Genomic DNA, 60,948 nt, shown 5'->3' on the forward strand with positions numbered 1-60,948 from the left:
GAAAGCTATAAACGTCAATTAAATACAGTTTGGAAAGTAACAAAAGATGCAGTCTTCACCCTGTGACAATTACAAAAGAAATACCTTGAATGAAACAAGAAGTTTTACCATGTATTTGTAGCATTGGAGAAGAATATGATAAGTTTCTACAAGAAAACCGATCAAACCAGTGAGAGCCACTTATGAAGGAGTGATAATAAACATGAAGATGGCATATGGAGAAACGGTTAAGTTAGAAGTAAATGTTAAGATGCACCCTGCTCATCGTCATTGTCATCAATGTCTAGAGTCATAAGTGTCCTGAAGAACTCTTTTGGGGGCCATTATTCATTAATTACCCTATCCTAGCAGTTGAAATAGAGCAGAATTACAAGCACAAGTTAAAGTGTAGCAAAAGAGTTGTAAATACGAGACTTAAAAGTGAATGTCAGAAAAACAGTAATCATTGTTAGTAGAAGACGTGGGAAAAAAGATTAAAATCACAGATGTAAATAAGAAGGTGCTGGAAGAGGTAGAATACTTTATGCACTTAAGAAGTAGAATATAAAGTGAAAAAGAAAGTCAGAAAACTGTGAATGGTAAAATTTAGACAGATTTGAGGAAATTGAAGGAAGTAGCCATAGACATCTGTGACAAAAATTAACGAGAGCACTAAATGTCAGTGTATAAAGCCATGATTGGACAAGTGCTCCTCTACGAAGCCAAGACCTAGAATAAGACGAATAAGGCTTGTTGATAAGAGCAGAAATGAAAATACTGAGATAGTTATCGGGAGTATTTCTGAAAGAAGAACAAATAAGGACATGAAGAAAATGACAGAAGTCTGTGAAATAAATGAAGGTTATCTAGGCGGGTTCGGAAAAAAAGGAAGAAGAAACAATCCGAAGCTGCCAGTAGTCATAAAGAGGAAAGAAAGAAGGCAAGTAAAGCATTGGAAGATGGGATTAAAGATGATCTTAATAAAAATACCTTACTTAGGAACCTATCGATGAATGAAGATAAAACAAATATAAGTTTTGTCTCCAACTAAAATTAAGTTCCATAACTATCCCATATCTTGAAAAATATTGTTGGAGAGATTCCTTGCTAGTTTCTGCTTTCTGCTTAAGAAGAACTTATACTTCTGGCAAGTTGGTAAAACGTTCATCATCACAGTGATGTATTTATTTCCACAGTCACTCTGGAGCAATGTATTCAAGCACATTGATAATAGTCCTCTGAAGTGGTGCTTCAATTCATTACTGCTTTAGATGATTATTCTGTTTTGTTTCAGAATATTTTTGTTCATAGCACAATTTAAACCAACCCAATAGAAGATCCTTCCCATTCTATTCAGTGTTTTCTTAACACATAAGTTTCCAACTACAAGAATGGCATTATAGATAATGGAGTATTGTGTAAATGTAAACAATGTGGAAATATCAACTCTAGTCACTGTTTCTTTTTACCTATTACCTCCCTCTTCAAAACAAAGAGATTTCTTGTAAGTACATTAAATCCCACTTGCTCAATATAACTTTATCTTCAGCCTGTATGGAGCAAATATTTTCCCTGAGACCTTCCACGCTATTATTTATCTACAAAATAATTAGTTTCATATTCATATGTTCTACATGAACATCTTTCAGTTAAATGTTGAAACACTAGTTATTCATCATCATCACTTGTGGATGTCACATCTTGAATTATAATCTGTTGTACTTTATGTTGTTTATCTTTACCATCTCGTGTTTTCTTCTTTTCACAGTGTTTACACTCTTCATTAATGCATATTTCTTTGGGATAATGCATCAATATTTTCCTGATTCGATCCAGGTTAATGTACAATTTTAAAGTTATAGCTCTGAAGCCAATGGAACCATTTTGTTATATCACTTTCTAGATTGTGAAAATTTACCAGCTAAGCGAATATTGCATGATGTGTATGGAATGTAAACATTATCCATGTATATAATGAAATAAAGAATTAGAGTTCAAACAGCACTTGGTATATCTTTCAGATTGGTGTGATGCCTCTTTTTCGAAGTGTTCATTGTCTTGAAATAGCAGTAATCACACAGGCGTTTTGTTGTTTTTTTTCAAATTATGCTTGTACCAATACTGCTCCCACTGCAAACTCACTGGATTATGTATCTCAAATGGATAAATCTTCCAAAGTTAAATACATTAACACAGGAGTATTGGTAAATCTTTCTTCAGTTTACTGAATGTTCATATACTGTCAGTAGTCCGACAGATCTTGTTTGGCTTTAACTTATATACAGAATGTGACGTTAAATAATGAAATAAAAACAATAACAGTAAAGGTACATTCTAAAACATCCCCTTACCTCGTGTTAGTCCCTTGTCGTTGGCCAATTCTGAACGTATCCAGTTTTAGGTACGTTTACAGACACCATTTCACTGCTGAATATGTTCTATGGAATTCGTTTCTTGGTGGAATTATTCGCACTTCTTCCCTTAACCGATTAAAAACATTCTTTAGCTTATTGTAAACATTATCAAACATCGTCCCAGTTTTGATTACATCATCAAAATAGATGACTACAACATTTCATGATAGTTCAAACAACTCATATTTTGTGCATTAGGTATTTCAAATACTAACACAACAAATTGCCGCAATCATCTCCTCCAGTAAAAGTTATCTTCCCTGTACGTGTTTTATCAAGTTGCGTTTGCCAATATCCACTCTTTATATCAAATGTTGAAAACTAAATTGATCCAAAAAAGCACACTTTTTATTACTTTATTTACCATCTTACAGTCCATACAGAATCTCGTGGATCCATCATTCTTTTTCACAAGTATAATAAGTGATTCCCAAAGAATTATCATTGCTCATTTATAGAGATGGCTCAGTTCTATCACTCCCTACTCTTTCATAAGTTCTTTAAAACATAACCCTTTTTTTTCAAATGGCTTAATGATGCAATGATAATGCATTTCCAGTATGAAATACAGATTTCCATAATATTCCATCGTCTATAATACCATTCTTATAGTTGGAAATTTAGATGTTAAGAAAATACTTAAGAGAATAAAAGGGCTATTTTAGAGATATTTATTTTTGGGCCTAATTCATAAAGTCTACTAAAAAAGTTATTTTGATATTTTATGAGTAAGTCAAGTAATCTATGGCATTGACCTCCTATATAATGTCACAAAAGTGACTATTTATGGTATTTTGTATGTGGGAGTACGAACTGCACAACTTTACAATTTTCATTCAGACTTCACCCAAATTTTATTGTTCGTTGTATTCATGACTATAATAATGGCATATTTACTCTTTAGATCCAGATAATGTTTTCTTCATCAATTCCTCAGGACACACTGAAATATTTACTTCTACTATAGCCCAGTCATTAGATGTAACTTTATTCCTGATATGTCATATTGTATATCACCTCCTGGTCGTAAGATTTTTCTCCTTGTTATCAGTAAAGTTCAACATATGGTGTAGTAACATTCTTGTAGTATCCAGAGATTTTCTGGTCTTAGACTACGAAGCTATTACTAGCTAGCATAATCTCGCATTCACGTCTCCGTAACATGCATTCTTTCTTAATGTCAATTACCCACACATCATGAGGTGTATGGAAGTTTTCTACATTAAAGAAAAATTCCAACTTTGTTCATAATAATAATAATAATAATAAATTTATTAAGCAATAAATTAGACACAAAAAATCAAATATCAATATAAAACCATCAACAAAGAGTTAACTCGTCCTGTGATGGTTAAACACATAATAATGTAAAATCAAAACTTACAAAATCAATATAAAGTTCCCAGAATATTATCATCAGTATTTAAGATCCATTGTTTTAAGTATTTCTTTTGATTAACACGATTAATAGAAGATCTTATACTATAAGGAATAAAATTATGAATACGAGGTGCCAAATAAAGATATTGATGAAGTGTAACTGTTTTACGTGGTGTGGGTACATTAATTGGAAAAAAAGATTGAAGTCGTGTAAAATATGAAGTGACTTTAAAAGGCCTATTAAAAGAAACATGCAATGTAGATAAAGCTAAAAAATATAAATAAAGTTTATCATATGAAAGAGGGGAGTTAAATTTACTGAAATCGGTATCAAGCCTATGAGTAAAAATAAGAGTATCCATTTGGTGATCACACCAATCTTACTCCATTCATTATTACTTGAGGCAATTTCCCACCATTCGCTAACAAATTAGCTCATATTATTGTAACTGCAGAACCAGTACTGATTATAAAATCTGTAATAATTTCTATTATGAAGTTGTTTCCTTAAATAATGAGCTTTTTGTCTCATTTGGGGCAGATGAAGTAATCTGCTGAGCTCACCAGAAACGTCTAGCTAATTCCTGTTTTCCAATGTCTCTTTAGCCTTTTGTTATTCCTTTTATCTGCTCAAGCTCAAACTGGATATGTGTGTGTGTTTCTTACAGCAGAGCCACATCGGACCATCTGTTGAGCCCACCGAGTGGAATCGAACCCCTGATTTTAGCGTTGCAAACTGGATATATACTAACCTTGTTTCAAGCTAATTTTCATATCCTCAGACTCAGTATGGCCGGATGGTTACGACGCTAGCCTAGTAATCTGACAACAAAAATGCTCGCCCTTTCAGCCGTGGTAGCGTTATAAAGTTACGGTCAATCCCACTATTTGTTGGTAAAAGGGTAGCCCAAGAGTTGGCAGTGAGTGGTGCTAGCTAGCTGTCTTTCCTCTAATCCTGTAGTGCTAAATAAGGAATGGCTAACGCACGAAGTCCTCGTGTAGCTTTCGCGAAATTCAAAAACAAACAAAAAAACTCATATCCTCGACTTTTACGGCGCCTATAAACCAATCGTTCCACCTGAAACATGTGAATAAGGTGATTTGGCAAACCTTTCCGAATCTTATAAAAGTTAACTTTCCCCTGTACTCTATTCCTGACCTTTGTCCTCGATATTTCCTTCTCATGTGTCACTCCAAACTGTTGGGCAAGGCAGCTACTAATGCTTGATAGTTGTTACAACTCTTAACTGGAAGTTTACTTAATGCAATTAAGGCTTATTCTTATAAATAGGTAACATAATGAATAACCTGTCCTTCATTATTTATCTGTCTCCATAGCATATTTTCAACATATTCTATTGGTTTCTCAAATGGGCAATATTTTTGAACTGCTCGATAAATTAATGTGGCTGAATTGATTTCTTTTAATTATTTTATTCTGTTATTGATTTATTTAATATTTCTCCTGTTTGTCATTAAAACGCTTCTGTACTTGTTTTCCTGCACTTCTTCAGACTTGTTTTTTGTAATTCTTTCCATCACCAAATACCAGATTTCAATTTCTCACTTCTTTAAATAGTACATCTCTTTGATGAAACTTTGTAGAATGGAAAGCAGCTGCCTGTTGTGGAGACACAAGTGTAGAGGACGACGTTTCGAAAGTCTTCCGTCCATTCTACAAAGTTTCTTCATGAATACTCTGCCAAAACAATCTATCAAAGAGTACATCTTTTTCTTTAAGCTCGTCTCTTAAATTCTTGTTCTTTACCTCTTAAAACACTATTCCTGGTCTTCTTAATAACTTATTCCCCAGTAGCACAGTGATATGTCTACAGACTTATACTACTAGTAACCTTGTTTCAATAGTCATGGTGGGCAGAGCACAGATAGTCCCTCTTGTGGCTTTATGCTTAACTACAAACACACACACACACTTTATTGCACAGCTTTTATCACTCCTTATAACTGGTTGTGAGATTTAGCAAGATTCTACCCTAGTTTTCCCAAAATACCACTTCTGACATCAGTGTTGTAATACGTTCTATCGGTGGAGAGAAATAATTTAAATTATTTATTAAAAATAATATCAGGTCAATATAACAATAGTCAATTAATTTCTTCAATAGTATTTCTTACAGCGACGTTCATGACTCATAAACTTAATTTCAAAAATAAACTTTCAACGTAAATTCCACAAGTAATTGTCGGTAGAAATTCAAATACAACATTTCAAAATAAACTGCGAGATGAACTCCTGATTTATCAAAAAATTCATGCAAAATTTATCGTTCGATGAAACAGCGATTTCATGAACTTTTCGTATTTTAAAGGTAGTAAAACACTGAAAATATAACTTACAACAAATTGAGTTTCGATGCGAGATATGGCCAGGTGGTAAAGGCACTCGACTCGTAATCCGAGGGCCATGGGTTCGATTCCCTGTCGCATAAAACATGATCGCCCTTTCAACTGTGGGCGTTATAAGTGACGGTGAATCCCATATTCGTTGGTAAAAGAGTAGCCCAATAGTTGGCGGTGGGTGGTGATCACTAGCTGCCTTCCCTCTAATGTCTTATACTGCTAAATTAAGAACGGCTAACTTTGCGCGAAATTAAAAAAACAAACCAATCTATGCGAGAACGTTGTATTTTCACGGATTATTGAAAAATAATATATGTTCTTTGATATACAATAGACGTTGTATAACTTAAATTTTAACTCTCAAAATAAAAGTCTACAGCCTTTCGAAACGTTGTCCTCTACACTTGAGCTTCATAAGTAGAGTATAACAATTCTCAGTTATTTTTTGAAAAATCTACAAACTCCATTTTAATAAAGTTCTTTAAAATACTTATCTTAAATGACCGATCAATGTCACCAAATGTAATATTTTACGAGTGGGACAAAGAAGGATAACAGTATACCTGAACACTAGTTGAGGAATGAATTTAACACTGGCATGATTAAAACCAACATGAAAAAGTTTATTTCTACCAGTTTCTCTCATAGACAATAGCAGTACATTTCAAAGTTAACTCAAAATCCCTCGGTGGACTCAGCCTGATGTGGCTTTGCTATAAGAAAACACACACACACACTCATCTCAAAATAAATAATGTTTAAAGTATAAAAAATCAAAGTTTGCTTATTATTAAATTAGTGTTTCGAATGATGGTATGTATAAAAAATGTTTGTCTTAGCCCCTTTCAAATGAAAGAAATGTTGTTTGTTTTTCATAAAATTCAATTAATTTAGGGAATAGAATTAGTACAACTACTGCAAAAGCATAACAAGATTTGATAAAAGCTTTATTATACAGGGTGGCCCGTAAGTCCCTATCCATTCATATATCTTATGTATCCAGTGTATCTGTATGCTGTCCCTCATTCTCGCTGCATAATATTATGCGTACTTGTCACGATACGCTCTTCAAGTGTAAATGGGCTTACATCGGCTATATTTCTCTGAAAAAAAGAAATAAATTTATAATACATGCGTATTTGAATATAACATAATAACATACGGATGGGTAGAGACGTACGGGCCACCCTGTATTCTAGCCTTAGGCCTAAACTTGTTCAGGATTTTACAGGTAACTCCAGATCTAATTTTTAACTGTATTTGTAGCTAAACTGGAGCATAGCGCCTAACTCTTAACTAAAGCACTACCATTAGTAGAGTTACAGTCTAAGTTCTAAACCTACTTGAATTAATTTCTTAAACCTTTTTTCCCCATTTCCCAGCTTTATTGTCATCTTCCTACAACGCCATATAAAGAATTTTTATACGACTGATTCAAGTAAATGAAAATGTAAAAAATCACACATAATAGCCTAATTTATACATTGAATACACTTAACCTAGTATTAACATGACATTAAATTAGGTTACGTTTATTTTGAATGATTAGAAAGGTACTTATAAGTTCAAACTTTAATATAGGCTTATTAATTACGTCATGTGACTTATTCTGTAATTGTGTCGTATATAAATCCAGGAATTGTTTCAAAAGTCATATATCCTATTTTAACCCAAATCTCAGTCGTGTGCATGAAATTAATCAACGTTCTTGTCATCTTACTTTTTCACGACCAGTACAAGTTCCAACGATCGAATAGACAGACTCTAATTTAATGAATTGTCGTCTGTATTACAAATATGTACAGTTTACGCTTTGTGTTATTGAGTTAATTTGGTACTATTGCGCATGCCCGTTTCATACAAAAAATAATTAAAATAAAGGGTTATTAATAAAATATATTATTATTTATTGTACACTAAATTAAATACCATATAATGGTTTTCATACGAGACCCAAAGTTCGAACGCATTCGAAATTAAGTAATGGTGAAATTAACTCTTTAAAAACTTTCTGATTATTTTGTCTTTATAATAATGCAGTGTACAAAATTACCTCAAGAGAAAAAAATAGCATAATTAATACTTTATTTTAGTGTACTGTTTCTAAAACCAACGTCTATGTATCTTACTCGACAACCGTTTTGACCTAAAGTGTATATTCTTATTGTATGTCTGCAAAACAATTACGATATGTTTATACGTCTCAATTATAATATTCCTACTTGAAATGTATTAACAAGATATGTGTTTTTCATAGCAAAGGGCTAGATGCTATGTCTACAGAGGAAAATCTAATCGCTAATATCAATGTTATAAATTCATAGATTTACCGCTGTACCACCGAGGGAACAGTTCAACAACTCATTAAAAGTTTATTTCAGAGCCTAAATGTAATGTATTAAAGATGCTAATGATAGGGGAAACACCCAATAATACCATATATGTTAGTTTTCTTTGACTAGACACAAAATTTCGCTTTACAACTTCTTCAGGAACTACCAACTCTCACTTTTTCATCTGTTACACCTCCAGCCATCCTACACCCTCTAAAAATGCCATTTCAAATTATAGTTTCACCGCCCACGTCGTTGATGCAATTCCGACTACGATTTTGAAAAGTCTTTGTTTTGGAATTTCGCACAAAGCTACTCGAGGGCTATCTGTGGTAGCCGTCCCTAATTTTGCAGTGTAAGACTAGAGGGAAGGCAGCTAGTCATCACCACCCACCGCCAACTTTTGGGTTACTCTTTTACCAACGAATAGTGGCATTGACCGTCACATTATAACGCCCCCACGGCTGGGAGGGCGAGCATGTTTAGCGCGACGCGGGCGCGAACCCGCGAACCTCGGACTACGAGTCGCACGCCTTACGCGCTAGGCCATGCCGGGCCTTGAAAAGTCAAGTTTGTTTTTTCCAGGATCAGTAATTACATAGACCTGGTAATTTAAACTCCACAAAAGTTGTTTTGATTTTAATAACGGATTTTTTTTATAATTCAGCTACACATATTTCAAAAACAATATTTTTTTTTATTTTTCATCACATAACAACTTCAGTCAAATTATTATTTCGTTTACCATAATTATCATTTGTTTTAATATTATCATGTGTTAGAACATACGTAACATCCACAAGTATAATCCTCTCAAACCGTTAGCCATTTCACTATCCAATGAAGGTGAAGAAAATTTACGACAAGATGAATATAAACTCATCTATCGACTTAGTACCATTCACTCAGAGAGAATAAAGGAAATGTTTCCTATAGCTCTGCTCATGTTGCTGTTGTGTGTGTGTGATGGGACGCATATACAGACATATGCGAGCCTATAAAAATAAAAATGCACGAACTCATTATTTTAATATTATAAACATTTTTTTTCAAATACGTGAAGATATAACTCAAACTTATTTTTTATTCTTATTTATATTTAGATTCTTATTTCCATTTATAATTCTACTGTAAAAACATTGTTTTGCCAGTGTTTCACGTGTTTGCTACATTGAAGCTGTTGCATGATATTAATTTCGAACAGTCTATGTTTGATAATCCTTGTAATATCAAACATTTTGTTATTTAGCAGTTTACAAATAACCAGAGAAATGAGCTCCTGCCCAAATCACTGTGATTATTAAAACATCTAGTTACCGTCTGCTATTTTCCATGGTATATATTTTAACCATTTTTTGTTTTCGATTTGAAATTTCTCGGTGAATTTTAAAAATACCTAAGCTAAAGATTAGTGACTATAATTAGTGTGGTTTTATTTGGTTTTCTCAAGGCTCATCAGTTTTCTAATTACTTTTTTTAATTAAACATATATTTTTCTTCCCCTTCAGCATTTTACCGGTAGGCTTAACCAGAGTTATAAATAGAGTTTGATTGATAAACTAAAGAAGTCTGGCATGGCCTAGCGCGTTAAGGCGTGCACTTCGCAATCTGAGGGTCGCGGGTTCGCGCCCGAGTCGCGACAAAACATGCTTACCCTCCCAGCGGTGGGTGCGTTATAATGTGACGGTCAATGCCACTATTCGTTGGTAAAAGAGTAACCCAAGAGTTCGCGGTGGGTGGTGATGACTAGCTGCCTTCCCTCTAGTCTTACACTGCAAAATTAGGGACGGCTACCACAGATAGCCCTCGAGTATCTTTGTGCGAAATTCCAAAACAAACAAACTGGTAAACTAAAGAACAGGAATAATTCTGTGAACGTTGTGAGAAGGATCTCAATCATAAACTATCTTTGCTAACTGCATGGTACGACTTTTTTTTCATTATACGTGGCTTCATTTTACTTAATAATTGGTTAAATTACTTGACTGAATTTCTTTAATTTTTCAACTAATTAAAATTTTACACCGAAGTTAATTTAATCATAAAAATAATAATTAATTGATTGTCATTCAATTTCCAGTTAACTGAAAATAGTTTGTCTTGTAATTAGCAAACAAGTAAACAGTAATTAGTTTATGTTCAAACTCCACGCATGGCATCTCACTATTCGAAAATAACTGATTTCAGTTGAGCAAACAGTACCTATTACAAAAATTGACTCACTGAGTCAATATCCATTGTAGCAAATTTCAAAGTGGTGACATCACTCTAGAGTTACCTGAATGGAGAAAACCTCAGCAGCAGCTTTGGGTGGACTGGCTGCGAAAAGAGAACAATAAGCCTGAGGAAAGCAAATATACATACTTAAAATATCGCGATACTTTCATCAAGCGCTTACCTGGCAGTCTTTGAATGACCAATGTCACTGGAAGTCATTGTAAGTCCAAAAAAGTAATCAAAGGTGCTGATAGCAACCTCTTAGTTCGAATGAATATGACTTATTGGTTGAGAGCAGCTAAAACAATAATTAAGCCATGCACCTGGTAGTTGAGAGGAAGAAGCTTTTTTTTTCTCCAAGATTGATGATCGCTATTCAATTTCTAACAGATAGGACAATCAGCTAGTTGAGCAGCTATACTGATCGAGAGCAACAGGGACCCTTGCTTTCTGAATCACTGAGTGGATTATAAGAGATGTGTTGTGGTCTAATATTTCAAAGAAATCTTTCTTTGAAGGAATCTGACAGAACAGGAAGGACCTGAACAAATATATCATCCAATGCCTGCTGTATTTTACATTGATCTTTATAGGACATTTGCTGTGTGTAATCAGCAAAGAATGTCAGCCTTCTTTAAGGATGCTGGAGAACAGCAGTAACAGAATAAATATTGATCTTGCTAAACAGAATGTTATCTAAAAAAGTTTTAATTGTTTAGAATTTGACCATTAATTGTTTATTTCGTGAAGTCTCAAATAAACATGAACTGGGGAGAATCAGTGTCATTTAAAGTGTGGCTTTATAAGGTAGCACATACGTTATTGATGTCGGAAGACTGTGTAAACTGCTACAGTTCTTGACAAAGTAGTGTGATGCTAGTATATGTAACTGTCTATATAGCAGTCTAACTATGTATGTGATGGAAATAATAAATACAAAGATGTCATGTGTTTTACTAAAATAAAACAATATCTCAGTGCCAAAAGCGGTGAGTAAGGCATGAAATGTGGCGTTATCTAATGAATGGCATTACAAGAAAATATCTATAAAATTTCACACTATAAGTATTAAAGATTCAGATAATTCGAAAAATCGCTATGATGTGTTCAACAATTATTCCTTTATGACAGCACACTATTTTAAATAAACTACTCTCTTCGCAACAAACACACGACTTTCACAGGATTGTGCAGAGGGTTTGATTATATTTTTTATTGATTTTCTTTTTAAATGTTGTATTAAAACACTGGAATTTTTTAAAAGCTATAATTTTTTCAATAGGGAGTGGTACTTTTAATATATAAAACATTACAGCTTATATCAGTAAAATGAAAATTTTGGGCTCTGTACATTAAGTCATTTTGATGCATTGAGTTTCGTATGATTAAAGAGCACAAATCCGAGCACATTTCCTATGCAGTATTACCCGGAAAAAATATAATAAAACCTATTTAGAAAATGTTCACTATTTCTTTATTTATTTCAACGAGATTGAAAACTGCGACAAGTAATTATTAGCTAAGCATCATCCCGCAAGATGGCATACTTACTAGTTAACTAAATGTAACGCTATTTAAAGTTAAGAGTGAATTTATATTATCCATTCTGTTATGTTATGGGTATAGAGTAACATGGCGGTTTCTAGCTTTCAGAAGAAAGCAAGGCGTGGAATACCACAGATTCCAGGTACAAGGCCTTCACTTCGTAATTCTCAATTGCTGGTCTCAACTGGTGTTCCTTCACTTGATCATTTCATAGGTAAGTATGAACGTTTTGACTCAGTTCTCTGCATTCAATTCTGATTGTGTAAAATTATAATAATCTAAAAGTAATATAATTGTTGATTGTACTTCTGAGTTATGAAATGGATATTGTAACGTCTTATGTTAACTGTTATTAGTTATCTCATAATACTGTTTACTGCGTTAGTCTGATTTAGGAAGTATTAATACTAATATTTGACTGTTGCCTATATTACCACTAGTAATAATACTAAGGTAACAGAGTAGTTTAAGCTTTAACGTTGAAGCAAATGTGGACTACCACTGTTGAACTGGCATCATGCTCTAACATTGGTTTCCTCGAAGTTTCTGTGAGAAAGAAACACCTGGGCTAAAATACAAGAAAAAAACTGTGGCAGAAGAAGTATTTTACACAGGTCAAACTAATATCTCGGCACAGTAATGAATTGTAAAGTTTATTTTCTTTCCCATATTTAACAATTGCATTGGATATTAAAATGTTTATTATACACAAAATATCTTGTTGTTGTAATGATACTGCATTTTGTCCTGCCACTGCCACAGCACTTAAATATATCTGTATTAAAATTTACAAGTGAATTAGTTATGAAGTATTCTGTTACACTATAATGCTGCAATAAGTTGCATATTTATCTGTTGTCATACTATTAGATTTAATTCTTATGAAATCTCACATTAGATATTAACTGGTGTGTGAATTTAAAGGTAGAAGTAAATACTGTTTTCCAAGTGTACTTAAAAATGTTAGGTACAACAAGGAAAGTAGGTTATTGCTGGGGTTCTTAACAGGAAATAAATATAGATATAGTAATATACAATAAACAAAAATGTATGATCAAATTTGCATTATTAGTTTTGTTATACAAACAAGAGAAATCAGATAATTTGCTATCATAAAAATGATCACTGTAAACAAAGTGTTTAAAGTCAGTAAATGTACATGGCTAAAAGTTTCTACTAACATAACATATTGACAACATTGGATAGTTTAGTTTTCCAGGCTATCCTTGCATCCACCCTTAAGAAAACTGCATATTTTAACCCATCTTTCATTTTTCAAGGATTTACTGATTCCCTGTATTAGCTACTTGAAATACTAGTTTGTACTACAGAGGGCATCACTTAATTATATAAGGAATTCACACTGTTAGAAAAACTTAACTGTCTTATTGATAGTTCTGATCTATATTTTTAAACCCCCATATTTGTGTCCTCTCATATGCTAATGTTAATTACACAACACAGAAAAATCACAGGCTTTTGAGCTTCATTAAGATTACTTTGCAATCTTTTTGTTTTTCTTCCTCTTTTCTCAAAAGAAGATATGGGATTCTAATTATCTCTAAGTCTTCCATCTAGAGAAGCATCTCAGAATCCCTATGTTAAACTCAGTCCAATAAGTCATTGGTAATTATTTCTTAGAGACCAAACCATACATAGTGTTCCAAGTGAGACCAAACAGGTTATTTGTAATAAGAAAAGAAATGTATTTAGAGACATTTGGTTAGCTTTACTACAAGTACAACAGGGCACTGTTTTGATGGCTTGAATGACTTATAAACCAATATATCAAACATTTTTTCTTTAGTCACACCACTGAGTAGATCCCTAACTATATTAAATGTGTGATCCAAATTGTAATGACCCAGAATCATTATCTAGCATTTGTTGATAACCATTGTCAAATATTTATAACTTACCAATTTATCAGTTGTTTAAAGTCTAGTATCTCAATGTCTTTAATACAGCTAGAAATACCAAAAAGATTAAAGTCATCAGCAGACTTTATTTAGTTACTCCCCTCAGTGTGGGGTCCTGTACATGGTTAGGGGACCTTCCAGGGAAGGTTCTGTTCTTTGAGTTTACCTCCTCTGGGATCTAAACATCCACCCACATGTTTGCCATGTGTGGTGAACTGTGAATAGGAGGAGAGGATCCTGGTGGGTGGGGTGGGGGGTGTCTAACACTAACACACCACTTTAGCCTTGAATTCCTGTAAATGGGCTGCCTTGGGGTGGTGGCTCCCCTAGGATAAATTGGCTGGACATTTAGGGCTGGGGTCAACTAAGTACCAATGATAGATGTTCTTAATGTATGTTGTGGACATTGTATCTGATGCTGGTGTTTGGGTATAGTGCTCACAAAACCCTGGCATTGCTGCAGTGTCCTTGTTTGACATTGTAGTGCATCCACTCGTGGGGCTCCATAGTGGATGGGGTCAGTGGGTACCGAAATATTCCTTTTTTTTATTATGGATCCTCCAAATAAAAACTTAAATAAAATAGTGAAAAAACAGTCCATAGGTAAACGACCACATCTTGAAGATTATGATCAACAATCTTTAACATCTGTAACACCTGTCATACCTCATTTTCTTATCCTACATTCTCTTTCAGACAAACCTTTAGGACAAATGTCTCCCTTTTTCACTTAGAAGGGACTAGAGGAACTTGCTGGCTCTCCAAAGTCAGTAAAGAAACTTTGCTCTGGTGACATATTGGTGGAGACATCCACATCTCAACACAGTGAACTCCTCTTACATTCAAAGGTGATTGGGGATATACCTATTGAGGTTACACCTCATGATACTTTGAATTCATCATGAGCAGTTACTGTTGACAGGGATTTGAAGCACATCCCTGAGTAAGAGATTCTTGCTGATTTCTACACTCAAGGAGTTTCTGAAGTGAGGCATATTTCCACTCGCAAAGATGGATTTACAATGCTGACCAATATCCTCTTTCTGACATTTACATCACCACGTCCATCTGCCATCACCAAGGCAGGCTATCTTAATTGTAGGGTACAGCCATACATTCCAAACCCTTTCCGATCTTTCCAGTATCACTCAAAGACGTCATGTCGTGATTCCTTGATGTGTGCTCGTTATGGTGCAAGACCATGATGCCTATGAGTGTGAAATGGACCCTCCTTGCATCAACTGCAATTGCTCTTGCCCATCCTACTTTCATTCTTGCCCTAAATGGTTGGATGAAAAAGAGGAGCGGTGTTTGAAAATGATTCATAATATTACTTATCATGAAACTCCAAAGTTTCTGTCCACCACTTCATCTCAGAAGTATGCTGCTGTACTTTATTCCACTACTACAGTGGGAGTGTAGATGAATCTTTCTGTGACTCCAAAAGAATTGTTCTCAAACTATATGAAAAGTCTTTTGACCTCCATGGTTAAAAGTTGATGAATCAACTTCAACACTCATCTCTGTTCCTTACATACATTCCAACAAATCCCAAGATCCACTTCCTTTGGTTCTTAGTACAGGCATTTCTTTGGATACATCTTCTTCTCCCACCCCAAGATGCAAAACGATCATTCATTCACGTCCTCGCCCACTGGAATCCTTTTCCAACAGCAAAGATCTGCCCAAATGATGTAGGGCAGGATCCATGGAGGTCAATAGATCTCCCTCGAATAAAGACAGTTAAAAAAAAAGACATGGTCATAAACTGAATGGTACTCCACCTAATTCACCTGCACATAAGTAAAAATGGCCACCTTGATACAATGGAACTGTTGAGGTTTATGTTCTGATTTGGATGACATCAAAACACTTATTGCTTTCTACCATCCTGTATGTCTCTCCTTACAGGAAACATGCCAATACAGTCATCTTTTGGCAGTTTTCTTTCTACAAAAATGACAGGCTGTGTGATGGAAGAGTGCATGGAGAGGTGACACTGTTGGTTGTCAGCCATCTGACTATCCACTCTATCTTTGTCACTCAACACACCCATGGAGGCCAGAGCCATCCGTGTTTCCTTGGGTCATACCATCACTTTTTGTTCTCTCTACTGGTCACCTGGAGAGACATGTGATCAATCAGATCTTGATGCTTTCATTGAATAGTTGCTGTTTCCCTCTTTAATCCTGGAGGACTTTAATGGACATCATCCCCTCTGGGGAAGTGCTGATATTAATAGGAGGGAACGCTCTGTAGAGCGTATGCTCTCTTATCACGTCATTTCTCTTTTCAGTGCTGGTATTTTCATTCACCTAGTCAGTCCTTTACTACTGTTGATCTCTCAATTTGCTCCCCTTCATTATTTTCCCATTTTTCATGGAGGGTTGACAATAAACCATGAAGCAGTGATCATTTTCCTATAATTTTGAGAGAGTGTGTCTGTGATCCATGCCACCTGACCCACATACCCCAGTTGAAGCTGGATCATGCAAACTCTCCCTCTTTCACTGTTCTCGCAGAACTTGATCCTGCCATTGTTTGTAAGCCATCAATAGAAGACTGTGTGACAGCAGTAACTGACTGAATTATATAAGCAGCTGCTCAATATATTCCTAAAACCTCTACATTTTCCACAATATTCTCATCTGTGGAATCATGCCTGTCGCATGGCCCTGAAGGCTCAAAAACATGCCTGGGATACTTTCCAAAGATTTCCCACACTCTCGAACCGCATCGCTTTCCAGCAGGTCTGTGCACATGCTCGGTGGGTAATACGTCAAAGCCAGAAGGAATCTTGGATTAAGTTCACAATCAGCATGTCTTCTCCCACCAGTTTCAAAGTCATATGGGACAAGATTTGAAAGGTCAGTTGCATGGCCATTTGCTTATTTTTATTAAAAAATACTTTAATGGACAGAAGATTCCAAGTTCATATGGGTTTCACACTTTCCCGGTTTTTTCTGCAGGAAATTTGTGTCCCTCAGAGCTGTGTTTTGAGTGCTTCTTCCTGCACCTGATGATTATTAAAGTCAGAAGCTCGTAACAGAATGGCCCTAGCTATACTACATACTTGTACTCAGCTGTGAGATAGCTTTGCACCATGCAAAATATTTGGCACTCTTTTTCTTGCTATACATTATTTCAAAGAATATTCCCTGCTAGTGCAGTCTCTCATCAAGTAATGTACCACTAGATAGTAATTCAAAAATAGTAGCTTCTACTTTGTATTAAAAATGTTTATTAATATAAAAGTTTAACTCGGTTAATATTGTCATTCATGCTTATGATGGGGGTTTTCATGTGAGAATGCTAATTCTGATTTTTAAAGCATCTAATTATTATAATTTATTTTGACCTGGAACACTTATATTTCAAATATCTCATAATGTATTAATGCAGGACTTACCTTGTTTTTTCTCATTACCCCAGAGTCACCAGGGTAGTTTGTCACAACTGAAGACCAGTTGGGCAAGTTTTTTATCATCTCGGAGTAATACTTTTTCTCTGTATCTATTTAGGGCTAGATTGTTAATATTTTGTTAATGTTAGAGTAATACTTTATCTTTGTGTCTGTTTAGAGCTAGATTGTTCATTTTTATGTTCATCTCAGAGTAATATATTCATTTAAGGTCATTCTTTATCAATAGACATTATAAAATCTTAGCTAAGTTATTATAAATGCAGTTTATTTATATTTTTAACTGTAGGAGGGGGCCTTGCAGTTGGAACTGTAATGTTGATAGGTAAGTTTATCTATTTTCATTTTCTCTGAAAACAACTGGGCAAAAGATTTTTGCTTTAACGTTTTTGAGAAAACATCTAGCTAAACAGTAATGTCTTGAAATGATTGTAGATCCCAAGAGTGATATGTCAAATTGTTTATTTATTCACTTAGTTTGTAGTACTTTTTTATCAAACAAAACATATGAGAATGTTTCTCCAGTAGGGCACATAGTTTGGTCCATTATTTCTATTTATGAACTGACAATTGTTGTTAATTATGAAAATTCCTTTTCTTATATTTTCCCTATTTTTATTAATTACTTAAAATATTCACATTATTATTACCATAATTACCAGTTTATTAAACTATAATTATTTTATCGTATATTACATCATACTGGTTTTGTGACAATCATATTTTCAACTTTGTCCCTGTTTTGTTGTTGTTTTTATACATTTTACTACAACTGATTTGTATTAGCTCCATCTTTATCTTTAATTTTTTGTTTGTATTTAGCAGTTTAGTTATGAGAAGTGAACACTTATATATAACCAAATGATTTGGCAGTTTTTGTGAAAATATAGTATGCTAAACTAGTTATTTTGAGATTACTTTGGAGTTAATGTAGAGTATGTTGCTTGTAGGTGTTTGTCATTTATTTAATGGAAAATTTTATCACCAATGAAAGGGTCATATCTTCTGTCCACTGCTACTGTTTTTAAGTACATTTATGTATTGTTATATGTTTGTGTTAACAGAACATTATTTTAACAGCATGCCAAGTATGTGAAAAGTGAGTTGTTTCTGACATAAAGGTTCATTGGAGCTACAACATGGTGGCATGCTGACATAAAGCATTGTTCAAATACCATCTCTTTGAGGAAAACATCTAAAAACATTAATTTATATTTATTTGTACTCCATAGTAAATACACTTCCTTTAGCATTATAATGTATGCAAATTAAGACTCCTTGAAGGTTTTATTTCTGTGTTCCCACACCAGAAAGTATCATCTTCTATATCCTGTAGCTTTTATTAACTCTTAGCCACACACTTCTTCTGGAACTGCAGTGGTAATTATGATGATGAAAACATCAAAAGAATTTAGAGAAACTATTTAGATAATAACAACATATCTTTTGTGGATGACCAATCGAAACACGTCCTGTTGTCTAAGTATTTTTTTATTACCTCTTCTTCTTTCCTGACCTTCTTTTAATAATGAGCTAACCATGTAAACACATGCTAACACTACTCTCATGAACACTAATGGTGATTACTGTGTTATCAAAACTAGTCTACTGAGATGGGTTAGCTTTCATTGTGTCAAGAATTTATTTTTTTTTTACTTTTAATGTAGAAACTGTTTAATGTATAGTACTGTTTGAAGTACTTTGTGATTTTACAAGCAATACAAACTTGTATTAAAATGTTCAAAGTAATGAGTGATATTACAGTATACAAATATAAAGTAAATATAAAGCTGTTAAGAGTTTTATCTTGGAGTGATCACTGGGAGTTTCTAGTTTTATGAAATGAAATAATAATAAAAAAGTGTTAGAGATGTATTTCTAATTATTTTTATGACAAAAACTTTAATTTGCAATGTTTCAGACAAAAACCCTTCATCAGGTGTTTTAAACCATGATACAAAGAAAAAGGTTTAGACAGATTGGAATATAGAAACAATGTTAAAGCAGTTTTATAAACAATTTTAAAAATGGAAAACAAGCATTAAAATAAGAAATTGGATTTTAGAAATTAAAATGGAACAGAAATGTTATAAACATAAATTCAAAAAAAAATTATGAAATAGTACTTTACTAATAATTAGGGAAGTGCAGGCAGTGTCAAATTAACAACTAGGTATAGACAGAAGGTGTAATTATTCAAAACAACTAATAATTAGGGAAGTGCAGGCAGTGTCAAATTAACAACTAGGTGTAGACCGAAGGTGTAATTATTCAAAACAACTAATAATTAGGGAAGTGCAGGCAGTGTCAAATTAACAACTAGGCGTAGACCGAAGGTGTAATTATTCAAAACAACTGATAATTAGGGAAGTGCAGGCAGTGTCAAATTAACAACTAGGTGTAGACCGAAGGTGTAATTATTCAAAACAATAACATTTCATATGGTGCAAGATAATTTATCTTAAATATAAGATTATATGTCAGGCTTTTGTGATTGTACTTGTTATGAATGACATGTAATAAGACTGGTAAACTCATGTTGTCAACTACATTGTGATCTTGGCAGTTAAAGTGTTTAGGAACTAGAGGGTTGAGGGTGCCATTTTGTACAATTCAGAAATGTTTGCAAATGTCACCCAGTGTTTAAATCTGACATAGAGAATACAATAAATAATGCCCTTCAACTTGAAAATTAAAAGTACAATGGAGAGAATCAATAAATTGGTGATATAATCGCATGCAAAGCAAAGTTGTTTTTTTTCCACATGGGCAAGTTCCATTAGTTTGTATAAGTTAAGATGATTCAGTCTGTGATTTGGAATATATTATACAGTCTTTGAAATTCCTCTCACATTTGAAAGAAACTAAGGGTAGGGTGGTAAATATGTGAGATGGGTTGTTTCTTGTTGGTAAGGTAAAGTGGTAGTGCAGATTTCTGCTACATTTTCTGATAAAGGATGGTACATAAGGACTAAAGGTCTCTGTCACTGTTTGGTTTGTCCTCAGAGTGGAGATAGCTTGTAAAAAATGGTGTTAATTTTAGTCTTATCAGCAGTGTTACTGGGATAGTTCTGATATCTAAAATAATGAGTGTTTGTGTTACACCTGAAATCAGTGTTATTGGAGAACAGACATCTCAAATGTAGGGTTTGTCCATTAGCAATATTGTATTTGTGCTCAGACAGATTGAAAAAATTAAAATGTAAATAGGAATGGCTCTCAGCAGGTTTTTAATGTACACTTGTAGTAATCCTAAGTGTGTAAATATCAATGATTATGTTTAAAGAGTTAGTTTTGTGGCTATAAGTTTGGGAAGTAACTATAAGAGATGTGTAATAATTTTTGTGTCCAGTAAAAAAATAAATATTGTTGACATACCTGATTCAAAAAAATGGTAAAAAGTGTGGGTGATGGTACTGAGAGGGTGAAGTAGGTTTATAAAAGTCAAGAAATATTTCACAACCTCTGTACACTAATGTATTGATTCTTATTATACAATTTATAATTAGTGTATGCTTAGATATTATACATTTTACAATATACACTAAAACAGTGGTGGAAAATTGTATTGTATCACCCAATGTTTTTCAAACTTTTCTTGGTTCCTGTGATTTTTATGAGATTATGCTTAGTAGAAGTGTTAGAACTTGTGCAAAACAGTTGTGAACATTGTGATGTCCCTTGAGTCATAATTCAATTATTTAAGCACAGAGATGCACCTTGCTTAACAAAACAACTGTCAAAAATATTAAAATAAGTCATCAACAGATACTTGACAAAAACAAAAATGTGCTTTGAGTAAAAGAAAAAAAAAATTAGGTTTAAAGATGTCATTAAGGTTATGAAACTTCGTCGAATAGATGGCAACTGCCTGTTATGGGGACACAAATGTAGAGGATGATGTTTCAAAACTCTTCCGCCTTTTGTCTTCAAGGCTTTAATGGACATTATCCCCTCGGGGGAAGTGCTGATATTGATGAGAGGAGTCTCTCCTTAAAGTGTATGCTCTCTGACCACAACTTTTCTCTTTTCAATACTGGTTCTTCTACTTATTTCCATGCACCTAATCAGTCCTTCACTGCTATTGATCTCTCAGTTTGCTCCCCTTCATTATTTTCCCATTTTTCATGGAGAGTTGACAATAATCCATGAGGCAGTGATCATTTTCCTATAATCTTAAGAGAGATTGGCCATGGTCGATGTGTCCCAGGGGATCCTGGGACATCAATAGACAACTGTGTGGCAGCAGTAACTGACTGTATTATACAAGCAGCTGCTCAATGTATTCCTGAAATCTTGACATATTTTCCATGATATCCTCGTCCATGGTGGAATCCTGTCTCCCACATGGCATGAAAGGCTCAAAAACGTGCCTGGGATACTTTCCATAGATATCCCACACTCTCGTACCATGTCACTTTCCAGCAGGCCCATGCACATGTTCGGTGGGTAAAATGTCAAAGCCAGAAGGAATCTTGGATTAAGTTCACAACCAGCATATCTTCTACTACCAGTTCTAAGATCATATGGGACAAGATTTGAAAGGTCAGTGGGCAATGTAATTTTGTCCCCCTCTCAATCTTGAGCTTTTATGACTAGGAAGTAACTGATACCTAGATCATTGCCAATATTCTAGGGTTCATTCCATGTCAAGGCATTCTGTGAGGGTCACCTGCAGCTTCTTGGATGATTTTAAAATATCCTCTGACCATATGTTTTTTATTGAAAAAACAATTTAGTTCAGGTGTGTTACTGTGTGCAAATATATCCATACAATTTTGAAAAATACCTGTCAGAATATTATGAATCCCACTGAAATATTTTAACCAGCCTTTCACAATGTTAAATAATGAAGTTGTAAGAAACAAAAGTGAATTAATTCATTTCTGAACAAGTTTATTGGCATAACTAGTTAGATCACATGGCAATGCAAATATATTGTGTATGCAATACAGTTATGCAGATATGGCTGAGTTTAAGATTCATAATATAATAAATACAAAGGTAAATCAGACACAAAAAGCATGGGTTCCAATGACAGTGCTCCACCTTGGACCACCTAATTCTACTTGAAACGTCAATTTGGAGAAGCCTTTCAAAAACAAAAACATCTTGTATTTATATTCTTTGTCCTTGAGAAGGCTTATGATACAACATGGAGGTATGGCATTTTGCAAGACCTCAATATATATGGGTTACATGGCCACTTGCCTATTTTAATTAAAAGTTGTTTTTTTTAATGGACAGGATATTCTGAGTTTTTTTGTTGGTTTGCCACTTTCCCGTTCTTTTCTACAGAAACGTGGAGTCCCTCAGGGCTGTGTTTTGAGTGTCACACTTTTCAGTATAAAGATTAATGTCATCACTGAACAATTCCCTTTCACTGTTGCAAACTGGATCTGTGTTAATGACTTTCACATCTCATGTAAATCGTCGAACATAAGGTATATTGAGCAGCAGTTACAGACTGCCCTCAATCATTTACTGAAGTGGACCTCAGCAAATGGCTTTAATTTCTCTTTTCCTAAATCTGTTTGCATGCACTTTTGCTGCCAACGGGGTATTCACCCTGATCCTGAACTCTCTGTCAGTGAAGTTGTGCTGCCTGTGGCCCCTGAGACCAAGATCTTGGGGTTTATCTTTCACCGTAAGATGACATATATACCACACATCAAGCAGCTATAGGTCAAATATACAAGAGCACTGAACATCCTCTGTGTCCTTTCTTCCATCACTTGGGGAGTGGATCAATGTTTTATGCTAAAGATATATCGTGTTCTTATTTGATCAAAATTTGATTATGGATTACTTTTCTATGGCTCTGCCAGCCCATCGGCCTTAAAGATGCTGTACCCTATTCATCATCAAAGACTTTGGCTCTGCACTGGGGCTTTCCGCACTTCCCCAGTTCATTGCTTATACATAGTCTCCTGAACCTTCTTTGCACCTCTGCTGTTTGCAACTGTCTTTACTATATGCTTTGAATTTTTATTCCTTACCAAAGCATCCCACCTGGGTTTGTGTTGTCCTTCCTCGGTGATCACGCTGTTTTTGGACAAATGGTCTGCTATTGCTCCTTTTGGCCTTCGTATCCAGGTACATTTGGATGAATTGGGTCTGTCCTTTGATAACATTGCTGTATCCACTTGTCAGCCCATCCCACCATGGTTTCTTATGGTCCACAATTGTGACCTATTCCTATTTTTTAAGTCATCTGAGAAAAGTAGACACTCCTGATTGGAAATACTGTCTGTTATTTGCTGAACATCTTTTGAACCATCCTTCCATTCCTTTTTATACAGATGGTTCAAAATCAGGTGACTGTGTGGACTCTGCCATTGTTTGTTGTGGTTCGGTGGTTGCACGCAGAATCCCTTCTACAGCTTCTGTGTTCACTGCTGAACTGTGTGCAATTTCTGTTGCTCTGAATCACATAGAAGCTAAGTAGTACTCAAACTGCACTATATATATACTGACTCTCTTAGTTCTCTACTGGCCCTGAAATTGCTTCACATAGGTTCACACCCTGTTCTCGCTGATATTGAAAACTGACTGGCTCATTTCTCTTTAACATGTACTTTTATCCAGTTTCTCTGGATACTGGGCCACATTGGTATTCACGGGAATGAACTCGCCAACACTACAGCTAAGTCTATCTGCTCTGGCACTATCGCTGATATGCCTGTCCCATACATGGTCTATGGTCCTGTATTCAAGGCTCGACTCTGTGCCAGCTGTCAGTCAACTTGGATTAAGCAACGGGAAAACAAGCTTTTCCAAATAAAACCCTATATTGGACTTTGGCCATCTTGCTTCTGTAAGGATCGGAAAGAGGAAGTTGTTTTAACTAGATTTTGCATTGATCACAGTTTTTAATTCATCATTTTCTTTTATCTGGGACTGATGCATCGGTGTGTAGTTTGTGTAACACTCAGATCACAATAAGCCATATTTTACTTTCTTGCCGTTGTTATGAATCTCAACGATGATACCATTTTCAACATGTTCTGTCCCAAGGTTTGTCCATAACATTAGACAGTGCTATTGGTGATGGTGACACTGTCCTTCTTGATAATGTTTTTAGTTTTTTAAAAGCCATTAATCTTTTTAATGTGGCTCACTTTTAAAAATCATAGTTCATCTAGTTTGATTTGAAATTAGAAACTGGCTGTAGCATTAAATAACCAGGATTCGAAAGACCAACTTCAGGTGAGTAATGCTGCTGTTTGAACTATCTGTTAGTCATCCTGGCAAGTTACTTTTATAATATTGCTACACGTGTTTTAAAACCTTTTTGTTGCTTTCCTTTTTGAAAATGGCCATAATGTCAAAAAAACTCCGAACCAGGACTGGAAAGGCCAACTTCAGGTGACTGATAGTGGTTTTTGTACTTGCCTGTTAATCTTCCTGATGGGTTATGATAATTACAGTTATGCTACAGAAAGTTTTTTACAACTTGAATTACTGTAGTTTTTCTCTTAACATTGTAGACTAGATATAAACTTTGGTTTTATGCTATTTATGTTTTTTTTAAACTTTGTTTTGTTTTACCTTAATTTCCTTTTATGAATTTTACTAAATTTACTTTTAACTTTTTACCAGATGTTTGGTGCAGATAGCCAAGCTGTTTTGTGCCATAAAACACTAAATCAACCAACCAACCAACCAATTATTGGCTTTTCTGTCCACTTTCAGGAAGATTTGCCTGTGGACGTTCTCGTTTCCCAGTACCATAATGCATTTCTTCCCACGTCCTCTCCATGTTGTTCCATTCCTCCTTTCTCTTCTGTCTCTCTAGCTTACTTTCATGCCTGACTAAAATATTATTGGAGTTTACATGATCTGATGTCTTACTTGACACCTTTGCTTCCTGCTTATTTTGCCCTGTATTTATCCATTTCCTGTTTCATACTTCATTTGTTTGAGTGTTTATCCTGTGGTTACTTCTTTCACCTTCTACCACTCTTCTATATCCCTCTCTCGTGTCCAGTCTTTCACTGCTCAGAAGGTTGCCCATGCTCCTTTTCTATTTTCCTTCCTTCTTCCTCTTTACTATTGAATCAACTCCCATGAACTGTTTGACTATTACATATGCCTATTCACAAATCTCCATTTCTCTTAAGACCCTTTTCCTTCTTTCCTTACTTGTTGAGTTTATTACCTCCCTCTGTTGGTGTATTTATCTCGAGTTGAAGGTTCTTGTAGACTATTTCACGTTTCTGCACATTTGATTTATCTCCTTTTACATACTTACTTCTTGCATACTTTCTTCTCTGGCCCTAGGAGGAGTTTTATGCAGGCATATAAATTCTCCACACATTTGTCTCCTGTACATTTTCTGGCTGTTTATCTTCTAATGAAGTTTGGCTTCCACAGGTAGGCATTTTCTTGTCATCCCACTGTGCTTAAGAGGAATGTGTGTACTCTTTCACAGCCAGGTTGTTGGTGGGGGTACTTTGTTCCAGTACAACATCACATTTATAGGTAGCTGTGTTTTCTAGAAACTCTACCTTTTGTTCCAGTACAGCATCACATCTATAGGTAGCTGTGTTTTCTAGAAACTCTACCTTTTGTTCCAGTACAGCATCACATCTATAGGTAGCTGTGTTTTCTAGAAACTCTACCTTTTGTTCCAGTACAGCATCTCATCTATAGGTAGCTGTGTTTTCTGGAAACTCTACCTTTTGTTCCAGTACAGCATCACATCTATAGGTAGCTGTGTTTTCTAGAAACTCTACCTTTTGTTCCAGTACAGCATCACATCTATAGGTAGCTGTGTTTTCTAGAAACTCTACCTTTTGTTCCAGTACAGCATCACATCTATAGGTAGCTGTGTTTTCTAGAAACTCTACCTTTTGTTCCAGTACAGCATCACATCTATAGGTAGCTGTGTTTTCTAGAAACTCTACCTTTTGTTCCAGTACAGCATCACATCTATAGGTAGCTGTGTTTTCTAGAAACTCTACCTTTTGTTCCAGTACAGCATCACATCTATAGGTAGCTGTGTTTTCTAGAAACTCTACCCTTTGTTCCAGTACAGCATCACATCTATAGGTAGCTGTGTTTTCTAGAAACTCTACCTTTTGTTCCAGTACAGCATCACATCTATAGGTAGCTGTGTTTTCTAGAAACTCTACCTTTTGTTCCAGTACAGCATCACATCTATAGGTAGCTGTGTTTTCTAGAAACTCTACCTTTGTTCCAGTACAGCATCACATTCTATAGGTAGCTGTGTTTTCTAGAAACTCTACCTTTTGTTCCAGTACAGCATCACATCTATAGGTAGCTGTGTTTTCTAGAAACTCTACCTTTTGTTCCAGTACAGCATCACATCTATAGGTAGCTGTGTTTTCTAGAAACTCTACCTTTGTTCCAGTACAGCATCACATCTATAGGTAGCTGTGTTTTCTAGAAACTCTACCCTTTGTTCCAGTACAGCATCTCATCTATAGGTAGCTGTGTTTTCTAGAAACTCTACCTTTGTTCCAGTACAGCATCTCATCTATAGGTAGCTGTGTTTTCTAGAAACTCTACCTTGTTGTACAGCATCACCAGTACTCACAGGTAGCTGTGCATCACATCTATAGGTAGCTGTGTTTTCTAGAAACTCTACCTTTTGTTCCAGTACAGCATCACATCTATAGGTAGCTGTGTTTTCTAGAAACTCTACCTTTGTTCCAGTACAGCATCACATCTATAGGTAGCTGTGTTTTCTAGAAACTCTACCTTTTGTTCCAGTACAGCATCACATCTATAGGTAGCTGTGTTTTCTAGAAACTCTACCTTTTGTTCCAGTACAGCATCACATCTATAGGTAGCTGTGTTTTCTAGAAACTCTACCTTTGTTCCAGTACAGCATCACATCTATACCTTTGTTCCAGTAGCATCACATCTATAGGTAGTGTGTTTTCTAGAAACTCTACCTTTTGTTCCAGTACAGCATCACATCTATAGGTAGCTGTGTTTTCTAGAAACTCTACCTTTTGTTCCAGTACAGCATCACATCTATAGGTAGCTGTGTTTTCTAGAAACTCTACCTTTTGTTCCAGTACAGCATCACATCTATAGGTAGCTGTGTTTTTCTAGAAACTCTACCTTTGTTCCAGTACAGCATCACATCTATAGGTAGCTGTGTTTTCTAGAAACTCTACCTTTTGTTCCAGTACAGCATCACATCTATAGGTAGCTGTGTTTTCTAGAAACTCCCCACCTTTTGTTCCAGTACAGCATCACATCTATAGGTAGCTGTGTTTTCTAGAAACTCTACCTTTTTTTCCAGTGCATCACATCTATAGGTAGCTGTGTTTTCTAGAAACTCTACCTTTTTGTTCCAGTACATCACATCTATAGGTAGCTGTGTTTTCTAGAAACTCTACCTTTTGTTCCAGTACAGCATCACATCTATAGGTAGCTGTGTTTTCTAGAAACTCTACCTTTTGTTCCAGTACAGCATCACATCTATAGGTAGCTGTGTTTTCTAGAAACTCTACCTTTTGTTCCAGTACAGCATCACATCTATAGGTAGCTGTGTTTTCTAGAAACTCTACCTTTGTTCCAGTACAGCATCACATCTATAGGTAGCTGTGTTTTCTAGAAACTCTACCTTTGTTCCAGTACAGCATCACATCTATAGGTAGCTGTGTTTTCTAGAAACTCTACCCTTTGTTCCAGTACAGCATCACATCTATAGGTAGCTGTGTTTTCTAGAAACTCTACCTTTTGTTCCAGTACAGCATCACATCTATAGGTAGCTGTGTTTTCTAGAAACTCTACCTTTGTTCCAGTACAGCATCACATCTATAGGTAGCTGTGTTTTCTAGAAACTCTACCTTTTGTTCCAGTACAGCATCACATCTATAGGTAGCTGTGTTTTCTAGAAACTCTACCTTTTGTTCCAGTACAGCATCACATCTATAGGTAGCTGTGTTTTCTAGAAACTCTACCTTTTGTTCCAGTACAGCATCACATCTATAGGTAGCTGTGTTTTCTAGAAACTCTACCTTTGTTCCAGTACAGCATCACATCTATAGGTAGCTGTGTTTTCTAGAAACTCTACCTTTGTTCCAGTACAGCATCACATCTATAGGTAGCTGTGTTTTCTAGAAACTCTACCTTTGTTCCAGTACAGCATCACATCTATAGGTAGCTGTGTTTTCTAGAAACTCTACCTTTAGGTTCCAGTACAGCATCACATCTATAGGTAGCTGTGTTTTCTAGAAACTCTACCTTTTGTTCCAGTACAGCATCACATCTATAGGTAGCTGTGTTTTCTAGAAACTCTACCTTTTGTTCCAGTACAGCATCACATCTATAGGTAGCTGTGTTTTCTAGAAACTCTACCTTTGTTCCAGTACAGCATCACATCTATAGGTAGCTGTGTTTTCTAGAAACTCTACCTTTTGTTCCAGTACAGCATCACATCTATAGGTAGCTGTGTTTTCTAGAAACTCTACCTTTTGTTCCAGTACAGCATCACATCTATAGGTAGCTGTGTTTTCTAGAAACTCTACCTTTTGTTCCAGTACAGCATCACATCTATAGGTAGCTGTGTTTTCTAGAAACTCTACCTTTTGTTCCAGTACAGCATCACATCTATAGGTAGCTGTGTTTTCTAGAAACTCTACCTTTTGTTCCAGTACAGCATCACATCTATGGGTAGCTGTGTTTTCTAGAAACTCTACCTTTTGTTCCAGTACAGCATCACATCTATAGGTAGCTGTGTTTTCTAGAAACTCTACCTTTTGTTCCAGTACAGCATCACATCTATAGGTAGCTGTGTTTTCTAGAAACTCTACCTTTTGTTCCAGTACAGCATCACATCTATAGGTAGCTGTGTTTTCCAGTACAGCATCTCATCTATAGGTAGCTGTGTTTTCTAGAAACTCTTTTGTTCCAGTACAGCATCACATCTATAGGTAGCTGTGTTTTCTAGAAACTCTACCTTTTGTTCCAGTACAGCATCACATCTATAGGTAGCTGTGTTTTCTAGAAACTCTACCTTTTGTTCCAGTACAGCATCACATCTATAGGTAGCTGTGTTTTCTAGAAACTCTACCTTTTGTTCCAGTACAGCATCACATCTATAGGTAGCTGTGTTTTCTAGAAACTCTACCTTTTGTTCCAGTACAGCATCACATCTATAGGTAGCTGTGTTTTCTAGAAACTCTACCTTTTGTTCCAGTACAGCATCACATCTATAGGTAGCTGTGTTTTCTAGAAACTCTACCTTTTGTTCCAGTACAGCATCACATCTATAGGTAGCTGTGTTTTCTAGAAACTCTACCTTTTGTTCCAGTACAGCATCACATCTATAGGTAGCTGTGTTTTCTAGAAACTCTACCTTTTGTTCCAGTACAGCATCACATCTATAGGTAGCTGTGTTTTCTAGAAACTCTACCTTTTGTTCCAGTACAGCATCACATCTATAGGTAGCTGTGTTTTCTAGAAACTCTACCTTTTGTTCCAGTACAGCATCATCATCTATAGGTAGCTGTGTTTTCTAGAAACTCTACCTTTTGTTCCAGTACAGCATCACATCTATAGGTAGCTGTGTTTTCTAGAAACTCTACCTTTTGTTCCAGTACAGCATCACATCTATAGGTAGCTGTGTTTTCTAGAAACTCTACCTTTTGTTCCAGTACAGCATCACATCTATAGGTAGCTGTGTTTTCTAGAAACTCTACCTTTTGTTCCAGTACAGCATCACATCTATAGGTAGCTGTGTTTTCTAGAAACTCTACCTTTTGTTCCAGTACAGCATCTACCTTTGTTCCATCTATAGGTAGCTGTGTTTTCTAGAAACTCTACCTTTGTTCCAGTACAGCATCACATCTATAGGTAGCTGTGTTTTCTAGAAACTCTACCTTTTGTTCCAGTACAGCATCACATCTATAGGTAGCTGTGTTTTCTAGAAACTCTACCTTTTGTTCCAGTACAGCATCACATCTATAGGTAGCTGTGTTTTCTAGAAACTCTACCTTTGTTCCAGTACAGCATCACATCTATAGGTAGCTGTGTTTTCTAGAAACTCTACCTTTTGTTCCAGTACAGCATCACATCTATAGGTAGCTGTGTTTTCTAGAAACTCTACCTTTTGTTCCAGTACAGCATCACATCTATAGGTAGCTGTGTTTTCTAGAAACTCTACCTTTTGTTCCAGTACAGCATCACATCTATAGGTAGCTGTGTTTTCTAGAAACTCTACCTTTTGTTCCAGTACAGCATCACATCTATAGGTAGCTGTGTTTTCTTTACCTTTTGTTCCAGTACAGCAACTATAGGTAGCTGTGTTTTCTAGAAACCTTTTGTTCCAGTACAGCATCACATCTATAGGTAGCTGTGTTTCTAGAAACTCTACCTTTTGTTCCAGTACAGCATCACATCTATAGGTAGCTGTGTTTTCTAGAAACTCTACCTTTGTTCCAGTACAGCATCACATCTATAGGTAGCTGTGTTTTCTAGAAACTCTACCTTTTGTTCCAGTACAGCATCACATCTATAGGTAGCTGTGTTTTCTAGAAACTCTACCTTTTGTTCCAGTACAGCATCACATCTATAGGTAGCTGTGTTTTCTAGAAACTCTACCTTTTGTTCCAGTACAGCATCACATCTATAGGTAGCTGTGTTTTCTAGAAACTCTACCTTTTGTTCCAGTACAGCATCACATCTATAGGTAGCTGTGTTTTCTAGAAACTCTACCTTTTGTTCCAGTACAGCATCACATCTATAGGTAGCTGTGTTTTCTAGAAACTCTACCTTTGTTCCAGTACAGCATCACATCTATAGGTAGCTGTGTTTTCTAGAAACTCTACCTTTTGTTCCAGTACAGCATCACATCTATAGGTAGCTGTGTTTTCTAGAAACTCTACCTTTTGTTCCAGTACAGCATCATCTATAGGTAGCTGTGTTTTCTAGAAACTCTACCTTTTGTTCCAGTACAGCATCACATCTATAGCTGTGTTTTCTAGAAACTCTACCTTTTGTTCCAGTACAGCATCACATCTATAGGTAGCTGTGTTTTCTAGAAACTCTACCTTTTGTTCCAGTACAGCATCACATCTATAGGTAGCTGTGTTTTCTAGAAACTCTACCTTTTGTTCCAGTACAGCATCACATCTATAGGTAGCTGTGTTTTCTAGAAACTCTACCTTTTGTTCCAGTACAGCATCACATCTATAGGTAGCTGTGTTTTCTAGAAACTCTACCTTTTGTTCCAGTACAGCATCACATCTATAGGTAGCTGTGTTTTCTAGAAACTCTACCTTTTGTTCCAGTACAGCATCACATCTATAGGTAGCTGTGTTTTCTAGAAACTCTACCTTTTGTTCCAGTACAGCATCACATCTATAGGTAGCTGTGTTTTCTAGAAACTCTACCTTTTGTTCCAGTACAGCATCACATCTATAGGTAGCTGTGTTTTCTAGAAACTCTACCTTTTGTTCCTCTACATCTATAGGTAGCTTGTTTTCTAGAAACTCTACCTTTTGTTCCAGTACAGCATCACATCTATAGGTAGCTGTGTTTTCTAGAAACTCTACCTTTTGTTCCAGTACAGCATCACATCTATAGGTAGCTGTGTTTTCTAGAAACTCTACCTTTGTTCCAGTACAGCATCACATCTATAGGTAGCTGTGTTTTCTAGAAACTCTACCTTTTGTTCCAGTACAGCATCACATCTATAGGTAGCTGTGTTTTCTAGAAACTCTACCTTTTGTTCCAGTACAGCATCACATCTATAGGTAGCTGTGTTTTCTAGAAACTCTACCTTTTGTTCCAGTACAGCATCACATCTATAGGTAGCTGTGTTTTCTAGAAACTCTACCTTTTGTTCCAGTACAGCATCACATCTATAGGTAGCTGTGTTTTCTAGAAACTCTACCTTTTGTTCCAGTACAGCATCACATCTATAGGTAGCTGTGTTTTCTAGAAACTCTACCTTTTGTTCCAGTACAGCATCACATCTATAGGTAGCTGTGTTTTCTAGAAACTCTACCTTTTGTTCCAGTACAGCATCACATCTATAGGTAGCTGTGTTTTCTAGAAACTCTACCTTTTGTTCCAGTACAGCATCACATCTATAGGTAGCTGTGTTTTCTAGAAACTCTACCTTTTGTTCCAGTACAGCATCACATCTATAGGTAGCTGTGTTTTCTAGAAACTCTACCTTTTGTTCCAGCATCTAGGTAGCTGTGTTTTCTAGAAACTCTACCTTTTGTTCCAGTACAGCATCACATCTATAGGTAGCTGTGTTTTCTAGAAACTCTACCTTTTGTTCCAGTACAGCATCACATCTATAGGTAGCTGTGTTTTCTAGAAACTCTACCTTTTGTTCCAGTACAGCATCACATCTATAGGTAGCTGTGTTTTCTAGAAACTCTACCTTTTGTTCCAGTACAGCATCACATCTATAGGTAGCTGTGTTTTCTAGAAACTCTACCTTTTGTTCCAGTACAGCATCACATCTATAGGTAGCTGTGTTTTCTAGAAACTCTACCTTTTGTTCCAGTACAGCATCACATCTATAGGTAGCTGTGTTTTCTAGAAACTCTACCTTTTGTTCCAGTACAGCATCACATCTATAGGTAGCTGTGTTTTCTAGAAACTCTACCTTTTGTTCCAGTACAGCATCACATCTATAGGTAGCTGTGTTTTCTAGAAACTCTACCTTTTGTTCCAGTACAGCATCACATCTATAGGTAGCTGTGTTTTCTAGAAACTCTACCTTTTGTTCCAGTACAGCATCACATCTATAGGTAGCTGTGTTTTCTAGAAACTCTACCTTTTGTTCCAGTACAGCATCACATCTATAGGTAGCTGTGTTTTCTAGAAACTCTACCTTTTGTTCCAGTACAGCATCACATCTATAGGTAGCTGTGTTTTCTAGAAACTCTACCTTTTGTTCCAGTACAGCATCACATCTATAGGTAGCTGTGTTTTCTAGAAACTCTACCTTTTGTTCCAGTACAGCATCACATCTATAGGTAGCTGTGTTTTCTAGAAACTCTACCTTTTGTTCCAGTACAGCATCACATCTATAGGTAGCTGTGTTTTCTAGAAACTCTACCTTTTGTTCCAGTACAGCATCAGGTAGCTGTGTTTTCAGAAACTCTACCTTTTGTTCCAGTACAGCATCACATCTATAGGTAGCTGTGTTTTCTAGAAACTCTACCTTTTGTTCCAGTACAGCATCACATCTATAGGTAGCTGTGTTTTCTAGAAACTCTACCTTTTGTTCCAGTACAGCATCACATCTATAGGTAGCTGTGTTTTCTAGAAACTCTACCTTTTGTTCCAGTACAGCATCACATCTATAGGTAGCTGTGTTTTCTAGAAACTCTACCTTTTGTTCCAGTACAGCATCACATCTATAGGTAGCTGTGTTTTCTAGAAACTCTACCTTTTGTTCCAGTACAGCATCACATCTATAGGTAGCTGTGTTTTCTAGAAACTCTACCTTTTGTTCCAGTACAGCATCACATCTATAGGTAGCTGTGTTTTCTAGAAACTCTACCTTTTGTTCCAGTACAGCATCACATCTATAGGTAGCTGTGTTTTCTAGAAACTCTACCTTTTGTTCCAGTACAGCATCACATCTATAGGTAGCTGTGTTTTCTAGAAACTCTACCTTTTGTTCCAGTACAGCATCACATCTATAGGTAGCTGTGTTTTCTAGAAACTCTACCTTTTGTTCCAGTACAGCATCACATCTATAGGTAGCTGTGTTTTCTAGAAACTCTACCTTTGTTCCAGTACAGCATCACATCTATAGGTAGCTGTGTTTTCTAGAAACTCTACCTTTTGTTCCAGTACAGCATCACATCTATAGGTAGCTGTGTTTTCTAGAAACTCTACCTTTTGTTCCAGTACAGCATCACATCTATAGGTAGCTGTGTTTTCTAGAAACTCTACCTTTTGTTCCAGTACAGCATCACATCTATAGGTAGCTGTGTTTTCTAGAAACTCTACCTTTTGTTCCAGTACAGCATCACATCTATAGGTAGCTGTGTTTTCTAGAAACTCTACCTTTTGTTCCAGTACAGCATCACATCTATAGGTAGCTGTGTTTTCTAGAAACTCTACCTTTTTTGTTCCAGCTGTGTAGAAACTCTACCTTTTGTTCCATCAGCATCTATAGGTAGCTGTGTTTTCTAGAAACTCTACCTTTTGTTCCAGTACAGCATCACATCTATAGGTAGCTGTGTTTTCTAGAAACTCTACCTTTTGTTCCAGTACAGCATCACATCTATAGGTAGCTGTGTTTTCATCTACCTTTTGTTCCAGTACAGCATCACATCTATAGGTAGCTGTGTTTTCTAGAAACTCTACCTTTTGTTCCAGTACAGCATCACATCTATAGGTAGCTGTGTTTTCTAGAAACTCTACCTTTTGTTCCAGTACAGCATCACATCTATAGGTAGCTGTGTTTTCTAGAAACTCTACCTTTTGTTCCAGTACAGCATCACATCTATAGGTAGCTGTGTTTTCTAGAAACTCTACCTTTTGTTCCAGTACAGCATCACATCTATAGGTAGCTGTGTTTTCTAGAAACTCTACCTTTTGTTCCAGTACAGCATCACATCTATAGGTAGCTGTGTTTTCTAGAAACTCTACCTTTTGTTCCAGTACAGCATCACATCTATAGGTAGCTGTGTTTTCTAGAAACTCTACCTTTTGTTCCAGTACAGCATCACATCTATAGGTAGCTGTGTTTTCTAGAAACTCTACCTTTTGTTCCAGTACAGCATCACATCTATAGGTAGCTGTGTTTTCTAGAAACTCTACCTTTTGTTCCAGTACAGCATCACATCTATAGGTAGCTGTGTTTTCTAGAAACTCTACCTTTTGTTCCAGTACAGCATCACATCTATAGGTAGCTGTGTTTTCTAGAAACTCTACCTTTTGTTCCAGTACAGCATCACATCTATAGGTAGCTGTGTTTTCTAGAAACTCTACCTTTTGTTCCAGTACAGCATCACATCTATAGGTAGCTGTGTTTTCTAGAAACTCTACCTTTTGTTCCAGTACAGCATCACATCTATAGGTAGCTGTGTTTTCTAGAAACTCTACCTTTGTTCCAGTACAGCATCACATCTATAGGTAGCTGTGTTTTCTAGAAACTCTACCTTTTGTTCCAGTACAGCATCACATCTATAGGTAGCTGTGTTTTCTAGAAACTCTACCTTTTGTTCCAGTACAGCATCACATCTATAGGTAGCTGTGTTTTCTAGAAACTCTACTGTGTTTTTAGAAACTCTACCTTTGTTCCAGTACAGCATCACATCTATAGGTAGCTGTGTTTTCTAGAAACTCTACCTTTTGTTCCAGTACATCTATAGGTAGCTGTGTTTTCATCACATACAGCATATAGGTAGCTGTGTTTTCTAGAAACTCTACCTTTTGTTCCAGTACAGCATCACATCTATAGGTAGCTGTGTTTTCTAGAAACTCTACCTTTTGTTCCAGTACAGCATCACATCTATAGGTAGCTGTGTTTTCTAGAAACTCTACCTTTTGTTCCAGTACAGCATCACATCTATAGGTAGCTGTGTTTTCTAGAAACTCTACCTTTTGTTCCAGTACAGCATCACATCTATAGGTAGCTGTGTTTTCTAGAAACTCTACCTTTTGTTCCAGTACAGCATCACATCTATAGGTAGCTGTGTTTTCTAGAAACTCTACCTTTTGTTCCAGTACAGCATCACATCTATAGGTAGCTGTGTTTTCTAGAAACTCTACCTTTTGTTGTTCCAGTACAGCATCACATCTATAGGTAGCTGTGTTTTCTAGAAACTCTACCTTTTGTTCCAGTACAGCATCACATCTATAGGTAGCTGTGTTTTCTAGAAACTCTACCTTTTGTTCCAGTACAGCATCACATCTATAGGTAGCTGTGTTTTCTAGAAACTCTACCTTTTGTTCCAGTACAGCATCACATCTATAGGTAGCTGTGTTTTCTAGAAACTCTACCTTTTGTTCCAGTACAGCATCACATCTATAGGCTGTGTTTTCTAGAAACTCTACCTTTTGTTCCAGTACAGCATCACATCTATAGGTAGCTGTGTTTTCTAGAAACTCTACCTTTTGTTCCAGTACAGCATCACATCTATAGGTAGCTGTGTTTTCTAGAAACTCTACCTTTTGTTCCAGTACAGCATCACATCTATAGGTAGCTGTGTTTTCTAGAAACTCTACCTTTTGTTCCAGTACAGCATCACATCTATAGGTAGCTGTGTTTTCTAGAAACTCTACCTTTTGTTCCAGTACAGCATCACATCTATAGGTAGCTGTGTTTTCTAGAAACTCTACCTTTTGTTCCAGTACAGCATCACATCTATAGGTAGCTGTGTTTTCTAGAAACTCTACCTTTTGTTCCAGTACAGAAAGCTGTGTTTTCTAGAAACCTTTTGTTCCAGTACAGCATCACATCTATAGGTAGCTGTGTTTTCTAGAAACTCTACCTTTTGTTCCAGTACAGCATCACATCTATAGGTAGCTGTGTTTTCTAGAAACTCTACCTTTTGTTCCAGTACAGCATCACATCTATAGGTAGCTGTGTTTTCTAGAAACTCTACCTTTTGTTCCAGTACAGCATCACATCTATAGGTAGCTGTGTTTTCTAGAAACTCTACCTTTTGTTCCAGTACAGCATCACATCTATAGGTAGCTGTGTTTTCTAGAAACTCTACCTTTTGTTCCAGTACAGCATCACATCTATAGGTAGCTGTGTTTTCTAGAAACTCTACCTTTTGTTCCAGTACAGCATCACATCTATCCAGGTAGCTGTGTTTTCTAGAAACTCTACCTTTTGTTCCAGTACAGCATCACATCTATAGGTAGCTGTGTTTTCTAGAAACTCTACCTTTTGTTCCAGTACAGCATCTCATCTATAGGTAGCTGTGTTTTCTAGAAACTCTACCTTTTGTTCCAGTACAGCATCTCATCTATAGGTAGCTGTGTTTTCTAGAAACTCTACCTTTTGTTCCAGTACAGCATCACATCTATAGGTAGCTGTGTTTTCTAGAAACTCTACCTTTTGTTCCAGTACAGCATCACATCTATAGGTAGCTGTGTTTTCTAGAAACTCTACCTTTTGTTCCAGTACAGCATCTCATCTATAGGTAGCTGTGTTTTCTAGAAATTCTACCTTTTGTTCCAGTACAGCATCACATCTATAGGTAGCTGTGTTTTCTAGAAACTCTACCTTTGTTCCAGTACAGCATCACATCTATAGGTAGCTGTGTTTTCTAGAAACTCTACCTTTTGTTCCAGTACAGCATCACATTTATAGGTAGCTGTGTTTTCTAGAAACTCTACCTTTTGTTCCAGTACAGCATCACATCTATAGGTAGCTGTGTTTTCTAGAAACTCTACCTTTTGTTCCAGTACAGCATCACATTTATAGGTAGCTGTGTTTTCTAGAAACTCTACCTTTTGTTCCAGTACAGCATCACATCTATAGGTAGCTGTGTTTTCTAGAAACTCTACCTTTTGTTCCAGTACAGCATCACATCTATAGGTAGCTGTGTTTTCTAGAAACTCTACCTTTTGTTCCAGTACAGCATCACATCTATAGGTAGCTGTGTTTTCTAGAAACTCTACCTTTCGTTCCAGTACAGCATCACATCTATAGGTAGCTGTGTTTTCTAGAAACTCTACCTTTTGTTCCAGTACAGCATCACATCTATAGGTAGCTGTGTTTTCTAGAAACTCTACCTTTTGTTCCAGTACAGCATCACATCTATAGGTAGCTGTGTTTTCTAGAAACTCTACCTTTTGTTCCAGTACAGCATCTCATCTATAGGTAGCTGTGTTTTCTAGAAACTCTACCTTTTGTTCCAGTACAGCATCTCATCTATAGGTAGCTGTGTTTTCTAGAAACTCTACCTTTTGTTCCAGTACAGCATCACATCTATAGGTAGCTGTGTTTTCTAGAAACTCTACCTTTTGTTCCAGTACAGCATCACATCTATAGGTAGCTGTGTTTTCTAGAAACTCTACCTTTTGTTCCAGTACAGCATCACATCTATAGGTAGCTGTGTTTTCTAGAAACTCTACCTTTTGTTCCAGTACAGCATCACATCTATAGGTAGCTGTGTTTTCTAGAAACTCTACCTTTTGTTCCAGTACAGCATCACATCTATAGGTAGCTGTGTTTTCTAGAAACTCTACCTTTTGTTCCAGTACAGCATCACATCTATAGGTAGCTGTGTTTTCTAGAAACTCTACCTTTTGTTCCAGTACAGCATCTCATCTATAGGTAGCTGTGTTTTCTAGAAACTCTACCTTTTGTTCCAGTACAGCATCACATCTATAGGTAGCTGTGTTTTCAGCTAACTGCCTTTTTTTCTAGTCAGTACTTCAGCATTAATGTCAGGGACATATAGACTTAGTAGCTTTGCCCTAACAAGTACATGGCAAGCAGGTTTGGTAACAATATGAATCGGACCCGAGACCACCACTCGTGAGCCATTCCTTTAACTGCATGACCAAAGCTAAGCATACTTCAAGATAAAACAACTTGTAAAACTAATATCGGGTTGAACACAGGTAGCCCATTATAAGTTTTGTGCTTAATAACAAATATATTAATAATATTTCAATTGCTGGAGTAATTAAAATAATTAAAAGTTATAACAATCAGAAATTTAATTTCATTTAGTTAATGACAATTTTGATTAATCAGTTCATATAATTAAAAATGTTAATGATCAAAAAACAAATTTTACTATTGTTTGAAATATATTTTGCTCTCTTACTAATTTTGATTAATTGATACTTTTGAGAATTGATAAACAAGAATTTGATTAATCAATTTTGACTAATCAAAATGGTAATAGTTGGAAATGCTAATTTCCATTAATTGATTATTTTTCTGACTTTATTGATTGGTTAGTTCAGAAGACACTAATTGGTATGATTGCTTATCATTTGTAATCAGTTCTACTGATCAACCATCCAGCTGTAGTTATCTGTAAGTTAAGTAAAACCTTCATGAATCAGTGAATCTCAAAAAAATACTTGTAAAGTAAAATATTCAGAAGGTGTGATTATTGCCTATAATGGTGAAACTAATGAAGTTTTTGTTTGTATTTATTTTTATAAAACACCTCAAACTACAGTTATTATAAACATTCCAGAAGAAGACGTCTTTGGAGTATATGCAAAGTTACTGCTGAAGTATTTCATATCTGAAGGAATTGTTTGTGGTCATTCTGTTTTCTTGTCAGGAGGCGATGTTTCACCAACCCAGATCTTGCAGGTATCTATATCTTTCCTGAAACCTGTGTTTTACAGATCAAAACTATTATTAATTGATTTGAAAACTAATGTTTACATTTTTACTATTTTATAGTATCAATCATACATGGTCAGAAAATTTTAAGTAGTATTAACGTAGGATAAAAAAATATTAAAGTGATAGTTATGCAGGACCAGAATATTCCAAATAGATATAATGTAGTATCAAAACTAAAATAATAAATAGAACTGATTACAACCAACCTAACGATCATTGTTTTATGTTGTGCCATCAAAAATATATACAACACAACTGAACTTCATGATTTACCCAACAAGAAAGAAGACCCACCTTCTAAAAGAACTCAGGTTTTAAAGTTTAGAATATTTTCAAGTTATAGAAAACATTTTGGTGAATGATTTTTAAGTTTGCTGTTTGTAAATATGATGAAACTTGCATGCTTATCTTCTTGTGTTGCAAAAAACTGTATGCCATTTCTCTTGCCCTGGATCACACAGAAGCTAAGTAGTACTCAAATTGCATTATTTATACTGACTCGCTCAGTTCACTACTGGCCCTGGAATCACTTCAAGTTAGTTCAAACTCTGTTGTCACTGATATTCAAAACCAACTGGCCCATTTCTTTTTAACATTTACTTTTATCCAGTTTTTCTGGATAACTGATAACATTAGTATTTAGAGGAACAAGCTTGCCAACATGACAGCTAATTCTTTCTACTTGGGCACTGTCGCTGCTGTACCTCTTCCATACATGGACTATGATCCTGTATTCAAGGCTTGGTCGGCTCTGTGCTAGTTGGCAATCGACTTGGAGTGAGCAACGTGAAAGCAGGCTTTTCCAAATAAAACCCTCTATTGGCTGTTTTGCAACTGTAAGGATCGGAAAGAAGAAGCTTTTCTAACTAGACTATGGTTTGGTCACAGTTTTTAACTCATTTTTTTTATGTGGGACTGATGCACCAATGTGTAGTCTGTGTGACACTCAGGTTACAATAAATCACATTTTACTTTCTTGCCATCATTATGACTCAATGACAGCACCATTTTAAACGTGTTCTGTCCCACAGTTTGTCCACAACCTTTAAACAGTGTTATTGGCGATGGTGACACTGTCCACCTTGGAAATGTTTTTAGTTTTTTGAAGGCCAATAATCTTTTTAATGCCATTTAAGTTGTTTTAATTTATACATTAGACTTTTTTTAATGTGATTCCATTTTAAGAATCATGGTCCATCTAGTTTGATTTCAAATTAGCAAATGGCTGTAACATCAAATAACTCAACCAGAACTGGAAAGGCCAGCTTCAGGTGACTTCCAATCCATGGAGTTCCTTTTTCCCACTTGGGAAACTCTGTCTCCAGTAACACACTGTTGTGCTTAGTTTTTTTATTTTTGCCATTTTCATACCTGTAACCTTTCTTACCAATACTCTCTTCATCTCCTATGTGAAGCCATACATCACAATCCTTATAGTTTTTTAAGGAATTTATGATCAGTTTTTTTCAGAATATTAACAAATTGTCTCAATTTATTTGGTTCCTGTTTTGGAATCTTCTGGGACATGATACTTTCTCTACCAGTTGTCTTCCCCATATTTTTTTTTCCCTCATTATCTCTTTTGGGTTCATATCCTTCACTGTGAAGTCTTTGAGGTGTTTATACTACTTGGAAACTCAAGCTGAGGCTGCCAAATACTAGGCCTGCCTTTTTTTTTTGATTTTTTGTCTCTTACAGCCTTTTGAGTCCACTGCTGTTCCTTGAACCCATGTATTCTTCACTTATCTCTCCTTATAATTCTTATTCTTCAACTTCTCATTATCCTTCCTTTTTATCTGGGTTAGCTGGTCAAGTTTTCTCTATTGTTCCAGTCTGAGACTCGATACTTGATCCAGTTTTGAGTATTTTTCATTTCTCATTTCAGTCAGACTCAGACAATCGCTATTCATTTGCAGGACGTGGAATGGAGTATTTTGTTATTTCAATTCTTGCATCTCCTGTACAAGCTGGGTGAGAGGTTTTGCTCTTTTGGAGACATTCTTTTCTCTTCATGTAATGGACATGTGGAAACCCATAGGTTTAGTTGTAAAGTTTGACTTTACACCAATTTATTTAGATTTTGGTTTATGAGCAGAGCACACAAGCCACCAACCCAAGGATTTTTACATGTGGAATAATTAACTTGCCCAGAGACAACTAATTACAAATCAAGTACCTTCTTTATTTATATGCTGTTGAACAGCTTACTTATATTGAAACTCTCAAGGTCATTTTATTATAACACTACTTCTAAATCACTAAGTTATTCATTTTAAAAGCCTAGATATTTGTTAAATATCTAAACACAGGCTTAATTGTTTTGACCAACCGTGTGACCTCTTTGTACTTGTATAAAGACTTTATGGAGTTTATGCCACTAACTTTTATTATAGTATGTATATCTTCACAAAATGATGGCCATTCAGTAAACATCATAAGTCTTTTTACACACAAAAAATCACATTTTTCAAAGTAATTTAAACAATCTGAAAAAAGATGTCTGTTAATATATCAAGTAATTGTCTTGAATATTTCATGTGCAACACAATTTTTCACGTTAAGATTTAAAAATACTTCTCAAATATCTCGGATTTGATTTGTATAATCTCTAAAACCTCCTGAATACATTACAAATGTTTGTTTTCAATACAACTTTTATTTGGTATTTTCTCTACCCTAACTCTATACTGGACTGATCAGTTTGACTGACTTTTACAACAAACAAAACAAAATAAAGTAGCTCTAACTCATCCTTTTTTAATTTGAGAATGACTTCAAATTGTATTATGAAACTATCAGCTCATCTTCACTATTCTCTTTGCTTAAAAGGTTGACCCTCAGGGCAGCAATAATTTTCCTATCAATTTTTGAGTGATTGGCTGTGGCTGATGTCACATGACCTGTCTGCCTCAGTGGAAACTGAAGCAAACTACCTGGCCTTCCTTTACTGCTGTCTCGGAACTTAATCCTGCTGTAATATCTAACCTATCGATAGACAACTGCATGGCTGCAATGATTGACTCTATTATCCAGGCAACTGCTCAGTGTGTTCCCAAAATACGTTTCCATGGTATCTTTCTTCATACTGGAATCCTGCTTGCCATGTGACACAATGCTCAAAAATGGGTCTGCAATACCTTTTGCAGGGATTCTGTACTTTCAAGCCACATCATTTTTCAGTGGGCCCATGCACATGCTCAGCAGGTAAGACATCAAAACCAAAAGGTATCTTGGATTAAGCTCACAATCAGCATTTCTTCTTTCACTAGTTCTAAAGTCATATGGAATAAGAGTTGGAAGGTCGGTGGGCAGTAGACTTCTGTACCCCCTATGATCTTGGTTTGCGATTTCCAAAAAGTTGCTGATCCACAGAGCATCACCAGTATTCTCAGAGAAAGCTTTTGCCAGGCATCTAGTATTTCTGTTTTATCCACCGCCTTCTTGGCCATCGAGATTTGGGCAGAGCAATAGTCTCTTTCATTTTAGGCTGATCATCTCAATGACTATAATTGCCCCTTTACACTGGTGGAACTCAAGCTTTCTCTTCATCGGTCTGGCAGTATATTAGTGAGACATAATGATATTTGCTATGAGATGCTGCCTCATCTCTCTCCTGCCTCTCTTGCTATTCTTCTAGTTGTTTTTAAGCAGACATGGCAGTAGAATACTTTTCCTGATGCTTGGAACCAGGCTATTGTTCTCTCTTCTACTAAGCCTGCGAAGGATCCCAAGATTCTTTCAAACTACTGTCCAATTGCCTTGATGAGCTACTCTATAAGATTTTAGAGGGTGATTAATGCTCATCTTGTTTGGTTACTTGAATCAAACAACCTCCTCTCACCCACCTAATGTAGGATCCGATGACAGCTCTCCACTGTGGACCACCTGATTCAACTTGAAACGTCAATTATGGAAGTCTTTTATCAAGCAACAACATGTTTCTGTATTTTTTTTTTTTTTTTAACTTGAAAAAGCTTGTGATGCCACATGAAAGTATGGCATCCTGCAAAACCTCCACTCATACAGATTGCGTGGTTATTTGCCCAATTTTATTAAACATTTTTTTAATGGACTGGAAATTCCAAGTTTATGTATGCAAAAACGGCTCGTTTGGATTGAGAAAATATTTTACATAGAAGAGCGAACAACGTTTCGAGCTTCTTCAGTCATCGTCAGGTTCACAAAGTTTATGTGTTTCACACTTTCCCTGCAGAAACTTGGAGTCTCTCAGGGCTATGTCTTAAGTGTTGCACTTTTCATTATAAATATTAATGCCATTACTGAACAACTCCCTCCTATAGTTGCAAATGGATTCTATATCAACGACTTCCACATCTTGTGTCAGTTATTAAGCATGGTGTTTATTGATTGGCAGCTGCAGAGTGCCCTCAGTCATTTACTGAAGTGGACCACAGCAAACAGTTTTGTTTTGTCTCTCCAAAACAGTTTGCATGCACTTTTGCCACCAACAGGGTATTCATCCTCATCCAATGCTCCAATTCAAGTTGTGCTCCTTGTGATACCCAAGGCAAAATTCTTGGGGCTTCTATTTGACTGTAAGCTGACCTTCATTCCACACGTCAAACAGCTATGCATCAGGTGTACAAGAACACTGAACATCCTCTGTATTCTCTCTTCTGTCCCTACACCTTTGCCATTTGCAACAATCTTTACTGTATTCTTCGACACTTCGCTCCTTACCAAACCATCCCACTTGGGGATGTGTTTTCCCTCCTCAGTGGGCCTTACTTTTTCAAAACAGACTATCTGCCATTGCTCCTTTTGGCCTCCACATCCAGGTGCAATTGGATGAATTGAGTCTGTCCTTGGATAACATTGCAGAATCCACTGGTCAGCCCCCCCCCCATGGCTTATTACAGCCCCAAATGTGACCTTTGTTTAAGTCATCTGAAAAAGCAGATACTCCTGAATAAAAGTACTGTCTTTTATTTACTGAACATCTTTCGAACAAACTTTCTATTCCAATTTATACGGATGGTTCAAAATCAGGTGACTCTGTGGGCTCTGCCATGGTTTGTTACAGTTTGGTGGTTGCATGCAGAATCCCCTCTACAGCTTCTGTGTTCACTGCTGAACTGTATGCCATATCTCTTGCCCTGGATCATATTGAAGCTGAGCAGTACTCCAACTGCACTATTTATACTGACTCCCTTAATTCTCTGCTGGCCTTGGAATCACTTCACATTGGCTCACACCCTGTTCTTGCTGATATTCAACACCAACTGGCCCATTTCTCATTAACATCTACTTCTATCCAGTTTTTCTGGATACCAGGCCATGTTGGTATTTGCAGGAATGCGCTTGCAGACAAGGGAGCTAAATATATCTGCTCTGGCACTATCACCACTGTGCCTATTCCGTACATGGACTATGGTCCTGTATTCAAGGCTCGGCTCTGTACCAGCTGGCAGTCCACTTGGACTGAGCAATGCGACAACAAGCTTTTTCAAATAAAACCCTGTATTGGGCTTTCTAGCTTCTGTAAGGTTTGGAAGGAGGAAGTTGTTCTAACTAGACTACGCATTGGTCACAGTTTTTTAACTCATCATTTTCTTTTATCTGGGACTGATGCATCGGTGTGTAGTTTGTGTAACACTCAGATCACAATAAGCCATATTTTACTTTCTTGCCGTTGTTATGAATCTCAACGACGGCACTATTTTAAACATGTTCTGTCCCAGGGTTTGTCCGTAACATTGGACAGTATCATTGGTGATGGTGACACTGTCCACCTTGATAAAGTTTTTAGTTTTCTAATGGCCATTAACCTTTTTAATCTCATTTAAGTGTTTGAAAAGGGAACCATAATTAAAAAGATGTAATGAATAAATATCAGAGTCTCAATCTCTCTAGTTCAATTTGACATTAGAAAATGGTCAGAACATTATATAACTCTACACCAAGACTGGAAAGGCCAAATTCAGGTGACTAACACTGCTGTTTGAACTACCCGTTAGTCGTTCTGGTGAGTTGTTGTTATTACAATTTTGCTGCATGTCTTTTAACACTTTTATTACTTTACCTTTTGGTACTGGCCATAATGACAAATAACCAGGAACCAGGACTGGAAAGACCAACTTCAGGTGACTGGCGGTGGTTCTTGTACTTACCTCTTAGTCTTCCTGGCAGGTTATGATCATTACCATTATGCTACAGAAAGTCCTTTACAACTTTGTAGACTTGATATCAACATTGGTTTTATGCCATTTTCTGTTTTTAATTGCTGTTTTGTTTTTACCTTTGTTTCCTTTTACAAATTTTACTACTTTTACTTTACTTTTACCTTTTTACAGGACATTTGGCTAATTTTTATTATGATTTTGCTATATATCTTTTAACACTTTTCTTATTTTACCTTTTGATAATGGCTGTTAGGCCAACATAACCCAGAACCTGGACTGGAAAGGCCAACTTCAAGTGACTGACGGTGGTTCTTGTACTTACCTGTTAGTCTTCCTGGGGGGTTATGATCATTACCATTTTGCTAGAGAAAGTCCTTTACAACTTCTCTTGCTCTGCTTTCTCTCTTAACATTGTAGACTAGGTGTCAACATTTGGTTTTATGCTTTTTCTGTTTTTCAATTATGTTTTGTTTTACCTTCATTTCCTTTTAGGTATTTTACTACATTTAATTTATTTTTACCTTTTTACTAGACGTTTGGTTCAGATAGCCAAGCTGCTTTGTGCTATAAAACACTAAATCAATCAATCCTCTCTTCTGTCTCTTGGGTAACAGATCGATTTTCTATTCTAAAGATCTATCGTGCCCTCATTTGATTGAAACTGGATCATGGGTGTATGGTCTATGGCTCTGCCAGGATCTCAGCCTGGAAGATGTTTGACCCCATTTTACCAACTGGGGCTTCAGCTCTGCATCAAGGCTTTTCTCATTTCTTCAGTCCAGAGTTCAAACACTGATTCTCATGAACCTTCTCTACACTTTTGCTGTTTGCAACTTTCTTTTCTGTGTATTTCAAAACTTTTAATCCTTACCACAGCATCCCACCTGTTGTTGTTGTTTTTCTTTGTCAGTGGGCCATGCTTTTTTGGAATAGATAGTCTGCTATTGTTCCTTCTGGGCTCAGCTGGCTGAATTGAGTCTGTCCTTTGATGACATTGCTGTCTCCACTGGTCAACCAATCCCACTGTGGCTTATTACCATCTCCAAGTGTGATTTTTTTTTTTATTATTATTATTAATATCAGGAGGAAAGATATTCCTGATTGAAAGTACTGTCTTCTAATTGCCAAATGTCGTTTAAACCATCCTTCCATTCTCTTTTTTATAGACTTTTTGAAATTTGGTGACTCTGTAGGCTTTGCCATGGTTTATTGTGGTTGCACACGGGAACCTCTCTACAGTTTTTGTGTTCATTGCCAAATTGTATGTCATTTCTCTTGCCATGGATCATGTAGAAACTATGTAGTAAATGAGTTGTACTATTTATATTTACTTGCCTTGCAATAGCTTCACATTAGTTCTGACCTTATTTTCATCAACTGACCCATTTCTCTTTATTATCTACTTTTGTCCAGTTTTACTGGCTGCCAGGTCACATTGGTATTCACAGGGACAAGCTTGTTGACATTTCAGTTAAGTCTGACTACTCTTGTTGTCCCATATGTAGACTATGGTCCTGTGATCAAGGCTTGGCTCCACACCACTTGGCAGTTGACTTGGAAAGAGAAACATCATAACAAGCTATTCCAGGTCAAACCTTTTGTTGCTTTTTGGACATCTTGTTGCAATCAAGATTGAAAGGAGGAAGTTGTCCTAACTAGGCTACTTGTTAGTTATAGTTTATTAACTCAGTTTTCTTTTAATTGGTACTAACGTACCAATAGACCACATTTTACTACTAAACATGACAGAAGCACCATCACTTCATTTAGTAGACATAAAGCAATCATCAGCACTTGATTTTCTGCACATACTAGAACCATTGTTTCTTGATCTATTAGACATGATAAATCATACTTATCATGATCTACATAATTGCTTAAATCTTGATCACCTAATCTTTGCTCCACATTTTGTAGCCATGTCAGAAGGAATTTCACCAAATTTCCTTTTCCTGCTTTCAGCCGTGAACTATTTGAAGGATCATCTAATATTTGCTCCTTTTTGTCATGTGTCTTAACATAATTGTTTGTTTTATTCAGTAGAAGGTCATATTTTATCCTAAGTGTCTTTTCAATGAGGCACACAAGGAGTAACAAATGTTTCCAAAGAGGTATTCATTAGAAATGTTAACAAACTAAATAATGTTTTATACATTCTTTTAAACATAATCTAAATTCTGTTCAGAAATTTTATTGTATTTTCTTTGGTTTGAGAAGAGAATTAATGACGGGATTATACGTCACATATAAATGTTTAAAGCAGCTCCTAACAAACATTGTTACCTCTTGAAATTTAGAGTTTTGTGTTCACAGGGGCTTCCTGCACCCATCTCTGACAATTTAGCTCACAGGAAACCTGAAGCAGAATCAAGAGAGGTTGCTGCAGAATTAATGAAGATAGCATGGAGATACTCGGATCTACCAGTTGTTCAAGTATAAATTATCTGTTCCTTAAATTAGCCCTTAGGAAATAGTTGTATAAATATTTATGTTTGTCTGTGCATTTCTTCAAATCTATAGTTGATATAAAGCACTTAGTAAATGAATATATCTTCCTAAAGTAAGTTTTGTTAAATTATTTTATTGATTGTTCATGAAACTCTCTTATTCATTTCTTCAAATCTATAGTTGATATAAAGCACTTAGTAAATGAATATATCTTCCTAAAGTAAGTTTTGTTAAATTATTTTATTGATTGTTCATGAAACTCTCTTATTCATTTCTTCAAATCTATAGTTGATATAAAGCACTTAGTAAATGAATATATCTTCCTAAAGTAAGTTTTGTTAAATTATTTTATTGATTGTTCATGAAACTCTCTTATTCTCATAAATCAGTTACATCTCACTTAAGCTTCTTCACTAAAGTTTTTTACAGAACATATTCAAAGTATTACAAAATGATTTGCTTACAAAAGTTAATAGTGATAGAAATATTGTATTACAACCCTGATTACAGAAGGTGTTAACTTAAACCAGTAAACAGTGATACAAGTACTATATTACAACCCTGATTGCTGAAAGTGTTAACTTAAACCAGTAAACAGTGATACAAGTACTGTATTAAACCCTGATTTACAGTTCCCTAGGAGAGTCATATCACTTCTATAGATAACTGATATACAGTTTTCAGTTAATCTGTGTCATGTTGCTTAGTATAATATAGCTTTTGGTTTGTATTTATAATAAACATATTGTTTATAGATGCTATAACATTCTTTGCTGCTATATTTTGTTCAGCCTGCACCTGTTGTCCACCAGTTTGGACATTACTATGATGTCAGCCTGGTCATGGACAGTAAATTAATTCAGCAATGTGACATAGAAACCTGTGATATTTGTGAGAGAAGCACAGATTCTTCTGAGCAGTTGAATGGTACACTTCTTCCCTGGTCATATCAAATGGTTCTCAACAGAATTTGGAGAAAACTGAAGAAGGGAAATTTTCTGACATCATCAAATCCAGATGAACCAAACATTCTGAGAATAAACATTCACTCTCTTGGATCACCCTTATGGAGGACTAATGGTGGTTCAGAAAGATCCAGTTCTTTAGATAGTCCTATGTTTAAGTTTCTGCATCTTCTGCGGGCTCTTTTGAGGTCAGCATATGCAGTGTGTGTGGTTACTGTACCATCACATCTTATTCAGGTTTGTAAAAGTAACTTAAGGGCGAGGTTTAAACTATTGTTAACAGTGGAGCATTTTATTCTGATCTCTACAAATTTTGTTTTATGATGCTGACCTCACCTAGTTACAAGCGAGGGTTTATCTTGAAAATCGATGCATTCTAATCACCATAAGTTCTTGAATAAATACAGTTCAAAAATTGTTTTTGAAGTACACAATGAAAAATATTTATTTAAAGATAATCAACAGTATCCAGTGCACACCCTTTACCAATGCTTCAGTTTATTATCTTCTCATTTAGAAGCATAAATAAATACGATAATCTAATGGTAAGTGTCCAACAAGACATTTAAAGATCTCGTTTCCTTACTATGTGTACACTTAGTAAGACTGGTATAGAAAATTAGCTGAATTATATACTATAGAAATTTATTTAAACTACATACTGTAGAAAATTATTGTCTGAAAGATGTGGTAAACCAGGAACATGCACTGTTTTATAAATTCAGATAAACTGTAAACATATACCTAGAAAAGATGCCAAACTTTGAACGAGTACTGGCTATAATATGCAATAAACCATGAATGTGTAAATAGCTAAAATATATGATAAACCATAAATATATGAGACCTAGAAGATGAGACAAACTGCAATTATATATTGGCTAGTGTGTGAAACAACCTATGAACATATACTTTTCCAGAATGTGAAGTAATCCCTCATTATAAAGAAATGGCTATAAGGTATGTTAAAATATTACCTTGAAGAGTTGGATGGAAAGGTTAAGATGTCAACGTAAACAATTGGATAGAAAAGTTGTTAAAACATCAATTAAAATAATTGAATAGTAAGGTTGTTAAAACATCACTATGAAATAATCAGTGAACTTAAATTAATTGGTTTGGTTTGAATTTCATGCAAAACTTCACTAAGTCTGTATGCAGCAGTATTACACTGATTTAGCAGTGTAATACTAGAGGGAAGGCAGTTAGTCGTCACCATCCACTGTCAACTGTTGGGCTACTCTTTTACCAATAAATAGTGGGATTGACTGTAATATTATAATACTCCCGTGGTTGAAATGGCAAGTGTGTTTGGTGCTACAGGGATTCCAACCCTCAGATTATGAGTCGAATGCCTTTACCGCCTGGCCATGCTGGGCGCTTCAGTTGAAACATCAACTTAGTATACTCAATGATTTAATGTCCATTAGTAATTTATATTTCATTCAAACCTTCTTTAATTTATTTAGATGATTTAGATATTCAGAGCATTCAACTTGTAAAGAAAAAGTTTGAGATTAAAATATTTGATAAAAAGAAATTAATGTCGGATATTTTATTTACCCTTAGGATTGTGGTTCAGTGAGGAGGTAGTAATCTTGCAAAATAAATTTTAGGTATTAATATTTTGTTTTTCTCATCTATTTTACCAGTAAATTAACTTTAAGCTGATTTTAATGAGAGCAGTCTTTTATGAATAAATACATTAGATTACTAAAATTTTCTTTACTCATTTTCCTTAAACTTCATGTTTTTTTCTCAATGTCTCAACTATATATATATATATATATATATATATATACGGGCTTGTCCTAGTTTGCTGTATTTAACATTATTTATCTTGCACTTAAACTGAACAAGTAAGTTTTAAGGGTAATATAATTGTATGGCATTATAATATAGAGGAAGGTGTAGTATATTGCTACTTTTTATAAATTTTGGTGATTTATAATTATATAAAAAATTGGAAGAATTATAAGATTTCTGAGACACTACTGCCTCCTCTTCACCATAACTATCTTGACTGTTTGCCATTTAGGAATTGATAATTCTTGTGGTCACTGCACCAGTCTTTTATAACCTTATATTTTTGCATTATTGCAGCATGATGTGCTGATCATGTGACCTCCCTCCACCAATTCCATTGTGCCCTCTATACTATAGCAGGTAGTTCCCTCTATCACTGTAGTGTTTAAATGTGTTTTTCCAGTTGTTCTTCAGGTGAATTTTGCTACATGCTTTTAGTTGGAATTATTGGAGTTATTGGGTCTTGGATGGTTTTATTGTGTTTTATTCTATGTGGGAGATTTTTACTTTTGCAATTTTAAAATGAATGTATACTATTTTAAAAGGATTACTACCACATCCACCTAAGACAATGTGAGTTCAAGCATCTAGGATGTACCTCTTATTCAGCTGTTTTTCATGACTAGTTTATCAACTGAGAAATAACCAGGAAGATACCTTATGCCCAATATTACTGCAATTATCATTTGCATTGTTTTTCAGTGGATTTTTTTATTTTTTTCCCATTATCAGCTCAAGTTTCATTCATCGTTGTGTTTGGTACTGAATTATTTTGATGATAATATGTTTTGTAGTTTTATAACTGTATATAAAAACTTTTCTTCAGGACATGGAGCGACTAAGATTTGAGTCGGACACAGTGGTTAAATTAGAATCTTTTGCTGGATCAGATAAAGAGATGAACCCTGTATTTAAAGATTATCATGGTAATGCTTTTTTTTATTTAACATCAAGTTTAAAAGGTATTTAGAAATGCATATATTAAGGTTTTAAATTGGATCTCATTTTAAAATAATTAATATTTAGGTCCTTGTAGTTTTTAGTTTGACAAAAAGTCAACATCCCATAATCAAGAATTATTTAAGAACTTGCTAAAAATTAACATTTTATATTGTAATTTAACAAATTAAAGACACTTAGTAATGAAAAATAAACATGTATGTCAATAAATGTAGTAAAATTCATAATAATCTTTTTGTAATAATTAAAAGCACCTTTTTTTTTATTCGTAATCTTTTACTAAAGTTCATGAATGTTTTTATTTTTCAGGACTTTTTCATATCTTGAAACTCCCACGGTTAAATTCTTTGACTTCATTTATTCCAGAAACTAAGGATCTTTGTTTCCAACTTAAAAAGAAAAAGTTTACCATTGAGGTAATGTAGAGAACAGATATGTGGTCATTACATTCAAATTTTATAATTTCTACATGAATATTACAATTTTACTGGACACTACATCTATCATGCCTATATTGGATTTTGTTTGTATTAACTCTTTCAGGATAGACATAATTTCAGAAAATTTTAGTTACATTTAAAATTTTCATTAAACTATGTGCTTATCATAATACACATAAATATGGCAATAAATGGAGCAAATAATCTCAATTTTAACATTGTATAAGATTTAAATTATTAATTTTATAAGACTGTATTTTAATTTCCCCTGGTGTAAATATTGACATTTACTCTCTATTCTCTTTTCTTTATTTAACACCCCTTGAAGAAATATGAAATTTAATTTAAATTGCTCATTATAATATAGTAATTGTTCAGAGAAAGTATACTTTTATAGTCTTCAACCTTGTTTCATTACAGAACCATCAAATACAAAAATCAGACCCCTATCTCCTAACCCACCTGTCACATCCTGTCTTTCACAAATAGTTCTCTCTGATATTTATTACTGTATTATTTATAACCAGTAGAAATACAAAGTTTTTAATTTATCAAATAATGTATCATATTTGGATTTTATGTACAAAATATTATCTGTTTCCCTTGTTGTTCAATCTTTGATCCCATGGAAAATAGATCTGTTAACTTAGCTGAATTTTTAACAGCTCTTGTTACATACTTAGAAATCCAGAAAAATTTTTATAGTCATGGGACGTAGTGTGATTTTTGTAGTTTACTATTCTGGCTTCTTTGGTGCATTATTTAATTAAATAAAAAATATTATTTAGTGCAGTAGTACCATTAATAAAATAAAAAAGTCCAGCTAAGTGTCATTGATAGTCTATGGTAAAGAAATGAAGATTTAGGTAAATATTATACTTCATGTTATTCATGTATATTCTCTGTTTTATTATTATAAAAGTTGCTAGAAATTTATTACATTAGAAAAGATTAGATTAGGTAACATAAAGAAATAATAAAACTGTTAAAATTTTTTCATTTATGTGACTTTATAGGATAATATGAGCTCCACATTGTAGCAGGAATATTAGATATGCTTCAAGGGGCAACAACACAATATAACTTAAGTATAAACAGATCTATACTGTTATGAGTTTAACCATTTTGCAATAGGCTAGGTATCATATGCACAAGCTAAGTGTTTGCAGTGTAACTTTTAATACAGTATCTATACCTTCACAAAATTTTTTTCTCTTTAAGTAAATTCTTTTGTACTCACAAAAATCAAATTTTTTAGTGAAGGATTTTTCCTAAACATCTGTTTGTGAAAATATTGAGTCAGTTTTATTACTAGTTGAAGTACAAGGTGATTTTCATTTTATCATTTAAAAGCTATTCTTCATCCCAGAGATTTCAAATATTCTTTGTGTAATCTCTAAGACCTCCTTAATAGATTTCAAACATTTGTTTGCAGCAAGACTCTATATTTTGTCTGTTAATTTCTCTACCCAAACTATAGGGGGTTTGTCAATTTGACCAGCTTTGTAACGTCCATAAAGAATAATGAAATAATTATAAATTATGTGTAGTTCATTCTAGAATGAGTACAGTGTATAAGAATAAAACAAATATTTTCTCTAAATAGCTGTAATTTCATAACATTATACATTTATTATTTTATTTTGCTAACCTTCCAGTCATGCCTAGCTAACATTTATGGAAGTTTCATTGATGGAGTCACATTTACTTATCATATACAAGAATGTAAAAGTAGCCTTTATAAAGTGACCTATCTTGAGTATGTTTTAGTTTAAAATACAGTCACGTCTTATTTACAATACATTTTATACGTATATATATTATAACTAGTTACAAATAAGTTTTGAAACTTATTTTCCTTAAAACATAGAAAATAAAATAAATAAGCATGGCAAACTGTTATCTCTTATAGTTATGAACATTGTATACTCCCCTCGAGGTGGATTCCTGTAGGTGGTGAGGGGGCTTCCAGATAAGGTTCTGTACTTTAAGGTTACCTCCTGTGGAATCTAAACATCCACCCACATGTTTGATGTGTATTAAGACCCTTGAAGTGTAGGAAAGGATCCTGGTGGTTTAGGGGTCCAACCCTAATACACCACTTTGGCCTTGAATTTCTGTAGATAAGCAGTCTTGGGGTAGCTCCTCCAAAGTCAGTCAGCTGGTCCTCATGAGCTAGTCAACTGATTACCAGTGTTGATCATTCTCAGCAGGCGTTATGAACATTGCATTTGATGCTGGTATTTGGGTATAGTGCTCATGAAACCCTAGTCTTGCTGCAATGTCCTTGTTTGGCATTGCAGTGTGTTTCCTCTTAGGGCTTCATAGTGGGTTGGGACAATGAGCACTAAGAAGTGCTTACTTCATGAAGAAAAAATAAAGTTGAAAAACTATAATTGGTAAACATCCATAAATGGATGACTGCTCAACAAACATCATCACAATCGGTTTCTGTACCTAGATATCTCATTTTGCATTCATTATCTGAGAAATCCATCAAGCAGATATCTCCCTTCTTTCTTTCTTTTTATTCAAAAGCTTGCTGGCTTCCTCAAGTCAGTGAAGAAATTCCACTTTGTAGACATTTTGGTAGAAACATCCCCACCACAACACACTGAACTCTTTCTGAATTCAAAGAACATTGGGGATATATCCATTGAGGTTACTCTCCATGCTATGCTGAATCATTCAAGAGGAGATATTGTTAAGAGGAACTTGAAAAACATTCCTGATTTGGAGATACTTGCTGGTTTTTCTAGCCAAGGCATTTATTCAGTGCACCAAATCTCTGCCTGCAACTTGTGAAGATGGAATTATGCTGCTTACTAATATTCTGATTTTGATGATTATATCACCATATCCACCTGCCACAGTCAAGGCAGGTTATCTGAACTGTAAAGTTGACCATACATTTCCAACTCTCTCAGTTGTTTTCAGTGTCAGCTCCTCAATCACTCAAAGACATCATGTCATGGTTCTTTAACATGTGCTCATTGTGGTGGTAAGGACCACAATGTCTACAGGTGTGAACTGGAACCATGCTGTGTTAACTGTAATGGCTCACACCCCTCTTACTCTTGGTCTTACTCTAAGTGGATGAAGGAGAAAGAGGTGCAATGTTTGAAGACTGTGAACAATCTTTTACCCAGACGCCAGAAGTTATTGTCCCCTCCTACATTTTGGACATATGCTGATGCACTCCATTCTGCTGCTTCAGTGGGAGTGTATAAGGATCTCTCCATGCCTCCAACAGAGTCATCTGCAAACCATCTAAAGAGTCCTTTATCCTTCATGGTTAAAAGAGTTGATGAGTCTACATCTACTCCCATCTCTGTCCGCACTCCTTCTGGTGGCTTCCGAGGTCTGCCTCCTTTGGCTCCAGGTTCAGGTTTCCTTGGGTCTATCTTCATCTCTATTTCTGAAATGTAGAATGATTATTTATTCATGCCCTCAATCACCAGAATCTTCACCCACTGACAGAAACCTGCACACTTGACCCAAAGCAGAATCCATGGAGGTTGATGGATCTCCTTCCAGTAAAGAAAAAAAACATTTAGTCAAAAACAGGTCTGTCAGCCAAATTCTCCTCCATCTAAATAAAAATGGCCACTTTGATACAGTGGAATTGTCAAAATTATCCTTCAAATATAGATGAGATTAAAGATTTGATTGATTCTTGCCATCCTGTGTGTCTCTTTACAGGAAACATTTCTGAAACATGCTGATGCAGTCACCTTTCAACAGTTTTCATTGTACAGAAATGGCCAGTTGCATGATGGAGGGGTGGCACTGCTGTTTGATCAGCATGTGCCTGCCCTGTCTTTGCCACTCCATACACACTTGGATGCCATAGCCATCTGTGCTTCCTTGTGTGTACCATCACTATTAGTTCTCTCTTCCTATCTCCTGACTGAAGAGACCTATGATCAATCTGATCTTGAAGCCCTCATTGAACAGTTACCATCTTGTTTTTCAATAATGGGGGATTTTAATGGACATAACCCCCTCTGGGGTAGTGCTGATATTGATAGAGAGGTGTCGTTCTGTAAAGCAGGTTCTCTTAGATCAAAAATTTACTCTCTCCAGTACTGTTTTTAAACTTATTTTCATGCAGGTAGTCAGTCTGTTCCTGATATTGATCTCTCGGTCTGCTCCCCTTCACTTTTTTCTTACATTTCTTAGAGGGTTGACAGTGACCTACAGGGCAGTAATCATTTTATGACAGACTAGCCATGGTCAATGCCACCTGACCCACATGGCTCAGTGGAAGGTTGGACCAAGCCAACTGGCCTCCTTTCACTGCTCTCTCAGAACTTGATCCTACCTTTGCCTTTAAGTCATTGATAGGTTACTGCATGATAGCAATGACTAACTATATTGTCCAGGCAGCTGCTCAGTGTATTCTTAAAATTTTTACACAATTCCTATGGTATTTTTGTCTGTGGTGGAATTCTGCCTGCCAAATGGCACAAAAGGCTCACAAATGGGCCTGAGATAACTTCTGTATGTATTCAACACTTTCAAACAGCATCAGTTTTCAGCAGGCCCAAACATATGCTCTGCAGATAAGATGTCAATGACAGAAGGAATTGTGGATTAAGTGCACAACTAGCATCTCTTCTGCTTCCAGTTCCAAAGTCATATTGGACCAAATTCAGTAAGTCAGTGGCCAGTTTACTTCTGCTCTCCAGTGGACAGGAAATTGCTGATGCCCCATAACATTGTTTGAAGTTTTTCTTGTGCATCTAGGACTTCTGCTTCATCCCCCACCTTCTTAGCCATTAATACTCAGGAATAAAGATTGCCTCTTTCCTTTCAGGCTGATTTGTTTCTATGACTATAATCACCTCTTTAAACTGGTGGAACTCAAGCTTCCTTTTCATTAGTCTAACCTGATATTTGCTACAAGATGCTGTGACATTTCTCTTCTGCCTTTCTTGTTAATCTTCTGGTTGTTTTTAACCAGATCTGGCAGGAGAATGCTTTTCCTAATGCATGACGCCATGCTCTTATCCTCGTTTTGTAAATCTGAGAAGGATCCCAAGATTTCTTTAAACTACCATCCAATTGCTTTGATGAATTGTCTCTGTAAGATCTTAGAGAGGATAGTTAGTGCTTATTTTTTTGGTTCTTTTAAATCAAACAATGTCCTCTTGCTCACCAAGTAGGTTTGGATTACAGAGGATCCACTGTGAACCACCTAAATCAGAAATCAAGAAAGCCTTTCTCAAGCAAAACCTTTTTTTTACTTTCAGAAGGCTTATAATATTTTGTGGAGATGTGGTATTTTGCAAGACTTCATATTGGTTGCATGGTCATTTGCCCATTTTTATTTTAAAAAAATTTAATGAACTGGTAATTCCAAGTTTGTGTGGGTTCAACACTAACCCACAGAACTTGGAAACTCTCAGGGCTGTATCTTGAGTGTTGCACTTTCATTATAAAGAATAATGCCATCAGTGAACACCTCCCCCTACATTTGTATATAGGCTCTATGTCGACTTCCACGTCTCATGTCAGTCATTGATTGTGAGGTTTATTGAGCAGCAACTACAAACTGCTCTCAATCATTCACTGAAGTGGACCATTGCCAATGGTTTTATGTCTTGTCTCTCTAAAATGTTTACATGCACTTTTGCCACCAACAGGTATTCACCCCAAACCTGAGCTCTATTTCCATTGAGTTGTGCTTCCTGTGGTCCACAAAGCAAAGTTCTTGAGGCTTATATTTGACTGTAAGCTGACTTTCATTCCACACATCAAGCAACTATGCATCAAGTGTAGAAATGCACTGAACATCCTCCATGTTCTCTCTTCCACCTCTTGAAGAGCAGACTAATGTTCTGTGCTAAAGATCTATCATGTTATCACTTGATTGAAACTGAACTATGAGTCTATGGCTCTACCAGAACCTCGGCCTTGAAGATATTGGACCCCATTCACTATCTTCGAGCATTGGTTCTACATGGGGGGGGCTTCCTGCACTTCTGCAGTCTGGAATTTGCACATTGGATCTCGAGGACTTCCTCAAAACCTCTGCCATTTGCGACTGTCTTTACTGTATACTTCAGAAACGTTTTTTCCTTACCACAGCATCCCACCTGGGATTGTTTTCCTTCCTCAATGGGCCATATGCTTTTTCAGGATAGATAGTCTGCCATTGTTCCTTTTAGCCTTTGTATCCAATGCTGCTGGCTGAATTGGATCTGTCCTTGGTTGACATTGCTGTCTCCACTGGTCAGCTTATCCCACCATGGCTTGTTACCATCCCCAAGTGTGACCTTTCTCTGAGTCATTTGAAGAAGGCAGATACTCCTGATTGAAAGTAACGTGTTCTATTTGCTGAACACCTTTTGAACTCTATGGGCCCTGTTGTGGTTCAGTGATTGTGCACAGGATTTCCCCTACAGTTTCTGTATTCACTGCTGAACTGTATGCTATTTCTCTTGCCCTGAATCACATAGAAGCTAAGCAGTGCATGAACTGTACTATTTATATTGACTCACTTAGCTATCTTCTAGACCTGGAATTGCTTCACATTAGTTCGCACCCCGTTCTTGTTGATATTCAAAACCAACTGGACCATTTCTCTTTATCATCTATTTCTATCCAGTTTTTCTGGATACTAGGCCATGTTGGTATTCACAAGAATGAGCTTGCTGACACCACAGCTAAATCTGTTTGCTCTGGTGATATCACTGCTGTGTCTGCTCCATACATGGACTACAGCCCTATATTTCAAGGCTTGGCTCCATGCCATTTGGCAGTTGATTTGGAGAGAGAAACTTGATAATGAGCTCTTCTAGATAAAAACTTCTATTGAACTTCCACCATCTTGTTTTCATAAGGATCGGAAGGGGAAGTTTGTCCTAAATAGGCTACGTATTTGTCACAGCTTTTTAACTCATCATTTTCTTTCATCTGAAACTGATGCGCCAATGTCTGTGTAATGCTCAAGTGCTATTGTGCTGTTGTTACAACCACGAGCGACAGCACCAATTTGGGCATGTTTTTGCCATTGGTTTAGCCCTGATATTGGACAGTGTCATTGGTGATAGTAACACCATGTATTTACCATTTGCCACCAGCTATCATTTCATGACTCTGACTCTTGTAGAACTGAACATAACCAATTAGTTTCAACTAAATTTAAATAAATATTTTGGTTTAGAAAAAAAGATTTATAGTTTGCTTTTTAAGTAATTTGTTCTTATATCTTGTAATTTTTGGGTTAACATGACATAGTTCAGGTTAAAAAAAAACAATACAGTATTGTAATAACTGTATTCATCAAGATATTGATAATTCAGGCTGGTTACTATGTGGTTTAAGTGGTTATTCTTTTTTATTTCAGAAACTTCACATGCCACCCGACCTCTCTGAGACAGCTAGCAGAACTGATAAAGGTCCATTAGTGGACAAACTGTCTTCCAAATTAGTAGGCTGTATTCCTGCTACTAAGGTTACGCTTGACTTCTGAACATATGCCACAAACTTTATGTAGATATTGTATAATTTAAAAAAATAGTCATCTTTAAACTGATAAGAAATGTTATCTTCTCAAGTTTTTACTTTCAGCAGTAACTAAATGGTAGTTAATATATTCCTCGAATGTTACTGGCAACAACTGACTATTAAAGTTTTACTCCTGTTACCTGTGTTGTGTTAATGACACAACTCAGAACCAAGGCTATCTTATTTCTGTCCTTTTTTTCACATTAATTAAACTATTAACCTAAAGTGTTTTTTTTTAATTTATACAAGAGTATCTTGCATGACATTAATTTATATTATCAGTTTTCATGTTATATTAGGTGAAATATTTGATATTAAACTAAACTAAACTAAACTAACGTGGCAGGTTCAGTTTAGAGAGAGAGAATCAAGAGTTCTCTCCAACTGGGGTGTTCAGGAACTTTGTAGTTCCTCTTCGTCCCCTTCGTGGATTGTTATTAGGATTAAGTGGTGGGTTTTTTTTTTATTATTATTATTTTAATAAATTAATTATCGTTATTATTCTTGACTTTTGGGTGAGGAATGTCTCACTAAATGGTCTTTGGGTGGAGGCAAAGGTAGCAGTGGAAAGAAGGAAAGGTCGGACCTGTCTCAAAAAAAAAAAGTTGGGTAGATGTGAACATGAATGTAATTCATTCAAGTTCAGATCAAATCAAACGACGATTCTGGGTCTGGCAAAAGGTTGCCTGGGCTGGGAGAACTAATATTTGATATTAGTTAACTAACATGAATTTAAATAAATTTTTAAACTTTGATAATAAAACTAGATTGTGTCACCCAATTCATTAATTAAGTCACCAGGTATGGA

The 60,948-nt window shown here is 35.7% G+C and overlaps 1 protein-coding gene across 5 annotated transcripts; it reads left to right on the top strand.

The window, feature by feature from the left end:
- The first annotated feature begins 12,196 nt into the window (after positions 1–12,196).
- Positions 12,197–60,314, top strand: LOC143227552 (elongator complex protein 4-like). Of its 5 annotated transcripts, none has more exons than XM_076459097.1 (8): positions 12,197–12,443; positions 17,859–17,894; positions 39,688–39,827; positions 48,320–48,439; positions 49,246–49,656; positions 52,052–52,151; positions 52,552–52,601; positions 59,980–60,314. In XM_076459097.1, exons 1-8 carry the CDS (start codon positions 12,317–12,319, stop codon positions 60,103–60,105), a joined length of 1,110 nt encoding a protein of 369 aa, XP_076315212.1. In that variant the 5' UTR covers positions 12,197–12,316; the 3' UTR covers positions 60,106–60,314. The 5 variants fall into 5 exon arrangements, with proteins under 5 accessions (XP_076315212.1, XP_076315309.1, XP_076315129.1 ...); XM_076459194.1 differs by having other exon boundaries at positions 12,201–12,443; positions 39,706–39,827; XM_076459014.1 differs by having other exon boundaries at positions 12,203–12,443; positions 52,495–52,601.
- The last annotated feature ends 634 nt before the right edge of the window (positions 60,315–60,948 follow it).

The sequence above is a fragment of the Tachypleus tridentatus genome, chromosome 1 (genome assembly GCF_004210375.1).
Source record: "Tachypleus tridentatus isolate NWPU-2018 chromosome 1, ASM421037v1, whole genome shotgun sequence".
In the NCBI taxonomy this organism is placed as follows: Eukaryota; Metazoa; Arthropoda; class Merostomata; order Xiphosura; family Limulidae; genus Tachypleus; species Tachypleus tridentatus.

Coding starts and splice junctions, on each gene's coding strand:
- LOC143227552 (XM_076459014.1), top strand. CDS start 12,317: ATGGCGGTTTCTAGCTTTCAGAAGAAAGCAAGGCGTGGAATACCACAG. Junction 49,657..52,051: donor TACCATCACATCTTATTCAG/GTTTGTAAAAGT, acceptor ACTTTTCTTCAG/GACATGGAGCGACTAAGATT. Junction 52,152..52,494: donor TGTATTTAAAGATTATCATG/GTAATGCTTTTT, acceptor TTTATTTTTCAG/GACTTTTTCATATCTTGAAA.